The sequence below is a fragment of the Pelmatolapia mariae genome, linkage group LG16_19, assembly GCF_036321145.2.
Source record: "Pelmatolapia mariae isolate MD_Pm_ZW linkage group LG16_19, Pm_UMD_F_2, whole genome shotgun sequence".
Lineage (NCBI taxonomy): Eukaryota > Metazoa > Chordata > Actinopteri > Cichliformes > Cichlidae > Pelmatolapia > Pelmatolapia mariae.
Window position 1 is genome coordinate 53,769,952 of NC_086241.1, and position 72,089 is coordinate 53,842,040.

The following is a 72,089-nucleotide window of genomic DNA, read 5'->3' on the forward strand; positions in this document are numbered from 1 at the left end:
AATGCACTGCAGAGATGCATTAATGTAAGAGTATCTGAGGCAGAGATTAAACAAAAAACTCAAAGAAATCAAGACGCAGAGCACACTCAGTGGTAATGGGAAAGTGACATCTAACATCATGACAAATTATTTTAAAGCTAATGTGAAAAACATCAGAAACATCAGATCCTTTGCTGTGAATCACAAACAATCTGTCCTTTTCTGCTTATGTTCAGTCAAGATGAACTTGCTGCTTGTTGCTGCTGCTGTTCTGGTCGTAGCCAAATGTGCCAGCATCTCTCTGGAAGATCTGGAGTTTCACAGCTGGAAAATCAAGTTTGGTGAGAAAGTAGACTCTTTTTTTCAGCCTTTTGTCAGTCATGTTTTTGATCAAAAAAAAATAATGAGTTAATGAATGGTCACAGACTTTTCTTTGTTCTTCATGTTATAATTTTATTTTCCAACTGGCAGAAAAATCCTACGACTCGCCATCAGAGGAGGCTCACCGAAAGCAGGTCTGGCTCAATAACCGGAAACTTGTGCTGATGCACAATACTTTGGCTGACCGGGGTTTGCATTCCTACGATCTCGGGATGACCTACTTTGCTGACATGGTATGTGCAGAAAAAGATGTCATTTGGGTTTTATTATCACCATTTGAATTGTAATCAATATGTTTAGCTCTAACTGCAAAAAAGGCATTTGGAAAAAAACAAAATGTTCAGCAAAATAAAGAAACACAAATGTTGTCCCCCCAACAGGAAAATGAAGAGTACAAACAGCTGGTTTCCCAGGGCTGCCTTGGTTCGGTCAATGGTTCTCTGTCTTGCCATGGCTCTGCCTTCGCTCGGCTGCTTGAAGGCACAGCTCTGCCCGACACTGTTGACTGGAGGAAACAGGGATATGTCACTGATGTCAAGGATCAGAAACAGTGCGGCTCCTGCTGGGCCTTCAGTGCTGTGAGTACTTGTAACTTAGTGTTCTCTAATATTGTAACATGGGAAACTTGCTCAACTGTCTGGTTCAAATTGGCTCATCCTTATTGCAGACTGGTGCACTGGAGGGTCAGCACTTCAAGAAGACAGGAAGGCTGGTGTCTCTGAGTGAGCAGCAGCTGGTCGACTGCTCTCGCAGCTACGGCAACTACGGCAACTACGGCTGCAATGGAGGCTGGATGAACAATGCCTTCTGGTACATCAAATACAATAGTGGAGTTGATACTGAGGAGTCCTATCCTTATGAAGCTAAGGTAAATGAGCAGCCATGTCTCAAAAACATGGCAGTCAAAGTATTTGAACATACACTGCTAGGTGTTCATCACCTGACTATCATCATCTTTATAAATATCAAAATTGTTGATGCAACTCAATGAGACAGTGTTATTCGTGATGACCATTTCTGAATTTGTGTACAGCAATGCCAAAATATTTTGTAGTACTAAACCCTAGAAAGCCTACAGCACTACTTACCACGACTTCTTTCAAAATACATCTTTAACAACATAGTAATTGGTAAATGTTCAATTTGCTACTATAACTGTTATAACTGATTACCAATTAATAATCTGTCTGTATTTTTAAAAAGTTAGTGACACATGGTATCGTCTTGATGCATGCTCAATCATCCAGGTAAGTAAATCTTCAAAAGTTGATCCTGTTCATCTGGACGTAGCGTTTTGTGGGAGAAATGTTTCGTCACTCATCCAAGTGACTTCTTCAGTCTCAGCTGACTGCAGGTTTCCCCAATCTTATAAACAGTACATTTGCATAATGACTGAAACCAGCCCACTGAAGGAACAATGGGCTGGGAGGTCAGTTCCTTAATCATAATTATGCAAATTCTCATGACCATTGATCAACAACCACTGACCAAAACCCACTGATCAAAGACCACTGATCAATGGCCATGAGTACCATTCACAGAGAGTTGGGGAATGGCTGCAATCACAGCATTGTAAGATGGTGAAAGATGTACCCTTAGGCCCCCTCCTCGATTCAGAGATAGTCTTTCCCTTTTCACGTAAATGGCCTCCTTGACTCCGCGCTCAAACCAGCGTTCTTCCCTGTCCAGGATGTGTACATCCTCATCCTTGAAAGAGTGTCCACTGGCCTGTAGGTGTAAATAGACTGCAGAGTCCTGGCCTGACGAAGTAGCTCTTCTGTGTTGTGCCATCCGCTTCGCCAGAGGTTGTTTGGTTTCCCCGATGTATAAATCCTGGCAATCCTCCTGGCACTTAACAGCGTACACTATGTTACTCTGTTTGTGTCGGGGGATCCGATCCTTAGGGTGGACCAATTTTTGGTGCAGCCTGTTTTGGGGTTTAAAAGCCACAGAGACCCGGTGTTTAGAAAAAATGCGTCTCAACTGCTCCGATACTCCTGACACATGTGGGATCACTACAGGTTTTCGCTTGGGCAGCGGTTGTCCTTCTCTTCTGGATCAGCTGGAGCTTTCTTTAGGTGTCTTTCCAGCTTTGACAAAAGTCCAGCTGGGATAACCACATTTACTCAGGGCCTTCTTGATGTGCTGTTCTTCTGCCTCCCTGGCCGCTCTGTCAGTGGGGATGGTGTTTGCTCTGTGTTGTAGCGTCCTAATGACACCCAGTTTGTGCTCCAGTGGATGATGAGAGTCAAACCTTAGATACTGATCCGTATGTGTAGGTTTACGGTACACGTCAGCTTTTAGATGTCCCCCATTACTGATGGAAATCTCACAGTCTAAGAAGGCTAACCTGCCACTTTTCATATCCTCCCTGGTGAATTTGATGTGTCGGTCCACCGAGTTAATGTGATCCGTGAATTGTGGTACGTCCTGAGATTTGATTTTCACCCAGGTGTCATCCACATATCTGAACCAATGGCTTGGTGGTGTTCCAGGGTAGGATAGCAAAGCCCTCTTTTCCACTTCTTCCATGTACAAATTGGCCACGATGGGTGAAACTGGGGAGCCCATGGCACACCCATGTTTCTGCCTGTAGAACTGACCCTTGTATGTGAAGCAGGTGGAATGAAGACACAGTTCCAAAAGCAAACACACTTGGTTGATGCTGAGAGTGGTCCTGTTGCTGAGGTTGGTGTCATCCTGTAATCTCTTACGGACTACCTCCAACGCTTCCGTGACTGGGATGCAAGTGAAGAGAGATGTAACGTCGTACGAGACCATGGTTTCATCTGCCTCCATAATGACATCTCTCACCTTCTCAACAAAATCCAGGGTGTTCTGGATGTGGTGTTCAGAGCTGCCCACCAGCGGGTTGAGGGTCGAAGCCAGAAACTTTGAGATGTTATAGGTGACCGAGTTGATCATACAGACAATAGGTCTTAAAGGTGCACCCTGCTTATGTATTTTCGGTAAACCATACAGACTTGGTGTAGACTCCCCTGGGTACAGCCTGTGGTATGAGGTCCGGTCAATAGCCTTGTCTTGTTCTAACTGCTTCAGACAGTCTGTCACCCTCTTCCTGTAACCACTTCCTGGGTCTCGTTTCAGGGGCTTATAAGTATTTTCATCACTGAGTAGTGACAAAATTTTCTCATGATAGTCTTTCTGGTTTAGCAATACTGTGCACCTACCCTTGTCAGCCGGAAGGATGATAATGTTGTTGTCATCACTAAGTGATGTGATTGTCTTCCTCTCCTCCATGGTGATGTTAGATGCTTGGGGCTTTGCATTGCTGAGACAGGCCGAAACCTTCGTCCGTAGTTGCTCTGCTTCCACTTCTGCAATATTGTTGTTACGAATTGCTGTTTCTGTGGCTGTGATCAGCTCCACTAGTGGGATTTGTCTCGGTGTGACAGCAAAATTCAACCCTTTAGCAAGGATGTTTTTCTCTGTTTGGGTGAGCTGTCTGTCAGACAAATTCTGCACTTGTCCACATCCTCGGTGTCACATCCTTCTCTCTTCTGGCCACTGAGGACACTCTCCGTATTTTGCGGTGGTTTCCAACATCCAACAAGTAAGTCAAACTTCCTTTGTTGCCTGGTCTTAGACTTCTTGTGCTGTGCTAGACGAGCCTTCTCAGTAAAGTCAAACACCATTTGCATAATTAAGATTAAGGAACTGACCTCCCAACCCATTGTTCCTTCAGTGGGCTGGTTTCAGTCATTATGCAAATGTACTGTTTATAAGATTGGGGAAACCTGCAGGCAGCTGAGACTGAAGAAGTCACTTGGATGAGTGACGAAACGTTTCTCCCACAAAACGCTACGTCCAGATGAACAGAATCAACTTTTGGAGATGAAACATGGTATATTTTCTCTTAATTAGGAACAACAATGCCGTTACAACTCTAATTCTGTTGGTGCCAAATGCACTGGCTTTGAATAAGTGACTCCGGATGAAGCTGCCCTGAAGGAGGCTGTGGCCACCGTTGGACCAATATCTATAGCCATTGATGCTTCTCATGAGTCATTCCAACTTTACCAATCAGGTGCATACATTGAAACTTTGTGGAAAGTGAAAAGTATCTTCAAATTAAGAAAGAAATGGGAAATGTTTTATTTACTTTTATGCCTGACATGTATTTCCAGGTGTGTATGATGAACCTTGGTGCAGCAACAATCAGTTCACCCATGCTATGCTGGCTGTGGGTTATGGTGCTGACAATGGAAATGACTACTGGCTGGTCAAAAACAGGTAAATACCCACATGCAATGCATACATTTTAATTCATGCACTTCACTGATTACTAATACACTTATTTATGATCTTATTTATGACTTTTCAGTCATATAATTTGCTATTGAATTATAAGTGTGAATTCAACTATCTTTTAGTTGCTAAATGTTGTTAATTTGTGTCCTTCTGTAGCTGGGGTCTTGGATGGGGAGAGATGGGCTACATTAGGATGGCCAGGAACAAAGGCAACCAGTGTGGGATTGCTAATGCAGCAAGCTACCCTCTGGTCTGAAGAGGTGGAAACAAACTCATCTGCCTTTCTTTTCCTTTTGCTTTGAATAAAATGTGATTAAAGTGCCATTGAATCATAATAAACTTCTGAGCATCAAAAATATGTGTCCATTTATTTTTGTTTTTACGTAACAGTTATGTAAATTAATTTTTTTATTTTTGCTTTTACGTAACTGAGTTATGTAAAACAGTATCTTTGTATTTTTTTTTCATCATTTCATTTTTTCAGTTGGATAGATTGCTGTGATAGTTGTCGCCATCAGGTCAACATTTATATGTCTCTGAAACAACTTTGACTTGGCTAGTAGTATGCAGATGTACAGGATTATTCAGTGCAACTCCATTTTATATAAGACCAAATCATAACAACTCATGGCCTCAAATTAACTGATAGTATGAAACACTTCATAATTAAAAAAAATGAAACCACAACATAAAGCCAGTGGGATATGTTACACCTGGACTCATGTATTTTTATACTGGAAGCTCTGATTCCTCCCAAATATTACGATATGTGACTATATCAGTTATAATCACTGTTTTTTATTGATTATGGTATGACATGGTCCAAAGAGCTGCATCTATCAAATAATGTATGAAAATCTAATTGAAGTAGAATTAAATTAAATGATTGAAACATGAAGGCTAGTATGGGACTGAATGTCCATGAGTAATAAGTTACAGGATCAAATAAAATGTTCTTCTATAAGTTTTAAAGAGATTCAGTTTACATATTTTATATAATACAGTAAATGTGTACGAATGACCGGCAATCATTCAGTCACTGAAATTATCCACAAAACTAGCTAAGTAATTCCTAAATGAGTGTTGATTAAAGGAAATTGTCTCTGATGAGCCTAAGGTACAAAACATGCCAGTGACAACGATAAAGTTTTTCTAGCCTCTCAAGAATTGAAAATGTACAAAAAAACAGAGCGACATTTCTGGGTCCAATTCTGGAAAAACGCAGAAGTAAGGGCGGACTTGAACGAAGGCCAGAAGGCTGTCCAATTTCACAGCCGCTCACTTCTGGCCTATCCGGCCTTCGAAGGACACACCCTACATGGGCTGGGTAGGTTGGGTCCTTCGAAGCATGGTACCCCTGAATTTGGACAGAGCCTAGGAGTCTCCTCAATTACTACAATAGTAGGACAACGCCCCCTAGAGGTGCTATACCACAATAATAAGGGTTGTTAAAATAGTATACACAGAACAAGTGGCTGTCAAAGTAAAACAGGAAGTATATAAAACACACAGAGATGCAGACTAGTACAGGCAACAGCGGGAGCAATAGAGACATGACTATAAGTGGGGGATGGAACAGCAAGGAGGCAAGGCAGCAGAAACCTAAAGACTAGATAAGAAACTAAGATGACGTAAAAACAGAAACAAAGGTACAAGAGAGGGCGAGAGAAACAAAGACAGGCACACACACACATACACACACACACCTACACAGAGACATGACCGGGGAAACAGGGAACAAACATGAAAACAACACTGACCTAACTGGGGAACCCTGAGGGGAAGAAACAGAGACGAGGCAAAGACATGAACGGGACCACATAACAACCAAGACAACCTAAACTACAAGTACTGAATAAGGACGTAAGCAAACTAAACTAGGAAATATAAAATACACAGAGAAAATGAGGAATAAACAAGACTCCAAAACACAGTAAACACAAACACTGGGTCAACAACACAGGAACCCTAACACTCTCTAAGTTTTCCCACCTTCTGGGATTCTAGCTCTCACAATGCAATGCAGTTATTAAACAATACAGAAAATATCTGTGAATGAATAATGTGAAATACTCTCTTACATTTATACAGTACATTGCACTCTGTTGTTATGGACTTGATTTTTTTACAGTGCAGAGCAACAGGAGAAAAAGCTATCCCACAGCCTTTGAAATACTGCGGTAGTATTGCACAAGTCTGGGACTGTTTGTGTATGCACCTGGGGAATGCAGCTGGGTAAAAAATCTTTACTCAGCAAAATGGTCAAAAGTGAACTTGTGAACTTGGATAGATGATCAGCTTCATTTGATCATCTATCCGAGGTTCCCAAAGTGTGGGGCCCGCCCCCTAGGGGGGGCGCAGAGTCACTGCAGGGGGGGCGCGTATGAAAAAAAAGAAAAAAGAAAAAAAGAAAGCTTGGACACTGCTAGCATAATGGACAGGTTTTTTTGACGGGGCTCCCACACAAACGCAAAGCAGGAGATGAAGCATCACCAAATATGTTTCCAAACCAACTTCCTTCCAAGCCAAAGACTAGAAAATATGGTGAAGCATATCTTCCCTTTGGCTTCACCTGCACAAGCGCCAAGGTAGGTCTCCCCTGCAGAATTGGTTTTTCCTGTGTCGGGAGCACGTGTTGGGTTCTCCAAATCACGGACAAACAGTATCCCACATTCTTGATTTTTAGTTCACAAACACTTCTTGTAATGACTAACTACTCCTGACATTTTGGAGATGTTAGCTCTTTATACAGTAAAGTTACTGTGGGATACAAATAATATCAGGCTGATCCTGCCACAATTTGTTCCCCCTGTCTAAATCAGGGACAAACAGTATCCCACAGTTGATTATGTTTTTGAACCCATTTTGCACAGAGAGGCATTTTTTGAAAAATGTATTATTACACAGGAAAAAAAACAACTACACGTAAAATAATTACACCATGATGCCTCTGCCTTTCTAAACGGAGGGACAGTAACTGCGTGTGTATATGTAAGCGTGTAAAACCTGAAGATAGTAAGATTAACAGTAACAGTATTTTGTCTCTATCTGCCATTCTGCAATTCATCTCATGTAAACAATAACGTGGCGCATAGCGTGACGTGAAAAAAGGCACATACCTTTGACGTTGTGTGACGAACTCTGTATTCCTCGTCCACACGTAAATGCAAAAAAGGAGTTTTAAAAAATCTCCGTTTTCGGTGATTCGAAACGCCGTTTACATGTGGACAAAAGGTCCAAACGCATAGAAACAGCTGCGTTTTCTAAAATACATGTGTGGACGTAGCGTAAAAGAGTTAGTAGTATATTTTATTACTACCTATAATTTATTGCAGTTTACTTGTATTTGCTTAATTGTTTACCAAATGTTACCAATTTCAATGGAGTTTGAAAACAAAATATAGGTGTGTGTGTGGTTGGTTGGAGGGTGTGTTTGTGCGTGGGGGGGTGTTTAGGTTGTGGGGGGGCCCGAACATTTTTCTTGTAAAACAAAGGGAGTCCCAGCAAAAAAAGTGAACCACTGATCTATCCAAAGTATGTTTTTGAATAATTTCTAAATATTTCAAATTAAAATGTGTTTCAAGACTAGCTTCTTTTCCCTACCAGAGCTTGTTCATTTAGCAGTAATGTTATGAACATACTGCTTTAATTATATTATTGACACATTTTTTAAGAGACATAAAGTTGGGGAAAAACTGGCAAATTTTTCTAAAGGAATATCTCCTACTGGTTTGTGGAACTTTATTTTGGATTCTATCATCAAATGGGAGTAGGAGATTAAAAACTTGCAGAGATTTTGCAAAATGCAGAGAATGAAGTAAAAAGTGATTTGAATGACAAATGTGAAAGTAGGAGCATCAGTCTGAAAATTTCCATGTTACTCTCTTGTCTGTTGCCAGTACGCATGTCATGGAAATGTTTGACTGGTAGATGTGTTGACTTGTTACACAATGAATATATTTCACCATCTTTCAACTGTGGAGTGTGCAAAATCATATAGTGATACCAAAGCATAACTTGACAAGCTTGGGCTTGCTGAGCAGACCGTATATGCTGCTCTCATGCTGTCCAACATCAGCTCATAGCTCATACTCAAACAGGACAATGTCCCTAAAGATACCTTAGAGTTCTGCATAAATACTCAAGAACTAAGAAGTCCAAGAAATGCTGGGTGTGAACAAAAGCAAGAGTTCCAGTGGTAAATTATGGAAGACGGAAAAAGCCAGGCATTCTGTGAAAACCCTAAAAACTGTTTGAAACATTTTTAATTTGAATATAAATTGCACAGGATCTGGTCATGCTCTCTCAAAAAAAAGAGGTTGAAATAACTGATGAGTCATCATACTTGTTACACGCAATCCATTTTTTTTCTCTCTGGCAGAAGTAATTTTACTTCTCTGCCAGAGCTTCTATTTCTACTTCTGCTTTTAACAGCTATTTTGTTAAAAGAGTGATGTCATACGATTTCCTTTGTAATTTTTAGCACCACCTTTTTCTTTCTCCAGCCTTGTCTTTATTTTTGAGCAGGCACTGGACTGGAATGCAATAGTCACACCTATACTCAGCCACATAAGGACTCCACCCAAAGGTGCTTCTTCACGACAGACACAGACACTGGAATAGGTAAGTAGTTACAGCAAAGATAACTAAATATAGACAAGTGTAATTATACTTTTTAGCAAGGCACTGGTAGAAAAAAGGAGATTCATTAATTTGAGAAGGAAAGATGAAATAGGCACTGAAAGAAACTGAGATATAGAGTGAATGTGTAATGTGGTAGTTTGAAAGTGACACACATCAACATGACAGAGACTGTTTTAAATATGCTGTGTGATTCACTGCAAGTCACAAAGGGTCTGCATCTTTTTAAGCTTATATTCAGTCAAGATGAAGTTGCTGCTTGTTGTTGCTGTTCTGGCGATGACCAACTGTGGCAGCATCTCTATGAAAGATGAGGAGTTTGCTGCCTGGAAACTCAAGTTTGGTGAGACAGCAGACTCTTTCTCTCATTTTTTGTTTTAGCTATTTATGAGATGCTGTTGATTTAGTTTTTTAGAAAATATCTTAGCTGATTTTTGTATTAACTGCTGCTCACAAGTCATTTCCCTTTGTTCTTGTGATAATTTAATTTTGGCAGAAAAATCATACCTCTCTCCATCAGAGGAGTCTCAAAGGAAGCAGACCTGGCTCAGCAACCATGAAATTGTACTAAAGCACAACATCTTGGCAGACCAGGGTTTGAAGTCCTACCGCCTCAGGATGTCCTTCTTCGCTGATATGGTATAAACACTTTCTCATTTAATGTTTTTTCTTTATTTTCATGACTCTTTACACTGTAGATTCTGACTTAAAGCATCAAAACTATGAATGAACACACATTGAAGTATGTAATATACAAATAAGTGTTAAAAACACGTTTTATATTTTAGATTCTTTAAAATATGGCCCCTTTACTTTGATCACTCATTTACCCACGCTTAGCATTCTCTTGATGAGCTTCATGAGGTTGTCACCTGAAATGGTTTTCCAACAGTCTTGATGGAGTTCCCAGAGATGCTGTGCACTTGTTGGCACTTTTGCCTTCACTCTGCGGTCCATCTCATCCCAAAACATCTCGACTGGGTTTAGGTCAGGTGACTGTGGAGGCTGTGCCACCTGGCGCAGCACTCCATCACTCTCTTTCTTGGTCAAATAGCCCTTACGCACCCCGAAATGAATGGGATGGCATGTTGATGCTGTGGTATCCATGCTGGTTCAGTGTGCCTTCAAATTTGAACACGTCCGCCTCCATGTTTCACGGTGGGAACAATGCATGTACAGACCATACCTTCACCTTTTCTGTATCACACAAAGACCCGCGTGTGGAACCAAAGAGCTAAAATTTGGACTCATCAGACAAAAGCACAGATTTCCTCTGGTCTAATGTCCATTCCTGTGTGACATTTAACTGGGCTCTTATCTGAGGTGCTGTAAATTTGTGATTTCTGAGGCTGGTGACTCAGATGAATCTCACCAGCATTGATGACTCTAAGGTCTTTCTTTCCTGGGGCGGTCCTCATGTGAGCCAGTTTCATCGTAGTGCTTCATGGTTTTTGAGACTGCACTTAGGGACACATTCAGTGTTTTTGCAATTTTCTGGACTGACTGACGTTCAGTTCTTATAGTAATGATGAACTATCATTTCGCTTTACTTAGCTGATTGGTTCTTGCCATACTATGAATCATGACATCAAGTCTTCAGTATGTACAAAGTAGTAAAAATAAAGAAAAACCGTTGAATGAGAAGGTGTGTCAAAATTTTTTACTGGTAATGTATGCCATTCAGATTTTACCAACTGAACTGTCATCAGTATTTTTTGGCTGCAAATAGCGTAAAAGGATGCATAAAATGAAATCTTGTATTAAACCCCAATGAATTTTCTCCCTTTTTGTCAGGAAAATGAAGAGTACCAAAACCTGACTATACACGGCTGTCCTAGTTCCTTCAATGCTTCTCTGCCTCAAAATGGCCGTGCCTCTGTCCAGCTGCTTGAAAGTACTAAATTGCCAGACACTGTTGACTGGAGGAAACAGGGATACGTCACTGATGTCAAGGATCAAAAGCAGTGTGGCTCCTGCTGGGCCTTCAGTTCAGTGAGTATCTATACCTTCTCTATTACTGCAAAGCGGGAAACTTTGCTCAGCTGTTGTTTGTTTTAAAATAGACATTCTTATTGCAGACTGGCTCACTGGAGGGTCAGAACTTCAGGAAGACAGGAAAACTGGTGTCTCTGAGTGAGCAGCAGTTAGTTGACTGCTCTAGCAGCTTTGGCAACTTGGGGTGCAATGGAGGCCTGATGGGCTATGCCTTCCGCTACGTCAACGCCAGTGGAGGTATTGAGACAGAGGCATCCTACCCTTATGAGGCTCAGGTAAATAGGCAGCTATGTCTTACAGACATGCCACACCAGATATCTTGTTGATGTAAATCAACTCTCAATTAGGATGGATCATGCCGTTACAAACGTAATTCTATTGCTACCAAATGCATCGGCTATGTTGATGTGGCTCAAGGCAATGAAGATGCCCTGAAGCAGGCTGTGGCCACCGTTGGACCAGTTTCTGTGGCCGTTGATGCTTCTCATCTGTCATTCCAGTTATATGAATCAGGTGCAGACATTGAAACTTGAAAATATCTTCAGTTATCTTTAAGCAGAAAAAGAAATGGAAAGGTTTTGATTTGTCTTTTAAACAATCTATTTAAAGGAGTGTATGATGAGCCTGCATGCAGCAATAAAACGTACTCCCATGCTGTGCTGGTTGTGGGTTATGGTACTGAGAATGGAAATGACTACTGGCTGGTCAAGAACAGGTAAATACCCGTATGTGATGTCTATATTTGAATTCATGCATTTCGTTCCTGCTAACATTCATTGAGTGCTGATACACAGCTGCATAAAGGTATCTTATTTATGGCTTCACAACAAATTACAGATCTACATGCTATCAATCTGTCAGTGTGAAAGCAACCATTATCTCCTAAATGTTGTAAATTAATTTCTTTCTGCAGCTGGAGTATTAATTGGGGAGAGCAGGGATACATTAAGATGAGCAGGAACAATAACAATCAGTGTGGGATTGCTACTATAGCAAGCTACCCTCTGGTCTCAAGAGGCGGTAAGAAACTCAGCTGTATCTTTCTTCCTTGTTCTTGCGTAACCAAAATTGATTTATAATTACATTTAAACATCCTAACCCCTGATAATATGCACAGATTAGGCAAAAAAATGTGTTTGCATCCTACAGATAATTAATTGATATTTTTTATTGCATTTCCAGGTCCTGCACTTTCCTCAGTGAGGTGGAAACCAGTGGCAATAATTTTCTTTCTTTATTTCATTAGTTAATTAATAATTTAATTAATTAGCAAGTTTTGTAATAACATATTATTTTGTTTCTGGTGTGTTGTCGGTGATTAGGGGTACAACTCTTTAAAAGTTGTCAATAAATGTGTGTGTGTGTGTGGGGGGGGGGGAAGTTGCACACTGAAATATAGAAATGTCCTTGTGTGTTTTTCAGTGTGTTGGTGGTGTGTGTTTTTTAGCATGCATTTTTCAGAGAGAGAGAGCTATTTTGCATCTGCGTGTACAGTTTTCTGCAGAATTTTGTGTTCCCCAAAGAACAAAACCTGCTTACTGATCAATTCCTGTTTTTTCCTGTAGAGCCTCCAAGGATTATATTTTTGTTTAACTGAGTTTAAATATCTTTAATTTTTTTTTTTTACCATTTAATGAAAGTCTCAACCTGCAATTGGTACTTCATAACAAATTAATAACAGTTTGTTAGTAGTAAAACCTGTGCCTTGTGGCTACAATGACACTGAAATGTATAGAAAGACTCTACTGAATTATAGTCAGGTTTTATTTTTACAGCGTGAGTTCACAGCAATAGTGGCCTCAAGCCCTTTCTGTCAACAGGGAGAAACCTCCAGTAGAATAAAGCTCAGAGACTGACTACAGTCTGCCTTGATCACGTGTGGGTGAGGCGAAAAAATGATGAGTCATGCATCTGGAGGAAGTCCAAGTCAAACTCCAGCAGTAAATAAACAAACCGACTTGATCGTCTTCCTCAAATATGTATATGGATGATTTGCAGATTAAGGGTGTGTCCTATGAACTAGATTCAGTTCCTTTACCTTCTCTCAGAGTTTACATGCTTAACAATAAATTTTGCTCTAATCAAATTACATGAAAGGACCTTTGACGCTACAAATGTTTGCTTTATCTTATTCACACTTAATTTCAGCAGATCTAAACAAGTTTCAGCTCGTATGGCAAGAGGAGTTTACCTGAAGGCAAGCTGTTTGTTTTGGCTGATGACAAATAGTACAAAAGGCGAAACCTAAATCTTGGGAACGCTGAAACTAAACTCGTCACAGCTGGTATGGGAAGTGGAGTCTATCTGAAAGTGAGGTGTTTATTTTGGCTGATGGCAAATAGTACAAAAGGCAAAATAGACACAGCTGTGGAGAACAAAGCTCAGTTAAAGAAAACTACAGAAGACAAGACAAGGAAAAACTAAAATAGTGCACATTTAACAACTGAGAAAACTGGAAGGGAAAAACAGAGACACATAAATGAACATAATATGGAAGGATGGAGCGATGAGGAAGGAATTACAATAAACTCTAAAGCTACTAGAAAAACAGAACAAACCTTAATACGCTTAGAAAACATAAAAGAAATATACACAATAAACAAACCAGGAATCAAACACAGAATATTTAAGTAAACCAAACGAATAAAAAAATTCAAAAATGCTGGGTAGCTGAGCCACCACTCACAAAAACGTTATGATTATGATTATTATGATTATGATTGATTATGATTATTATGATTATGATTATTATTATTATTATTAAGCGATTATTTTGAGAAAAATGCAACTGAAATATTTTAAAATCAAAGGTTTATTTAGACAAATAATTAATCCATCCATTTATTTTTAAAGTAAAGACAAGACAAACAACCCTCCAACCATATCATTTGTGTTAATGTTTGTCCACCAGAGGGCAGTCTGAAAGTCTAATCAGAGTCATGTAAGGTGTAAACGAGCAATCAGTGTGTTTACTTTAAAATTATTTTTCAGGCTCTTGATGCTCTCCACTGTACACTTGTAAAAGGCCAGAGCCTCCTCAGTAGGGAGGCATGTAAGGGTGGTAAGCAAGCATATACTTTAGCCTTTGCGCACACTGTGCTTCTGCATTTTGCATATTTTTTGTTAAAGAAACAATGACATGGTGTAACATGTTATGTTTTGTAGCTCATATGAGGTTGTGGTTACTTCATTTTAAGAACATTGTAAAACCTTAAAATTTGAAAGGGGTTTACTTCCTGTTTTTTAGATATCTATAAAAAGATATTGTCTAATTTATGTTTTTCATATTGTGAAATGCACTGCACAACAAAATGAAGTTAATGGTTTTGTTTTATTCAGAATGCTACGTGGTGTAAGGGTGAGGGTGAAGTTTGAGTCTCATTTGCGTATAAGCTTGTTATTAATCACTTTTCAATCCACTGGGATGATTGTGGAGGTGTTGCTGTTCCTCTTGTCAGAAATGGCTGCAGTATGCAGATTGTAGGGGGGCAGAGGTGGCTCAACAAACGTCACTAGTATTTTTAAAAAAGCAAAAAGCAAAAAGAAATGTGAATTTCCGACATGAAGAAATGGAGTGACATGTATGAAACAGAGAAGAAAGGAAGATGACAGATTATTTTCATAAGTAAGGACTGCTCATACAAGTCAGTGACCTTTGCCAAGTTTTCTGCTTTCACCATCACAAAGTAGTTCAATGAAAGAACTGAAACAAAGTCTCCCACTCTGTAATCAGGTAGAGCTTGTCTACTTTTAAATTTATTTCCAGGCATTTATTTTCAAAGCAATACAAAAGTTATACCGAAAACAATTGCTGTCACTTTTAAAATAGACTTAATGCACTGTAAATATCACAAAATGACATTGCATATTGGATAATTACAAATATTACAAAAATAAAGGAACAGGTGTTACAACACATCTATGCTTATATATTGCAATTATCCTGCTTTTTAGCTATTTACTTGTCAAATATTAGCTTTATTTACTTTATCAAAATCTGTAGTCTATAAAGGTTTGTGAATTTTAAATCAGAATATTGGATAAATAGTAATCTATTCAACTAAAAACTGTAAAATGCTAAACTTTATTGACCTTTGACTTTTGTTTGAAACGGAAATGTGCATTACTCACCTTGTATGTGACTGTATTATTTTGTGACAAATTTTAAATCGTCATGATTTTTAAAATCTAATGAGACATCTCTGAGTGAAGCCTTTACAGGAAAAAAAAAGGGGTTAATCAGTGAGTCAATTTTATTTTCTGGGAAACACAAAAGTCTGCAGAAACCCTGAAACCCCATCTCACAAATGCTGAATATCTCTGTATGGATGAAAGTGGTTTAATTAACAGTTTCTGATATTAAAAACCACTGCATGGTTATTGATTCACACAACAAAGTGAAACAGACACAAGTAAATGCTTAAATCAGTGTGACACATTTTATTTCTTAGTTATTTAATTAACCACCAGCCAGGAAAAAGAAAGGCTCTTGAATCCATAAGCAAACTATTAGTTTTTTAACTTTAACTAACTAAAACAAAATTTACAAATTGTAGAATGCCACATGTTTTAGGTTAATCTGTGCAGACCACCAGAGGTATATTATGTCTAAATGCCATTTTAAGTACATTTTTGTCAAACCGGAAGGAAAAAATGAGAGTGTGTTTACTCCCACCTCTTCAGACTAGAGGGTATCTTGCTGCAGAAGCAATCCCACACTGGTTTTTCTTGTTCCTGCTCATCCTAATATATCCCTTCTCACCCCATCCAAGACCCCAGCTACAGAAAGAGACAAATGATCAACATTTAGCAACTAAAACACCACAAAGGTTGTTAAACAGCACTTAATAGTCTGCATCTCTTTGTGAAACCATAAATAAGATGCCTTTATGCAGCTGTATATCATCACTCAGTAAATGTTAGAGATTAGCACATAAATTAAAACATGAGAATCATGTGAGGGCATTTACCTGTTCTTGACCAGCCAGTAGTCATGTCCATTCTCATAACCCACAGCCAGCACAGCATGGTTCAAGAATATGCTTCCACATCCGTCATCATAATACACTACTTTAAATACATATCAGTTAGACTGACAGTTGAAAATTAAACGATATTTTAAAGATATTTTGCTTTCCACTTTCTACAGTTTTTCAATTCCTGCACCTGATTCATAGAGTTGGAACGATGGCCGAGATGCATCAATAGTTACAGATATCGGTCCGACGGTGGCCACAGCCTCCTTCAGGGCTTGTTCTTCAAAGCGTTTAACAATAATATAGCCGGAACATGTGGCACCAGTAGAATCACGCTTGTAACGGCATAGTCCATTCTAATTGAGAGAAAATAATTCACTAAACTTTTTTTGATACTGACACATTATGGAGTGGAGATCACGATTATAATAATTTAATTCAGTTTTATTCATATAGTGCCTCCTAACAACAAAAGTCATCTCGAGGCACTTTATATTGTTAGATAAAGACCATACAATAATATTAGCAAACCTATCATTTACAAAGTAAAGAGGTCAATATGGTAAGTAATACTGTGGGCTTTACAAGTCTCGGAGCTACTATATATCTTAGCAGTATTATATATTACTTCATGCATGTGGTATATACTTAGTACTGCTTCAAGATTAACACTATCTGAATGAGTTTTCAACTTGATATTTATCAAAAATAATCATAGTCGGGTGATGAACACCTCATAGTTTACATTCCATGACTCTGACTTTTAGATAAATGAGACATCTGGTGTGACATGTTTTTGACAAACTGTTGTCTATTTACCTTAGCCTCATAAGGGTAGGACTCCTCGGTGTCAATACCTCTATTGTATTTGATGTACTTAAAGGCAAAGTCCATCCAGCCTCCCATGCAACCACTGTTACCAAAGTTGGAAGAGCAGTCGACCAACTGTTGCTCACTCAGAGACACTAGCTTTCCTGTCTTCCTGAAGTGCTGACCCTCCAGTGCGCCAGTCTGCAATAAGGATGAGTCGCTTTGAAACCAGACAACAGTTGAGCAAAGTTTCTCACTAACAGAGAACTCTGTTATATGTACTCACTGCACTGAAGGCCCAACAAGAGCCACACTGTTTCTGATCCTTGACTTCAGTGACATATCCCTTGTCCCTCCAGTCAACAGTGTCGGGCAGAGCTGTACCATTAGGAAGCCGGACATAGGTAGAGCCACGGTGAGGCAGAGAAGCATTGAAGGAGCCAAGGCAGCCCTGGGAAACCAGCCGTTTGTACTCTTCATTTTCTTCATGAATCTCCTCTGATGGAGAGTCGTAGGATTTTTCTGCAAGTTGGTAAAGGAGATCATGAGAAAGAGAAAGAAAGGAATGTATGTAATCTGTCATGATCATATTATTAAAGAATGAAAATCTAATGTCAGGTGAGGGATTTTACTTTATTCCTTTTAAAGCTTAACACAAGGAAACGTGGGGATGAAATCATACTTCTTTCCAAATATAAAGCTTACTGATCACAAAACATAATCAACAGCATCTGACAACAAGCTAAAAAAAAAGAGGAAAGAAAGAGTTTGCTCTCTCACCAAACTTGAGTTTCCAGCGTGAAACTCCAGATCTTCCAGAGAGAAGCTGGCACAGCTGACTACAGCCAGAACAGCAGCAACAACAAACAGCAACTTCATCTTAACTGAACAACACAAACAGAGAAAGACAGATATCTTTGTGACTCACAAGAAACCACACAGACTTTTTCCTGATGTTTTTTACCAGCTGTAAAATGGTTTGTCTCATAAAATGTCACTTTAACACTTCTGATTCTTTGAGTTTATTTTTCATCTCACCAAACAATTCTTTATCAAATGTATCAATCTTGCAGTGCATTAGTGAAAAGTGTATTTGCACTTGCCAATGTTTGCTACTTACCTGTGTTGGTGTCTGTTGCAAAGACTGAGGTATAATCACCTCTCAGTTATATATCCATCTATGTCAGAGAGTAGTTCTTATATGGCTGTTGGTGGCTATCAGCAGCTTGTCAACAAAGAGAAATGATGCCAGAAATAGAAAAAGGTAGAGTTATATATTAATAGGAGGATCGCATGACACCACTCCTTTAACGAAGCCTTTCCACCACCCACAGTTGTTCATTGGAGTTGAGGTCAAGGTGGAGATTCATTGTGACAATCAGCAGTCCTTGATCCTCTTTGTTCTCAACTTGCTTTTGTATCCTCATCTTCTCTTCAAACAATCTATGCAACAAATTATCAAAAAACCCCAAATATGTCAGAATAGCTTTTAAATCTTTAACTTTCAGAATCTTGTTATTTTATAACAATTCTATTTTATCATATCAGAATTATTAAGGAAAAAATGTACCATAAAGAGAAGATTTATTGATGTTGTTTTGTCTTGTTTACTCAACAACGTCCATGTTGTCATCACCTGTGAAATTAACTAAGCTTAGAGTATAAAGCTCTAATGAGAAAACACACTGGCACTCATTTGGTATTGCAGCATTACACAGAGATACAGTATGAAGCAAATCCTCCCAGCTATCCAAACATGTTGCTTTTCATATTGCCTATTGTTGCCCACAATATGCACTCCATGGCCATGGGGGCATCTGTTGACACTGTTACCTTTGCATTTCCTGTCCAGGTGCCTCTCCTCTATTCTCCACTCCTGTCGGTAAGACTAAGTAAAAGAAGTTTTACCAGCCATCTCGACGACAGACAGCCCCTTTCTGCCTCTGGCTGTTCCAGTATCCGGGAGTTTTAAAGGCACAAAGAAAATCAGCAAGCATGGAGACCACAATGACGTCAAACAAACATAACAACCCCTCTCATATTAACACACATTCTTGGTGCTGCAGGTTCAACCCATTTAGAGGAGCTAAACAACAGCTGAATACACAGATGTTCATTTAAACAGAGACGTTAATAGAAAAAAAAGCATGGCAATGCATCATTAGATGTATGTTTATAAGAATGTGTTTAACAATAATCTTTGTTCTCCTCAAAATATCTGAAAGGGGCTTCATAAATTCTATAAATATACTTTTTAATAAAGTTTTTCAGTAAAATCATGTTAATTAATGAGTGTGCAAACATAAGCTGAGCTTTTCTAAATATAACATGAGTGAGAGGAGACTTTATCCTCATATCCTGGGGATTAACGTACCTGAATTCACTGTTTGTACTTGTTTCAGCTGACATAAACTAGTTTCAATTGACATAAATAATTAGAACTCAACATTTTTTGTTTTTCAAAAAGGCCGAAGTGTGGACTCCTCCTGGACAGGGAGAAATGCTGGTTTGAGCGGGGAGTCAAGGAGGCCATCTTTGAATAGAGGAGGGGGCCCAAGTGTGTATCTTTCACCATCTTACAATGTTGTGATTGCAGCCATTCCACAACTCTGAGAATGGTACCTTACCTTTGATCAGTGGTTTTTAATTAGTGGTTGTTGATCATGGCCATGACAATTTGCATCAATAAATTGACCTCCTATGTACTGCTTATAAGGTTGGGGAATCTTGCAGTCAGCTGAGACTGAAGAAGTCACTTGGATGAGTGTCGAAACATTTCTCCTAGGGCTGGGTATCGTCACTGATTTCTAGAATCGATTCGTTTCCGATTCACAAGGTCCCGAATCGATTCGATCCACGATTCGATTCAATTCGATTCAATTCAATTCGATTTGAATCTGGGAAATTTTGACAGTCAGAAATATTATAATTCAGATCAGTACATTTACATATTTTTGTATCTATAAAAAGGAAGCTGACACACGCAAGACTTTATCAAAGGTGTAAGCGTCACAGCAGATGCCTTTGTGTCAAAGTAGCTGAAGATAAAACACAGAAAAACATGAAGGTGGTTTTCCTGGCCTGGGATTTTATAAAAATATTCTGCAGTACATCAAAAATGAAAGAAAACCATTAATCAACATATGAACGTTACCTCTGACGTTACAGCGGTTTTATTAGAGACACGGCTAAGCGTTTTGCATTTTGCATAATTTTAAAAAGTTTAAATTTGTTCAGTATTGAACGGCAGAAATTAGGTTTTCGTTTCGGAAGTATGTAAAACGAAAAAAAAAAACCAGCGGCCGACAGCACTGTAAACAACGGTAGACTTGTGCGTAACAAGCAAGCGAATAATGCAGAAAACAGATTTTTAGACAGGAAACTGTTCTTGAAGTACAGAGAGAGAGAGAGAGCGAGAGAGAGAGAGAGAGCTGTGCATGACGTGTGATTTTATCGTGGTGGAAGCAAAACAGCAAAAGTAAGAGGAAGTTCATGATGATGTTTTTGTGAAGCGTAGTTTGGATCTTCTTTTGCTGCTGGTTCGGTCAATATTGTTTGGAGAGAGATAAAACTAACAGCTTTAGAATCAGCGCAAAAAGGGCGTGAACACAGCGCGGACCGACAGATCAGAATCAGCGAGCTGTCGGCTTTCAGCCCCGATCGTGTCCGTGCCGTCAGGTAAGAAAGGCGACATCTCACTGATTCTGATCCGTGGGTCCGCGCTGTGTGTTTACGTCTTTGTGCAGAATCCGTGTACCTGCTCTCATTTACTGTCTTAGCTGTTTGGTGGTTGTTGAAATTTTGTGAGGTTTCACCTGAGATTCTGGCATTTCGGGCAAAATAAATTTATATTAAAAAATCGATTCAGGGTTTTAATGAATCGATTTCACGTTATGCAAGCCAGAATCGATTTTAATCGATAAGTCGATTATAAAAACCCACCCCTAATTTCTCCCACTGAAAACGCTACATCCAGATAAATGGAATCAACTTTTTGGGACTGGTTTGCAAATGTGTATCTAATATTCAAATGCAAGTAGTAGGCAAGTAGGTAAAAGAGGTGATTGGACTGAAGAATGTGAAGATACTGTACAGTAACAAAGTAATGGAGCCTAGATTTGATATTTTTAAGCTGACTTTCTTGTCTGTTGTATTAACAAGTCAGTTTCAAAGGAATGTCTCAGTGGTACATATTTTGATGTACGATCAATGTATGATCAATATATTTTATCAATACTTAACTGCAGAGTGAATGGCCTGCAATTGTATAGCGCTTTACTCAGTCCCTAAGGACCCCAAAGCACTTTACACTACATCCAGTCATTCACCCATTCACACACACTGGTGATGGTAAGCTACATTGTAGCCACAGCTGCCCTGGGGCGCACTGACAGAGGCGAGACTGGGCCCTCTGACCAGACATGGGGTTAGTATCTTGCCCAAGAATATTTGGCATGCAGCCTGGGATCGAACCACCGACCTTCTGATTAGTGGCTGACCTGCTCTGCCACCTGAGCTACAGCCACCCCCAGTGTGTGAATTATAACCAAGCATAGCTTGAGAAGTCTGGGCTTGTCAAGTGCAACTACTCTGCTGCTCTCATGCCATCCAATATCAGCTCATGGCTTATGCTCAGATAGGACAATGTCTCTAAACAAAAACAAACTCAAAAAGCTTTTGAGCTTTTGAAGAATGATTTGTGACACTTAAATTTACTACTTTTGCTGAATAAAATGTTTTGTTAAAAGAGTGGAATCATCACTTGACAATGTGGGTACTTGAGTATGTGAATGAGCAGTCACAGGTCAGCAGAATGTACAGCAGTGGTTTCAAATACATTTAGTTCTCAGCACCTGACTCAGAAATACACTTTTATGACTTCCCATGGAAGGAAGCAGTAGCTTTTTTCACAAACTGTTTCTGGATTTTCTTGTAATTTTTGTGGATTAAATAATGACTTGGTGTAACATGTCATGTTCTGTAGTTTATCTGAGGTTTTATTTACCTCATTTTAAGACCATTTTAAAACCTTAGAATTTAACAAGGGTATAATTTCTTCTTTAATATGACTGTACAGAATCATCAACATTAAGTAATCAAGTGAAGTAAGTAATGCATTTCTGGCTGATTAATTTTAAAATACCACTATGATACAGCTTCTTAATTAAAAAAGACAAGAAAAAAATTCATTTGTCAGGAGTCACTTATATATCTCAAACCTAATTTAATCTAATGAATTTTAAGATACTACTTTCAGACCTACACAACTGAGGTGCCATACTTTTAGTGTTACATTTTGATAAACATAAAATAAAGTCAGGAAAAAATGCTCCACTAGCGACAGGGGGTGCAGGCAATTTGGAAACACAAATAAAATGAGTTTGAAAGGCCACATAAATACAAAATATTCACTTGTTTTCAGTAATGACACATTTGAAAAAAACAAAAACAAAAAAAACCTATGAGGTTTATTTCTAGGGCCTCTACCAGCAGGCACATAACACCTCAACATATCTGGTGTTTAACTGGAAAACAGGTTATCATTTTTTCAGGTTTCTCAACTCTTATTCTTTGTTTTCGTAGAAATATAAACGTTATGCTGCCAAATTCACTGAATATGACAATGTGAATTAAATAATTAATGAAAGTTCTCACTGAAAAATTCAGAGAACTTTTATTGACTTCGCAGCAGATTAATAATCATTATAATCGAATGCTTTTTAATAAAGAGAAACATGGAAGAGATGACGGAGCTAGCTGTAACTTTGGAGGACAAAGATAACATTTCACTCACTTGCTCTGACCTCAACCAAATATATTTTATTTTGAACAGTGTCCAGTAGGAAAGTGGAGGAAACGTAACAGTTTTTAATTAATTCATTCATTCTTTTATAACCAAAGCAGTGAGTGTTTTACCTTCCCACTGTCCCCAGGTGCTTTCTCATAGGGTCATCTGATGTTTGGGGTTTTTCTCTGAATTATTGTAGGGTCTTTAGGGCTCTGGGGTGACTGCAGTCCAAAGCTATATAAATAAAACTGACTTGAATTGAATTAAATAAATTTACTATAGCCGTATTCTTGAAGTATACAATGAATTTATAAAATGCAATTGTTTCTTTTTGTATTAGATGGACGAAAAAGTTTAACAGTATCATGTTGCAATTTTAAACCTATTATGTTGTTTTTATTTTGTTTTTGTTGTCTATAAATTATAAATTACATTTTTTTCAAATGTAGTCTTACTGTAATACTGTACTTTACCATTCTTCTTATAGGTGTATTATGTAAAATTCTTACCATATATTTAACAATGCTACGTATTTACTCTTTTCTCAGTTTCTGAATTCCCTATTTTCTCCAATTGTGCCGCAGCTGCACATGGTGAATCTGTCAGATTTTTATGTAAATCATCATAAAAATCATAACGGTTGGGGATTTAGTTCTAACGTGTAAAATAAAGACGTTTCTCTAATAGTGTTTCTAAGTAAACCAATAGGAGAATTATCCCACAGACATTGGATGGTGGTCGCAATAAGTTACTCTAAGACTGAGTAAAAACTACTTCAGACCAAAGAAGACCAGGTAATGCTGATTGTCATGAAGGTTCCTCCACCTAATCACCTTATCTTTACTTTAGTGAACAACTGTGAGAGGTGTAAAAAGCCAGACATTCTGTGAAATCTTAACATTGTCAAATCCTGCAACAAACTGCTGAGAAGCTGATCATGTCCTCCTGATGGTTCACTAAGGTTCACTTTATGTACACTTAAGTTCCTTGTTTTTGCTGAGGCTGAATAAAACGTGTTCTTAAATGTGCATTATGCGATCCTCCTTTTAATGTATAGCTCCGCCTTTTTCTATTGTAGTGGCTGCCATTCTTACTAATGAAAAACACCTGACTGACTGGTATGAAGCAATCATAACAGCTACTCAGGTAAATAACACCTCCTCTCTGACACAGACCTGTATCTCACACAAGTGGTTATTCTTCAGTCTTCACAAGAGATAAAGACAACGAGACAGGTAAGCAGCTACAGCACAGATGACAACACATAGACAGGTCCAAATACACTTTCAGTGAGGCTCAAATAGAAAGAAAAAAAAAACAAAGAGTCATTAATTTGTGAAAGAATTACAGGAAGAAATGAAACAAAAAGTGGGTGAAACTAGGACATAGAGCACATAGTACGATAATATGAAAATTACATAAAGGATCATGACGGAAAATATTTTAAAGCTGATGTGAAAAACATCAGAAACTGCCTTCATGAGTTCCTGTAAATCACAAAGGATTTCTGTTTTTTTTCTGTTTGTCTTCAGTCAAGATGAAGTTGCTACTCATTGTTTCTGCTGTTCTGGCTGTATCCAGCTGTGCCAGCATCTCTCTGGAAGATCTGGAGTTTCACGCCTGGAAGCTCAAGTTTGGTGAGACAGCAGACTCTTTCTGTAGTTTCTCATTTTTCCTTTTTGTCAGAAGCTCTGATCATGTTTGTGGTCTTTAAAATATTTTCTTAAATAAAGGAAAATTCTCTTTGCTAACATTAGAGTTTTAGTCATATAAAAAAAACTACACATGATTTTCTTTTATTCAGTTTCTGATATTTCACTTTTCCGACTGACAGGAAAATCCTACGACTCTCTATCATTGGAGAGTCACCGGAAGCAGATCTGGCTCACCAACCGCAAACTTGTGCTAATGCACAACATCTTGGCTGATCAGGGCTTCAAATCCTACCGGCTTGGTATGACCTACTTTGCTGACATGGTATGTGTAGAAACAGAAGCCAATCAGGTTTCAAAATGACACATCGAAATTCATCATTTGAATAGCCATGAGTATTTTTGGTTACAATTTGCATATAACGCCTTTAAAAATTACACTTAAAACCATGAATTTTGATCTTCTTCATCAGGAAAATGAAGAGTACAAAAAGCTTATTTCTCAGGGCTGCCTTGGCTCCTTCAATGCTTCTCTGCCTCGCCGTGGCTCTACCTTCCTCCGGCTGCCTAAAGGTATTGATCTGCCCGACACTGTTGACTGGAGGGATAAGGGATACGTCACTGATGTCAAGAATCAGAAGCAGTGTGGCTCCTGCTGGGCCTTCAGTGCAGTGAGTATATTGGAATCAGTCTTCTTTGTTGTTGTAACAGGTATTTTGGTGAACTGTTGCTTTTTAAAAATTGACTCATTCTTATTGCAGACTGGTGCACTGGAGGGTCAGCACTTCAGGAAGACAGGAACGCTGGTGTCTCTGAGTGAACAGCAGTTGGTTGACTGCTCTGGAACTTATGGAAACGAGGGCTGCAATGGAGGCTGGATGGACTATGCCTTTCAGTACATTAAAGCCAATGGAGGAATTGACACTGAGGCGTCCTACCCTTATGAGGCTGAGGTAAATAGGTAGCAATATGTCAAAAACATGTCAAAACATGACATTGATCTAAATCATTTCTCAACTAGGATGGATCATGCCGTTACAACCCTGCAGGTATTGGTGCCACATGCACTGGCTATGTTGATGTGGATCAAGGTGATGAAGAAGCCCTGAAGGAGGCTGTGGCCACCATTGGACCGGTTTCTGTGGGCATTGATGCTTCTCCGATATCGTTCCAATTCTATGAATCAGGTGCAGACATTGAAAGACTGTTTTGAAAGTGCCAAGAAAAATATCTTCAAATTGTACAAGGGAAGATACATGTACATGAGAAGTGTTTTATTTGTTCTTTACACCTGTCAGTCTAATTCATCTGTATTTTAAGGATTGTATGATGAACCCGGGTGCAGCAGCACAACATTGGACCATGGTGTGCTGGTTGTGGGTTATGGTACTGAGAATGGACATAACTACTGGCTGGTCAAGAACAGGTAAATACAGCTGCATATAAAGGCATCTCATTTTTGGCTTCACAATGAAATACAGACGATTATGTCTTTACACGCTGTTGAACTATTAGTGTGAACACAACTGAGTTTTACCTGCTAAATTTTGTTAATTTGCATTTTTCTGTAGCTGGAGTCTTAAATGGGGAGAGAAGGGATACATTAGGATGACCAGGAACAAACACAACCAGTGTGGGATCGCTAATGCAGCAAGCTACCCTCTGGTCTGAAGAGGTGGGAAGAAACTTCATTTTTTTCTTCTGTTTGGTTAGACTAAAATTTACTTAAAATGCAATTTAAACATTTAAGATTAATCTAAAAGTTAGAACATGTGATTTGCTTAAAAACGTTATATTAGAAATATATTTGTTTCTGGTGTGTGGCTGGTGTTTATAACTTCTGCGGATACATGTAAATAAATAAAATTCTTCACTCTGAGACATTTGTGTGTGGGTTAATAACCACTAAGTTTTAATATTAGAAACTGTAGTAAATGTATCAATCCACTCTTATCCAGATGTTAGCACCTGTGGAATGCATTTCTATCCAGTTTTCTGTCATTTTTCTTTTCCCCTGGGAATAAAGATGTCAAAACGTTATTCATGACAAGATTTGTATTTATGTTTTTTATTTGAAGATATGACAATGTTCACTACCGGTTCATCATTTATATATATTATATTTTTAAATTTAAAATTTCAGACTAGTTTGTCAACACAGATAAAATTAACCATGACAGTACTCATACTTTGTGGACTGTATCCAAATATTTTTTAAATAACTACAAAAGTGCAAACAGCTAAGAAAAAACACTCTGCTGGAAAAAAAACCCCCAAACATTTCAGATTAAATATACTTTAAGTGTAGTTTGTTGAAGCAGCTTCATTTCACTAACCTCATTCAGAGCTCATATGTTTAGCAATACATTTTGCTGTGTTCAAAATATGTGAAAGGAACTTGAAGAACAAGCTGAGTTTTTATAACTAGCATATTTCTGTTAGCACATTTCATCCTTATATCCTAGGAGCTAGGATTCATTGCTTATACTTTTTTCAGCTAACATAAACTAGTTGGTGTGGGGGTGTGAATGCAAGTGTGAATGGTTGTCTGTCTCTCTGAGTTAGCCCTGGGATAGACTGGTGACCGGTCCAGGGTGTACCCCGCCTCTCACCCTATGAGAGCTGGGCTCAGCTTCAGCCCCCCCCACGACCCTGAATTGGATAAGCAGAAGAGAATGGATGGATACAATGCATATATTTTACCAGCTTTCAGTTGTGGAGTGTGCAAAGTCAAGCATATCTTGACAAGCCTGTGCTTGTTGAGCACAGATTGAACTAATATAGTTATTTGCTACATATGCACGTCTACATGCCATAGTGTTTTTTTTAATTATCAATTATCTTCAAAAACAAAACAGGATAGAATAGGGCAGGACAGGTTGATTTCAACCTGAAGTTCACTGAAAGTGTATTTCTGGGAACTGGGGACAAAAACAAGTGGATGACAGTAACAGCAAAAACACTCTTTACATTAAAACATGTTTGACAGGTTGCACTGGTTTAATCACAAGTTACAGTTCAGTTTATGAACTTTACATAGTTCAGCCGCTTCTTTTCTTCCTCTGCTTGTACTTCATGTTTAAAATCACTCAGTTATGCGGACATGATTAATAATATGAGTAATCAGAATGATCACAGTTCAGCCTTTTTTACATTGGTGTGCATAAGGTTTTCAGCTGGTTATGTTTTCATTAGTGTCTAATACCTTTAATTTGATTCTCTTTACAAATCGGTCTGACCTTTGCTCATCATCACTACAGGTACACATAAAATAATGTGATATAGTTTTTTCTCTTTTTTTATTTGTTTTTTGTTTGTCAAAAACAGTTGAAGAATAGAAATTAAGACAATAAAACTTCTTCTCTTTAACCTTTGTCACACATTCTTGATGAGATTTTCCAAGATAAGGTGATAAGTTAGTTTAAATTACAAGCAGGACCTGTGGATTCAAAATATGTCATTAGTAACAATTTGCTCATCTGATATTAACTTAATTTTCTCCATCAAAATCTACAGTCCATGATGGTTTATGAGTTTTAAATCAAATAAAATGTTGGATGAGTAGTATTCTGTCCAACTAAAATAATGTAAAATATGAATGGTTACTGACCTTTGACTTGTGCTACCTTTTTGTATGTGACTGTATAATTTTGTGACAAATTATTATTAAAATCTAATGAGTTGTCAATCTGAGTTGTCAGCTCATTTATTTACTAAAAAATATTAAAGATTGACATGAATGTGGGAAGGAAGAGGGTCCGTCTTTAACTGTGTCAAGAATGTAGATGTTACAGTGTCTGTCCACCAGAGGGCACTCTGGAGGACTCAGAGCAGCTTTCCTAAAGTCCACATTTCTTTTGTTTTCTTTACAAGGATGCATGAGTTGTTTGCTCTGAGCCATGACACCAGATGTTCTACTGTTAGCCTCTACTTTGTTACTTAGCAGTCATGGGTTATCAGAATGTACAGCAGTGGGTTCATGTACATTTAATTCTCAGCACCTGACAGAGAAATACACCCTAATGGCTTCTTATGGAAGGAAGCAGCAGCTATTTTGACACACTGTTTCTGCATTGTGGCTAAATTTTTGTGTGTTAAATAATGACTTGGTGTAATATGTCATGCTTTGTAGTTTGTCTGAGGTTGTATTTACCTCATTTTAAGACCACTTCGAACCTTAGAATTTAAAGTGGGTATTCTTCCTTTTTTTTAATATGACTGTACAGAGATTTGTTTGTTTGTCATAATGTGAAATGCCTTCCACAACAATTAATGATTTTGTGTTGTTCAAAGTTTAGATGGAAATCCTGGACAGTTAATTGTAGTGGTGTGTGATCACTTGGTCACTTTTCAATCCACTGGCATGAGTGATGCTGGTGTTGCTCTTGTCAGAAATGGTCACAGTCTGTAGATTAAACAATCTGGCAACTCTGTGTTGAGTTGTCTGTAGCTACTTACCTGTCTCAGTATCTACGTCTGTCACAAAGACTCAGATATAACACATGATACCTATCTGTGATATATGTCTATGTCAGAGAGGAGTTCTTATATAGCTGACTGTGGTATGATTGCTTCACTCCGGTCCGGTGACTATCAGTAGTTTATTAACAAAGAGAAAATGTCAGAAATGGGAAAAGGTGTTAGGAGGAGATTTGAATGACACCACTTTTAATGAAACATTTTATGCAATGTGAGCAAAAACAGTGAATTTAAGTATGATGGGTCATTTGTTTAGAGGTGAAATATTTTTGAGGACAATGAATGAATCTGCAGTTTAATTTGTAGGATATGATCATGTGTCACAGAGCTTTTAGAGATTTCACTGAATGCTTGGCTTTTTATACATCTAGCAGTTGTTTACTGGAGTTGAGGTCAAGTAGAGTTGCTGATTTGGGGAAGCACTGAATGGAGAAACACTTGAATATGAGTTGAATATGAGTTGAGCCATGATTTGATAATGTGGACACTTTGCACTTATGTGGCTTTCAAAGCAAATTTCTATCATGTTTGCAATGTGGTTAGTCCCCTGTTGCTGTTGGACTGCTTTTTACAGTCTTCAGATTTGCCATTATACAGTACTGTGTGAGCGGCAAACAGTGAGAGAACTTTTTATCCCACTTGAAAGAACATATAGTAGAGCCTATTGCATGTAAAGTAACTGGCTATAAAAATATGTTTTCTTTGAAAATAGAATTCTTTGACATATGTCTGGAAACAGAGGCACAGAACAGAGCACAGAACTCTGGTCCTTGTATATAAGGAGTCTCCGCAGAACCACTTTCTTTCGCAATGCTTATCTCTCAGACATCTTTTGATTAGTTCTTTTTCAATAGGAAGTTGAGCCACACACGCTGTTTGTGTGGCTCAACTTCTTGAGTTGATACACACAAGTAGATCCTCTGCTGGGCCTTTTTGATGATGGTGTGTATATTGTTTCCTATTTCAGATCCTGGCAGATCGTGGATTTCAGAGACCCAAAGGTTTCCACAGCAGACACAGTGCCATTGAGTAAGGTGAGGGGGAACAGTGGAGAGGGGCTCCTCCTGGAGTCCACTGTCATCTCTACAGTTTTGAGCATATTCAGACCTAGGTTGTTCTGACTGGCCCATAGGGCCAGCTGTTCAAACCCACATCTGTATGCAGACTCATCACTGTCCTTGATGAGTTAGATAAATACCTGAAGAGTATAAGGCAAGTGCAGAGGAGTCAGTTAAAGACAAAGAACAACAATCAATATGTACATCCCCCAAGTCATCAGTGCTGGGACCAAAGAAGGAGATGGAAGTACTGACATCAAGACAAGAAACCTTCTTAGCATCCTGAGACTGAGACTCTATGGTACAGTAAGTGAAGGGAAGGAGGAAGAAGACTAGTGACTTTCAGGACCACCATCCAGGATGAAACAATAATATAATACAAAAGTATAACATCCATGAGTACATCACAAAGACGGCCACAGCTGATCATGTGCTCAGTAAAAACCTCAGTTGGCAGAAACACAAGAAAAAAGAAAAGGAAGAAGAGGAAACACGGTGGAAGGACAGGCCCATGTATGACATGTGGTACCAGCAGATAGAAGAAGTGGGTGATAATGAAAAATCCAACCAATGACTAGACAAAGCTGGACTTAATGACAGCACAGATGCACTAATCATGGAAGCACAGGAACAAGCACTAACCACAAGGTCGATAAAGGGTCTAGCACACCATGCAAGACCCCAGGTGCAGGCTGTTTAGATAACCTCCTGAGACAAATCAGCACATAACAGCATGGTACAAGATGCTGGCAGGGCATGCATGGAATGCTGGCATAGTATACAGGAACACTCTGTGTATACTCAGGAACATACTCTGTGCCAAGCTTGAAGGACAAACAAAGTTTTTGTGTTTGTTAGGGATTAACATAATTAAGTGACATCAACATGTTTCTTTTTCTGTTGAATCAAGCCAGATTGTTCAGGTAGAAGTGGAGGAAAAAGACTGCTATGCAACATGTTATGGCACATGCTAATTTTACTTGTGGTTTTGGATAATGATAGCCTTATTAAGAGAGAAGAGTGACTTACTGAAGAAACTACTATTGTAAGGTGAGAATCTTGATGTTGTAAAAGTATTCCTTGTACTGCATATTTTAAACAGAAAATAATGTAACTATGTGACTAATTATTCAGTTTCCTTTTTTTTGCATGAGCTACTCAACTTCATTATTGCTTTGAGTAATTGCACAACTATGTGAACATGGTGGGCTGTGCGATTTTTTTTTGTCCTAGTCCAGAGGTAATGCCTCAAGGTCGAGTGATAACTAGAACTGCCATAATGTAGTATAACAGCTCAAAGCCCTGTAGTTTCCATCTACTTTATCGACTTCTTTGTTAAATTCACATTTTTCATCAAAAGTGACTGACCTGCATAACTTGGCCTCTGTTATCACAGCTGAATGCTGAATTATTAAAGATGACTAAAAGCAAAAGTGATTTAGTTCTTTGTTATTCTTGAATAAACATGTCAAATGAGACAAGTGTTTCTTTTTTTCCTCATGATTGCTTGTTGTATTATATTTTTGTTTGATGTTTGACTCTTTTTCCTTGAATAACTGAATGGCTAACTTGATCCTGGTCATGATTTTCCTGTAGGAACACTGTGGAAAGGAAAAATAAAATCAAAAGCATATGGCCAATAACTAAGGGTCCAATTAGCAATTAATTAAATGAGATTTAAGCCTGAAATTCTTGTGTATTTTACAGGAAAGGAGACACAAATTTTAACTAGTGAGTAACTGGTTTTAAGTAGAGTATAATTTCTGTATATTTTAGTAGGAAAACAAAAAGAAATGTGAGAAATACAATAGAAACTTTGATTAATGTGTTTAAAGAAAGACTTCAATCGTTCTTGTATTTATTTGCAAAACCAAAACCAAACACAAGAGAATTACAACTATTCTTATTAACTATTAAATACTTTTATTTATAGTTAATAGGTTTAAACTTTTTTTCTATCTTTTGTGGGGGTTTTTCTGTTTGTTGTCGCTTTTCTTTTTTCCATTTACTGATGAAGATGAATATAAGGAGGTAGAAGAAGAAAACTAGAAACTGTTTTTGTTTTTTTGGCAAGATTTAAATTAAGTTATCACTTATTGTACATTGACTCCAAGAAAAATACAAAGAAAAAAGTATTTATGTGTTAAAATGTAATTTTCCTTGAAGACTGGAGATAATTTTATCAATTTTTTCCTTGTCTTCTCTCTTTGTCATCTCCCAGGTGGAGCAGTGGAGCAGCCTTTTGGTGTACCAGCCTTTAGGCAGGCTTTCAACTGTCCTGCCTGTCTCTCTTTGCTTTCTCTGTGGTACCAATCAGGCTATCCAGTCTCATCTCCTAGCTATGTGTTTTTTAACTTTTTCTCATCTGTTCTCTAGTAAAATTCCCCTGCATGACGGAATCTATGGAATCTATATCTCGGTGGAAATTCTCTGGCTTGTTTCTGCAAACTAAACTCACTTGCATTCTCAAGGTGGTCATTTCTTGTCAAGAAAACAATACTTATCACTTTCCTACCTGCCTGCCCACTCTTGCTCTCCTCAGGTTTCTCTCTTGACACCTCTGGCCTTCCTGAAAGAATATGTGTAATCTGTGATGAGTCATTGATGAATGAAACTCCAATTTGAGCTAAGGGACTTTCCTTTAGAAAGATTTATAAATATTTGAAAATAAAAGAAGTTCTATAATGTAAAATAATTTCCTACATCAGAAGTAGTGACGAACAGAACAAATTGGAGTCCACTCAATAAATGTGCTCCAAACCACTGCAGCATTGGAGCTTCAGTTCCCACATAATACTCTAATCTCTGAAAATATATTATTGGTCAACAGTATTGAATGTTGCTCTGAGGCCTAGTAGGAAAAGCAAAAACACTGGAGTAGAGTTGTATATTTTATCTAAAAATATAGAATTTCTATGAGTTGTGCCATTTCCATTGAAGCTGCATTTAGATGACAGATTTGATGTGTGCCTCAAATACTTCCGTCTCACATTTCCAGCTGAACCTTTGTTCAGTGTAAGTGTATCTTTGTGATAGAGGAGCGCATGGCATCAGAATTAAAGAAATATATTTGAACAGGACCAGCTGGTTTCCAACCACAAGCAGACCAAAAGTGAAAATGTCATCAGAAGATTAAAACATCAAGCTTTGCTCAAATAAGCAGAGGTCTCTAAATTATCTCTTAGGAGCGGAAACAAGGGCAAACAGTCATTTTCGAATAAAAAAAATACAACTGTGAGATATAGCAGTATTAACAGAATGGTGCCTGTAACTAGACCAACAGGAGACAGAAGAATCCCACAGCCTTTCAAACCCATTTGTATTTTTAAATCGTATTTCATCATCCACAAACACACCAGCTTTTTCATAATGCCTTGCTTAAACCAGAAACGCACCAGAAACACCAGTTTCCTCTAAAACACCTTGCTCAAGCAGGTCTATGTTTCTTTAAGCAATGTGTTTGTGTATTACTAACTTAATAAGTATAACACAAGACCGTCAGACTGCCTTATATGACATTTCTAACTTTAGTGTTTGATAACATCAAAGGAACATTAAGAGAAAATGGCTTTGAGGTCACATCATTGCACAGATAGATAATTTAGTGTAACGCATTTTAACATAGTGCCATAAGGCCTACTCGACTAAGGTGCTGTAATTTTACTGTTAATGTCTAATAAACATAAGAGGGTTTGAACACATTTTTTAATGATTTCTAAATGTTTGCCGTGCTATTATTGTTATTATTGTTGTTGTTGTCGTTATTGAAGAGGGTCTGTTTGTACAGTAGATAGTAAGGCATTATATACAGTACAGGGGGTGAGGGAAGTAAAAGGAGAGAGGAAAATTAAGGTTGCCCTGAGGGTGGTGGGAACAATGAAGAAAGGGCAGAGTGTGATACAAAAGTGTTAGAAAACTCAGATCACATTTTTTCTTTGTGGTGTATGAACATACATGAAAGTGGTGAGTGAAGAAGAAATACTCAGGTCATCATGGGAAGCCTAGACATAACTGTTGGATATTTCAGAGTCCTCTGATCCAGCCCTTACTATAAGCTTTCTCAAAAACAAAAGTTTTAAGACTAATCTTAAAAGTAGGGAGGGTGTGTCTACCAAATCCACACTGGGAGCTGGTTCCACAGGAGAGGGGCTGGTAGGCTCGCAAGAGCCTGGACCAGACCGACCAGATTTAAATATTCAGCAGCAAGTCATGGATCATGGGAGAGCATATACACCGATGTTCACCAGGATGCTTTATGACAAGCATAGGTGGCTAACTGGATATCGGGTGAGAAATGGCTCCTTTTACTTTCCGTGTCTGCTGTTTCAAGTTTAACTAAGTCGAAAAAAAGGTTCTAGAAATATTACTGTTTGTGCTGATTTTAGATTTTGCTGACTTGTAAGATTCTTTACATTGTTTGATAAAACTGACATAATTATAAGATACCAAAACTAAACATGTTATTTCAATACATCAACCTTCGCTCAAATAAGCGGAGGTCTCTAAGCCATCACTCTGGAATGGAAACAAGGGTTGAAATGTTCCTTTTACTGAAAAATGGAAGTGTACAATCAGTGGCATTAACAGAATGGTGCTTGTAAGTAAAGGAACATGATAGAGAATTTTCCCACAACCTTTCAAACCCATATTGTTGCATAATCGTGGTTGCATTATGCAAGTCTCTTTGTGGTTACAGTGGCTTGCAATAGTACAGAAAGCATCAAGTTACAAAATAAGTTGGTTGTTGAAATTAAATAAAATAAATAACTTGACCATGTATTCAAAGTGTGCATTTTAATGATTCATAAAGACTGCATATTACATATTTCATTGGATTAATATACCTGGATTCATTGTTTGTACTAATTTAAACTGACCTAAACTAGTTTCATTTGACATGAAATAATTCAAAATCAGCCAGTTTTTTTGGTCAAAAACTCTGAAATGTGGACTCGGATGTCATGTGAAACACTGGCATCTTCTATGGCCTTCAGTTTGGATGTCACAGCACTGGGTCTGGTAACCCAGTGTTTGTGTTTTTTGGGTTAAGTTGTACTCTTTGAATTATGGTTTTCTGTTTTGTATTATATTTACAGTTTCTGGTTTCTAGGTTTCTGTTCTGTTTCTGTTCTCCGTGTGTTATATGCTTAGTCTTAGTTTTCTGTCTTTATGTCTTCCCTGTGTCCCACATCTTGTTACTTTTAGTCTGTCATATTTCTATTTCTCAGTGTCAAGTCCACATCTCTGTGTTATGCTTCCTGTTTTACTTTGACAGTCGGTGTCCTTTGTCAGTGTATTCTGCTTTGCTTTCTTTGTCGCTTTATGTCTGATTTGTCCCAGCTGTGTTCCCATCTGTTCCCCATCCTCTCGTTGTCTTGCCTATGCATTTAAGCCCCGTGTTCCCTTTGTCCTTTCTTACGTCGTACCCTCAGTATGCTGTGCTTCTCCCTTTGTGTTCCTGATGAAATTCTAGCTCTCAGTCCCTGGTTTGTTTTTGTAGTTTGTGTTTCTCATTTTCTAGTGTCCAGTCTTCCCAGGCTGCTGCTTTAACCCTTTAACCCTTTAAGAACTACCATAGAACCAAGTCCGCCAGAGCTTATCTTTATAGTTTTACATGCTGTAGTGCCATTTTTGGGAGCATTTCAAGTTGCTATACCATTATAGCCCAAATTTTAATAATATGTGTGCATTAAGTCCACAGTAACTACATAAATTGCAAAAAAGTGCAATAAATTACAAAAAAATTGAAAATCGTTTTTGGGTTTGTTTTTGTTTTTTTTACATATATTTCTAGTTAGAGCAATTTAAGAGGTTTATCCTTCAAAACTGTAAAAATCTTTAAAAATCATCCAAATTCATAATTTGGAAACATGATCAAATCCAGCTGTTTATTTCATGTCACAGTTTGACCTGGAACTTGAACTGATTTTGTGTTGACTCGTGCACCCTTCCCCACTCATCATTCTTTGCCTTCACCGACAACCTGTCAAGGCAGACTGTTGTCACTCCCTGTGCTTTAATCTTTTGTAGGTTTCTTTCTGTTTAAAAAAGAGGCCTTGAGTTGACCGTTGTTGTGATTTAGCTCCGTATAAATAATTAACGCACTGAATTAAATTAAATCCAAATACCATTGTAGCCACTTGTCACTGCAGTTGTGGAGTTTCTTAATATAGTTTTTCTCAAAGGACTTTGCTCAATTATCACAGCAGAAAAGTCATTCTCAATACTCCTAATGCAGTTATCCAAATGCATTAGGTACAGTGTTATTTTTTCCCAATTGGGTCCATGTGAAATGTAGCTTTAGTCTCCTGTTCTTAGGGGACAGGTATGACTCCCAGTGTGGTCTTCTGTTGCTGTAGCCCATCTGCTTCAAGGTCAGATGTATTGTTCTTTCAGAAATGCTCTTCTGCATAACTTGGTTGTAACGAGTGGTTATTTGAGTTACTGTTGTGTTCCTATCAGCTCAAAATAGTTTGGCCATTTCTTATCTGACCTCTGACATCAATTTTTTCACCCAGATAACTGCTGCTTATTGGATATTTTGTCATTTCAGGCAGTTCCTTGTAAACCCTGTTAATAGTTCAAATTAAATCTCCCATTTAAGAGGAAGAAAACCTCGAGCAGAAGCAGTCACACCAAGGCACGGCCATCTGTCAAAAATGGTGAGGGGAGGAAGACAGGATAAAAAACAGAGATTAATAATAACTAATGATTAAGATATATAAACACATAGTGGGTGGAAGAGCTGACAGGAGAAGAAATAGTAAATGTATCATAGCTCCCCCAGTAGACCCCAGTAGCCCTATTGCAGTGTAACTAAGGGAGGATTCAGGGTCACCTGATCCAGCCCTAACTATATGCTTTAGCAAAAAGGAAATTTTGTCTCCAGAATCCAAACTAGATGCTGGTTTCATAGAAGAGGGGCCTGAAAGCTGAAGGATCTCCCTCCCATTCTACTTTTAAATACTGTATGAACAACAAGTAAGCCACAGTCTGAGAGTGAAGTGCTCTAATGGGGTGATACTATAAAGTCATTAAGATGAGATGGGGCCTGATTATTCAAGACCTTGTATGTAAGGAGAAGGATTTTGAATTCAATTCTGGATTTATAAGAGAAGCCAATATAGGAGAAATATGCTCTCTCTTTCTAGTCCCTGTCATTATTCTTGCTGCAGCATTTTGGGTCAAATGAAGACTTTTCAGGGAGTTTTTAGGACCCTGATCTTTTTTAGGGCATGAAATTTATACTTTAGCAGGCTGTCTTGACCATGTATACATACCTAAATGCTTTGAGTTGCTGCTGATGTGAAAGGCTGATTAGATATTTGGATTACTGTAATGAGTAGTCATAAAGTAGTTGCTGAATGTATGTAGAGTGACTTTACTGCAATATATGGTAGCTGGTGCTCTGCTCTCAGACTGTATATATTTTCTTTGTCTGTTCTCTGATGCATATAGTTTCACTAATATTATTTTGCATTTCTCAATTTCATCAGCTTTGTAAAGTTTCAAAAAAATCCCTCACATTTCATTTTTGTTTCTGAATGAATTTTACTGTACATTAGGTCTACATTTTGGAGAACACTTTCGAAAGTCAGTACGTTTTTGAGAAAAAAACAAACAATCAAAGAATCTAAATATTTTGATCACTGTCTCTAAAGGGTGGTGAAAGGTTTTTATTCATTCATCACAGAATTGACATGATTGACTGAGTTTTCATGTTTTGACAAATGTGAAAAAGGTTTTAATTGTTGCAGTGTATTTTGCACAGGTGACTACAAGTCATTAGTGAGTTGGGGGGGGGGGGGGGGGGTTGTTTTTTTACATTCTGTCCACGAAAAAAGGACATTTTCTATGAATTAACAGAAACTTCTGTTTTATAATTAGGGCAAAGATCTTTCTTTTTTATACAATTTCAAACATTTATTCCTTAAAATTTAAGACCAAAGATTCATGCTGTAGTGATCTGACCCACTTAAGATCAAAGTATGTGGCCCTTGAAACACAATGAATTTGACATCCTTGATTTAGCAGCTAAAACTCAGCCGTGTTTACATGATTAGTTTAATAGCATGCAGAGACATAATTCTCTGATTACGAAAACATAAATAATGCCTTTCTTCAGCTGTGTATCACCACTTAGTAAATGCTACCAGAAGTGAAACGTGAATTAGAATATGAGCATCACATGTGGGCAATTTACCTATTTCTGACCAGTCAGTAGTCATATCCTTTCAAAGTACTATAACCTACAACCCTCACACCAAGGCATGGCTGCTGCAATCAAGCTCATCGCATACTGACACGTGTGAAAAAACGTTTTCTTGGCCTTTTCATTATACCATTTCCATGTCCACATGTAATACAAACAGTAGGAAGAATACATGAGAAGTGTCAGTGGTTGAAATACTGGTCAGATTGTGGGGACGGCTTTTGCCATGGCATCTTCATCATCTTGTTTGGCATCACCATGGCCAGTACATGTGACACCAATACAATCTGGTTTGTATCGGCATATGATCCTAACTGACTGAAATTATGCTATAGGTCACTAAATATTTTACTACACTGAAAGATTATGAAGTGGTTATTTATTCATTTATAAAGCACTATGTTGTTAAAGATGGATCCTGAAAGTTGTAGCTAGTGCTATAAACTTTACAGGAGCTACTGTATATTTTGTCCACAAGATGGCATGCTGCACCATCTTGATTAACACTGTCTGAGTGAGCGGAGTTGCACCTGCAGCTTTGATCTTTAGACTGATAATGATAGTTAGCCCTGATAGCACAATATCTGTGACTGGTGATTTTTCTGCACATACCAGATCAGCAACATAGGTCCCACTGAGGCCGGTAGAACTGCATTAGCATAAATTCATGCTTTCATACCTTCTGTCATGATGTTGGATGTCACTTTCACACAACCACAGCATGTATTTCCAAGTTTCTTTGTGTTTTTGTTTTACCTCTCTCTCCACCTCTTTCTTAAATGTATTAATCTCTGCTTTTCCTTTCCATCTGTGGATTACAGAAAAGTATATTTGCACTTATCTTTATGTCTTGTTGTGTCTGGGTTTTAGACAATTGCCTGCCATAGTATCCATAATCTGCTGTGAAGATTGGTAAATGATAAGTGGGCCTGTACTTGTATAGTACCTTTCTATTCAGTTTAGCACTCAAAGTGCTTTCTACTGTGTCATTCACTCATTCACACAAACACATACAGCACTTAGCTCGTTGACAAGACTGGCAAAGGATACCAACTACAGAATGGAGCAAACATCAGCCACCTCCCCTACATGGTAAGCCAAGAGTGAATGAGACATTGATTCTCTGATCAATACCGACTGGGATATATAGCAACCACATTGGAATTTGGGCTGGAAGCGTCTCCAGGTATACTGAGGGTGCAAAAGCACTTTTGTCCATACCACACATAAACTTTCTCTGATGGATAGAGTCAGACTCAGAGATCAATCCACCAACCTTCCGACAGGTAGAGAATCCACTTTATCACTTGAGCCAAAGCTTATATTCAGGTATAAGCACCTGTGGGTGATATGGTCCCCTTCATAGAGGAGTTCGTATATAGCTGACAGTTATGACTGCAGCATTATAGTCAGGAGACTGTCTGTAGCTCACAAACAAAGAGAAAGCATGTGATTCATTGAAATAGACAAGCAGTATATTCTGTCTGTGTAGGTTTTCAGTCATCAAACACATCATAATCTCAGCACTTGAAATGAAAACAACTGGATATCTTTTTGGCCAAACTAAAGACCCAAACACTGAGCTGCAGGTGCAGTCCTAGGAAGAGGTACTGCACCTGCGCAGGACTCTCAAGCTCCCAGGACCCAAGCTTGAAGGATAAAGACCTTCAGGAAAATGGAATTTGTATATGTGTGAGGCTAACTTCAACAAGCTTGGCTCACCTTCTTGCTGTGAGGATTAATAAGCATCACATGTGGGTATTTACCTATCTGTTCCATAACCCACAGCCAGCACTCCATGGTTCAAATGCATGCTGCTACATCCAGGTTCATAATATAGTCCTGGAAATACATGTCATCATCATTAGCATCAAACTGACAAGTGTAACACCAAAATAAACTTCCTATTTCTTTTTCTATTTGAAGATACTTTTCTTAGCACTTCCACAAAGTGTTTCAATGTCTGCATTAATGACCCAGATTATAGTCAGATGGTGGCCACAGCCTCTTTCAGGAAAGCTCAATCAGCTGATTCACATCAACATAGCAAATGCATTGGGCAACAATAGTATCACAGTTGTAATCGCATTGTTCATCCAAATTGAGAAATTGAAATCTTATAATTTGACAAATGTTTTACTGACATATTGTGATTGACTGGTAATCATAGTTATATTATCAAACTATGATATCAACAGCAGCACATTCACAACAGCCTCACGGTGCACACAGACATACAGGACACACACACTCAAGCTCATACACGCTTGCTCAAATTAGTTAATATGCTCATACATAGTCAGACTTATGGAGCATCTTGCCACACATTTTGCCTCTCTCTATTTACAAACAAATGATGTATTTCCATTTTCCCCACCAATCTAAGCATCACACAGCATGCATCATTAGCTATACACACACACAACTATGAGCACACTAAGGTTTGTCACATAGTATGTGCATGGAGCTGGCTCCAGAGAAAACAGGATAAAGATATTTAACGAGCTTAAAAAAAAATACAGGAGGACACAAGAGACACACGGACCTGTCACAACTATAAACAAACTTAGAACACTTGAGTTTTCTCAGTAGGACTGGGTATCGTCACTGATTTCTAGAATCAATTCGATTCGATCCACGATTTTGATTTGATTAGATTTGAATCAGGGAAATTTTGCCTCAGACAGTCAGAAATATTATAATTCTGATCATTTATCCGTACTGACACTTGAGAGACTTTATCAGAGGTGTAAGCATCACAGCAGATGCCTTTGTGTTCAAAGTAAATGAGGATAAAACACATAAAAACAATAAGGAGATTTTCCTGGCCTGGCTTTTTATAGAAGATAACCTTAAAAATATTCTGCAGTAGAAAAAAAACTGAATATATGGCCCAAATGTTGATGATCCATCATTCTTTCATGTTTTTTTAGTGGACTCTCTGAACACCTAGGTTGCACACTTGTTCTTGGAGGCGACCTTAACCTTGGACTAAGTGAAGATTTTTTGAATAGGCTCAACACAGCAGGAACTCAGTGCAATTGGCAGTCCACAAATGTAATTAAACTGTATATGAGCGAGTTTGGGCTTTGCAACGCATCGCGCTCCCTACACCCCAATTGTAAGGAATACACTTTCTTCTCACATGTCCATCGCTGATACGCTCATCTGAATTATTTAATAATCAGCAGCTCACTGTTGAGTGATATTACAGGCAATGAGATACACCCTATAGCTGTCAGCGATCATGCTCCTGTATCTTTAATACTAATACATAACAAGAACACTACACCAAGTAAAAACTGGAGATATAACACATGACTGCTCAAAGAGTAAGACTTTAATAAATATTTTTAAAAAAGAGTAGACTTTATATCTAGACTATAATGACACTCCTGGAAGATCAGCAGCTATTATCTGGGAAGCAGGGAAAGCTGTGATAAGAGGTAAAATAATTTCTTTCTCATCACATAAAAAGAAGAAAACCAAAATATTCAGGAACTAGAAAAAAAACTTCAAATCCTTAGACGAAGCCTGTCCCACCAAGATCAGGAAATACTGAACAAAATACGCAAAACTAGCATTTCTTAGTACAAAGACTTTGCTTGCAAAAGTTTGAACAACAAACGATTCTTAGCTAACCAGTTAAAAATAAACAAAGAAAAAACAAGTATATGTGCTGTTGAAGATTTATCTGGGAACATAATATATGACCCTGAAAGAATAAACAACATTTTGAGGGATTTCTATGAAACTTTATACTTACCACAAATAAACCCATCTAAAAATGAAATTAATCAGTTTCTTGACAATGTAACTCTTCCAAAATTACTGGACAGTCAAGCAATGCACTGGATTTGCCACTGACACCAGGTGAACTCCAGGAAGCCCTGATAAGTATGCCCAATAATAAGGCTCCAGGTCCAGACAGCTTTCCAGCAGATTTCTACAAAGAATTCTGGACAATTCTGGCACCAGTATTCCACAGAATGTTACAGGAAATCAAGGAAAATGGCAGATTACTACCAAATATGAATTCTGCCAACATTAGTCTCCTGCGAAAACCTGGCAAAATAATCCCACTTTGACCAAACCGGTTTCATACAAGGTAGGAACTCATCAACAAATACACATAGATAACTTAATTTGATAGTGTACTAGTGCAATAAAAACATTGAAATGGCAATATTATCTCTAGACGCAGAAAAAGTATTTGACAGACCTAACTGGAAATTTTTATTTGCAACTTTACACAAATTTGGTTTTGGAAACTCTTTCATAAACTGTTTAAAAATAATATATAATTCCCCAACATCTTGTGTCAGAACAAATGATCAAACATCTTCCAACTTCTGTCTTGTGAGGGGCACCAGGCAGGGATGCCCACTTTCTCCTTCTCTGTTTGCAATTTTTTTTCAGTTGGATAGATTGCTGTGATAGTTGTCGCCATCGGGTCAACATTTATATGTCTCTGAAACAACTGTGACTTGGCTAGTAGTATGCAGATGTACAGGATTGTTCAGTGCAACTCCATTTTACATAAGACCAAATCATAACAACTCATGGCCTCGGTTTCAACCTCTGGCAAAACCATGCTAATAGAGCGACAGTCTATCTTGACAGAGTTGGAATGAGAGGAAAGAATAATGACTAATGCCCCTGGGAAAAGACTTTTTCTTTCAGTAAAATGTTTTGCTTTATGTTTGCAAATGGTATTAAAATTTTGTGGTTTGTGAAAGGTTATTGCAGATTTATTCATGAAATGCTGGGAACCAGGTAAAAAATTTGAGATACCCATTACAGAGGAAGAACAAAGCGATTTTTGCAATATTCTCAAAGGTCTCTCCTTTAGGTAAGGGATCTTGGGAAGGTGGTCAAATTAACTGATAGTGTGAAGCACTTCATAATTAAAAAAATAAATAAAACCACAACATAAAGCCAATGGGAGATGTTACACCTGAACTCATGTATTTTTTATATTGGAAGCTCTGATTCCTCCCAAAAATGTACAATATGTGACTATATCAATAATAAGAGCTGCATGTATCAAATAAGCCACCCTCCAGATATTTAACCTGGACATTAGTGAGTCAAATATATTTTAGCCAACAATTATGTCGATTGTCAGTCCCCTTTTTAAAAAAACATTATTGTAATTTTTCCCTATTAGATTGTCTTTTCAGATGTCCTTCTAAAAATGTCAAGAAAAGTCTTGAACAATATATATTCAAAGTTGTTAAATTCACATTTCTCATTAGGGCTGACCAACCTGTAAGAGCTGCTTATAATCATGTGACCATCCGTATAATCAGTCTTTATATAACAAAAGGATTATTCTTTCAATTAAACATGAAAGGAAATATTTTACTTTTTAAAAACATTTCATGTAGTACACACGGGTGCTCACAGACACACACTATATCTTCTTGCACTCCTGTCTATATATATTGTCATAAAAAATATTTAACCCCTTCTTCATTGTTAGTTTTGCATATTTTTAACACTCACATGTTCCAGATCATCAAACAAAATTTTATGTGAAATATAAATAACCAAAGTAAATACAAAATGCTTATCTGTGATGGTCCGGGTGAGTGCTGGGGTTTTTCATTGTACCTGTGTTTCCACCTCGGGGCAGAGCCGTGGTGTCTACGCTCATGGGCAACACCTGTGTGTAATCAGTCAGTGAGTATATAAGACCAGCGCTCGCAATCACTTTTTGCAAGATCGTCTGCTAACCACCTAACCTAATAGATACTGGTTTCCTGCGTGGCCGTTACGGATTCAGCCGCTGGGCTGCTCACAGTTTTGCTGTTACTCACCTGCCTGCCTCCCTTCCCAGTTGTCCCCCTGCTACGGATCTATTTCCACATTTGCCCAGCTCACCTTCCCCTCAAAGCTTCATAATGATTTGATAATGATTCTGAGGTCTCCACCTCATATCTTCACTTGCCTACAGCTTCAAGGTTCCTACTCCGAATCATAGATCATCTCAATTTCATTCCACATTGTAATCAGTGACTTTCCTTAAGCTTGTCACTCACTTATTTTATAACTATGAACTCAATAGTGCTCAGATAATGAGCCCAATATTAAACTATTCTGTAATCACTGCACATTTTATTTTTTCATTTCACTTGTCTGTCTGTGCTGAATCCTTTACAAGCACTCTTAGAGAAAAACATTAGCAGTAGCATCCTAGGTCAGGCCTAGGTCATCCAGATTCCAGAGGTGCTGTAAAAAGACCATAAAGTTAAAACTCTGCTGTAAAAAGAAATAACACTGGTTTCAAACACAGTATGTCTCACACTGTATTCACATTTCCCCCAACATTTTCTCAACAACACAGTGTAATAGCATAATCAACACACAACCTGTAAACACAGTTTCCGTCACACGAAAACCCAGAAAAATTACAGTCAAAGGTTAAATTTGCAGAGTTCACACAGTCATGTGACTCAAAGTTTCCTCCTCTGGTCTCCTCCATCTCCTGCAACAAGTGACACACACATAGATACATCCACTCCTTTGTCATGTCTGGGTGGAGGTAGAGTTGGATGTCTCGACACCGGTCTTAGTCTCGACACCGGTCTCGAGACCAAGACCGGTCTCGAGACCACTTTTACGTGGTCTTGGTCTTGTCTTGGTCTCGACTGACTTTGGTCTCGGTCTTGGTCTCGCTGTCTCGGTCTTGCGCTCTCAAATCGACACAGTGTTCAGGAGATTTGGAGTCAATCATCAGCGGAGCGGGGGGTGGCTTACTGGGCTTAAGCCTGGGTCATTTTTTCAGAAGCATGAGGTCTTTTGGAGTGTAATTTGTTAGTTAGATGCCTGACTGACAACTGTATAAAACAAAAACAACACACGAAGCACAGAGCGCACCGTCGTAAATTCCCCCTAATTTTGGTATGATCCGATCCAGGCACCAGGCGACTGAGCACAGCACTTACGCATGTGAGCGAGGGGGGAGAAGCTGCTGCCTGCGAGTTTGCTGCAGACAGAGGAGAGCTTAAGTTTGACCAGGTACCAAAGCAAATCATTCGTACTGTACAAATAATGTAAATATGACGGTGTATCACAAAAGATTGATATCAAACTGATCACTTGGTTGCGTTACTTGCTCTTCGAGTGAATCAACAAATGGATAAATAAAAAGCCGAACAACAATGCTGTTTTTTTTTAGAGAGTCTTAGCTTACATTTCATATTTTCAGTTGTTACCCTCCACGGCTAAACAAACTCTCTAAATCGGTTTCAATTGTGTACTGATGTACACAACAATGGACATAAGGAGCTTCTTTCAAAGAAAAAACGCAGGTAGATGTTATTTTATATATTATGCTTTGTATGTTGTTCAGTATATTTCTATGCAAAACAAGAGGAATTTCAATACACAGCAGTATATTCACAGTTGAAACCAGATATTTACATACACTTTAGAGAGAAAACATAAAAACTTTTTTTTTTTACTGTTAAACATCAATTTAGAGTAAACTTGTTTTGTTTTAGATAAATGTTGAAATATCTTTTGAATTAGTTAAATGTCAGAATAAATAGAGGGAGCTGTCTATTTTAAACACTTTCATCCAATTTGAGTACATATATACACTAAGTTTATTGTTAATTAATAAGAAAACTGCAGACGATTCCATTCTGAGCTGAAGAAGCTTCTGATAGGTTAGTAGAGTCCATGTGAGTAAATTGGTGGCACACCTGTGGATGCATACAAGACACCCCCAACACACAGAGCCTGTTTCTTTGACATGGGAAAAATCAAGAGATATCAACCAAAACACCAGGAAAAGAACTGTGGAGCTCCATAAGTGTGGCTCAGTTTTGAATACAATTTGGTGCCATTTACAATTAAGAAATACAGATAGTTTCTCTCTTTACTCTTAAAGTTAACAAATATGTTTTTTATATTTATCAATCTAAAAAAATAAACATTTAGTGTTTTTGTTTTTATCTGAAGAGTATGTAAATATCTGGTTTCAACTGTATATTTGACGATGTTGGTGTTTGGCTTGATTGTCAGCACAAAGAGGGAGAGGGAGGAACAGAGATGGAACAAGAGCCAGGTGAGACAGACATGTTAGTCAAATGGTTGTTTGTCAAAACTCATCAGAACATGTATCTAGTACCTAGTGTATCTTTTTAGATACCATTTGTTACTTTTTAAATTCTATATTTTTTAAGTTATGCAGGCTTGTTTGCACAACAAGGCTAAATAATTAATTATATAAACTTTTCTGAATCTAAATAGTGTACTTTGGTAGAATTAAAAAATAAGTGTAGTGCAGGTCTATGATGACTTTTAGTGCTACTATCATCTAGTTTTGATTCTGGTTCTGTTTTGGTTAAGTGCTAAGTAGTCCTGATTTTGAACTGTTGTAGTCCTGTTTTAATTCCGGATCAGTTCTGGGTCTGGTTGAATTGGGGTTTAGTCCCTGTTTCTTGATACAGCCCCGACTTTGTTCTGCCTTGCTGCTTAATTAAAAAACTAGTTTAAGGTGTCCTGCATATGTGATATATATTTTTTTCCTATATGAAGTCAGTCTTTTTTGAACAAAACTCAAAACAGAGCCTAATAATCTTTCAGTCATTTCTACCCTCACTTAATTTCCTTTCACTGCTCAGCTCTCACACAGTGGCTCAGGTATGCTCCAATCCCTCCATATTGTGGCCAATCACATGCGAGGATATAGGATAATATCATTATGTGAAAAACAGAGAGGGTGAGAGACGCGACAGTCAAGTGGAGCGTGCGTCTGTCCTCTCAGTGAGTGAGACAGTAGACAGCGGTGAGGAGGGCTGTGCGAAAGCAAAAACACATAAATATGCCTGACACCCGTAAACGAAGCAACATCTGGCTGCAGTTTAAAGACTTTTTTTGTCTCGGTCTTGGTCTTGGTCTCGTCTCGACTTGGTCTTGGTCTTGTCTTGGTCTCGGATTAGGCGGTCTTGACTACAAGTCTAGGTGGAGGTGCAATCTTCCATACTGGTGTCAAATCTGTCAACTCTTGTCAGTCCAGTCAGTTCCCCATTTTTCTTTCCACTCATTCACTCATTCATTCACTCATTGCTGACGGTGGAAGGTATCGTCGTATTTCGTTTCTACCCTCAGCAAAATGACGCCATTTCAAAAAGAAAAAGAATTTAGACTGGATTACCTCGCTGAATCTTTTTAGACAAGGACTTGCTTTCTGATTGTCCCAATAAGTGACTTTCTCCCAAGCCCATTTTAACGTGGAGAAACTCACTTTGCGACCGTTTCCAACAACATGTTGTATAGCTCTTCCTGTTCAAACGTTCAGATCTGCTTAAATGACAGAGAGATTATCAAACAAAACTTTCAGTGCAAAGTAACAAAATAAAAACAAAAAAAGAAAAGCAAGGCCTTGTTAAGTCATGACACATGTTCTTCATATCAGGAGGGTAAATCATACCAAACCTAATTGACAGGCTCAACTTTGTAACAAAAGACAAATCATCAGCCAGATTAATCTCAAACATTCATCCATCAGCCACACCACACACAACATACAGCATAACCCTGTTGTCTTATCATATAATGAATTTCTTCTCATGTAACCAAATGTGTGCCATGTTAAAACTTCTTCACACACCAGAAACTCAGCAATCAGCTCACTCAGCTCACTCATTCAAGACCCCTCATCAGCATTCTGTTTTCCCCCCAGCTATGATGCAATCATCTTTCCTCAAAATAATATTAGTCCACTAGTCTATGTATCACTTGGACAAGTGACTTGAACAAGATGACAAACAGAATCACATGCTTAGATGCTGTCTGGTCTTCATGAGTCTCACTGTATGTGTGTATAGGGTTAGTATGGTTAATTCATTTTCTGTTTGTGTGTGTTTTCGTGTACCTTTCTCATTTTGTGGTCAAGACCCCTTCTCAATTTTCCCCATTAAAGCAATCAGTTTCCTTTTTCCCAGGATTGCTAACCCAAATTTCATTTCCCACACTAAACATCAGCATTAGGGGCGACCGTGGCTCAGGGGATTGGGAAGCTCATCTGTAACGGGAAGGTTGCCGGTTCGATCCCCCTGCTCTCTCTGTCCTGGTATTTGTGTCCTTGGACAAGACACTTTACCCTACCGCCTACTGGTGTTGGCCAGAGGGGCTGATGGCGCGATATGGTAGCCTCGCTTCTGTCAGTCTGCCCTAGGGCAGCTGTGGCTACAAATGTAGCTTGCCTCCACCAGTGAGTGAATGAATAGTGGAATTGTAAAGCGCTTTGGGTGCCTAGAAAAGCGCTATATAAATGCAATCCATTATTATTATTCCTCTGTGTTCTCACCTGCTCCTCTCACTCCGTTCTCTCCCCCACTTTGCAGTCCAATGGCAGTCAGTTCTCTTCAGCTTTGTCCTGTGTTTTCCACTGTCTCATCTTGCCATTTTACTCCAAACGTGGCAAATGTCACTCAGACAGTCTCCTCAAAAGTCATCTTCACACACACTGAAGTTGCAGCTTGCTGGAAACGCATCCCCATCCATCCAGGTGATGGGTTTTCTTTCTCTCTGATGCCGTTTGCACACACTGCTGCTGGACCTCTCTGCTCAGGACTCTGCTGTTGTCTCTTGGGCTGCTGTCAACTGTTGATGTTCATGCCAGTGCTTCTGGAAGTGCACTTCTTGTCTTAGGGCAGAGGTTAGCTTCTGTGGAGCTTGCTTTCTCAGGGTGAGAAACACATAGGAGTTAAGCTGTAAACGCAATTCAGCCAAAAACCCGGCCTGTGTGTTTCCTGATGATGTTAAACCTATAATTTTCTTCCGACTGCAGCACGTGGAAAATTGATCCAAGTGTGCTCTTCACCTGAAAGTGACACACTGTGGCATTTTATCATTCTCATCACTGCTTAAACAACACACATCTCTCTCTCTGGTTTTTGAACTCTCCTTTCTTAAAAACAGAAAGTGAGATTGTAGTTGTTTCAGGCTGAGAAACACCAAACACTCTTCATATTATCATTGCTTTTTTTTTCAACAACACAACTATTTTCTTTCTGTTGTGTCCACTGGGGAAGAAGGTGACCTGCAGAATCATCACTGCCCCAGCTGGAGACCGCTTCACACACACACCGTGACGTCAGACACATTCACACTCACTGTTCCATCTGCTTTGTGCACAAATTCATTTCTTTCTTTGATGATCTACATGCTACGTGCTGCCCGGTGAATACTTTGCAATGTATTTCATCCCCTTTCAAGGCAGACTTACTCAGTTTATTCCCCATTACAAGACAACAAGCAGCCACACACACAGAAACCACGTCTGGTCCGAAACTCACTCACACGCTCGTTCACACTCAAAATAGGCCTATGATCTCCCTTAAAGCGGAGTCACCAACGAGAGCTCTATCCTCCTTACATATTGGTGGAGAAACCAAACATTCAACGCCCTCAGTGGCGGAGAGAAAAACCTCCTTTCAGTGGAGAAACCATCTTTAACCCTCCTTAAAAAACTGGCGGGGAAACCAGACCTCCTTGAAAGCTGGCAGAGATGCCATACCTCCTTGAAAAACTGGTGGAGAAACCATACCCGCTTGAAAAACTGGTGAAGAAACCATACCCGCTTGAAAAATGGTGGAGAAACCATACCTCCTTGAAAAATGGCGGAGAAACCATATAGCTTGCATCTGCATGCACAGCTAGCGCACTCCCGTACCTGCGTTTAACCGCACGGTCACGTAGCCGCTCTCTACTGTTTTAGGTCCGCGTGACCAGCGCTCCCCCGGACTCGCGTCTACACACGCAGTCACGGTGACGCATAAGGCCTTCTGTACTTACTTTCTGTGTTGCTTTTCGTTCACGGGAAGAGTCTTTGGATCCCGTCAATCGCCATCCAACCTGAGGGGAGTTCAGACGCTAACTCACCGGCCTGGCCACAAATTAAGTACCTTCCGGTATGATGGCGCCTGTGTTTGGCTTTGCCGCTGCTGGGTGCAGTTTGTCCCACTCTTTCGTCATGCTGTTTTTCTCTGCTCTGCTGTTTTCTATTTGTATCAACCAGTGGCGGTCCTAGCCTGTTTGGCGCCCCGGGCGAACACGCCCTCTGGCGCCCCCCCCCCTCCCCGGCTCCCCCACTCCCCCACACACACACACGGACGCACACACGCACACACATATATATGACCCTATATATGAAGAGAGAGAGAGTATGCATAGTATGCAAACGGCTACCAAACAGACATCATAATTCGTCATACAATGGGAACAGGACAAATCAACAATTGACACTGACTAATTAACATTATATTATTGTATATATTGTTTGGAGTTTAGTCTCTTACTGTTACTATTTTTACCATTTCTTCTTGGAGGAACTGTAACCCACATAATTTCCTTAGGGATTAAGAAAGTATTCTGATTCTTAATGTTTTAGGATACATGACCTGCCATTATCCAATGACACATCTGCTTACCTGTATCTTTTGCTCGTTTCTCCTTGTAGGAGCCATAATTAAATGTATTGAATTTTAATGATCACTGGGTTTTCATTTGTTTGGTTGCTATGGTGATGTGTAACGGGAGTCACGTGGGTGCTAGCAGTGACATTAAGAGGGCGTTGTCAGTCTGTCTTTCACTGGTTTGATTTTGACAGAGAGGAGGGCTGGGTAGCCATAGTTTTTGTTGACCGCAGCACAACGAGTTTCCCCTTGTTGCATTAGAGCTGTGATGTTTTAAGAGTTTGAATCGCGAGCCGATCACATTGCTCTGTAAACTTTTCAAGCACTTTAATAAACAAGCAAGCAATTCCACCTCTCGCATTATTGCGTAAAGTTGACAGCGCGTCAGGTAAATAGGCAGGCTCCATCCCCGGCCTCTAGCGACTGTGGAAGTCGCTACACTCCTCCTCTTCTTTTCTCTTTTTTTTAAACTTTAAAAACGGGTTGTGTGAGACTTTAAATCAACAAAATATAAAATATACATTTTAAATTGTTATTGATCCCTTTATCCCTGGTCCTAAAGTGTATATTTATTTTCTTACTCTTCTTATATTTATTGTTTGTTTACTTGCACTGCTGTAACTGGAGCCTCGTCGTCTCGTCTCTTTATATACTGGACTGTATGTAGCGGAGATGACAATAAAGTTTACTTTACTTCAGCTGCGAGCAGGCGCACCGAGGGCTCTCGCGCTCACTTTTCGTGTATAGAATTTCGAAAAAACATCGGTGCAAATTATAAGTATGTATCATAATGTCTGCTGTTTTCGTGTTGTTGGTTTGTTTTTATTTTGTTTTATTTTGCAAGTTGGTTATTAGATGCTGCTCCAGCCACCCAGAGAATCCCCCGCCGCCCCGCCCTCTCCTCCCTGTGCCGCAAGCAGCAGGCGCACCTCGCAAACGGAGGGCGCCCTTACTCTCAGCAAATGGGCGATAGAAAACCGATCGGTGCCTATGACATTCCCAATTTGCGCTGGCATGTTGTCGGGGCAGCATGAGTACGAGCATTTTTTTTTTGCCGATGCCCGTGATGCCGCCCCCCACCACGATGCCGCCCCGGGCAACCACCCGTGTCGCCCGTATCTAAAACCGCTACTGGTATCAACGATGTACTGGCTGCCTTGGTTTATGATCGTTTGACGCTGTTATCCATCCGATCTTCAAGGATGGCTCAAGATGTCTCATCTTCCTCCTCCTTTGGCACATTCCATCCTCCGCCAGTGGCTGGATCCTCGGCCGGTGTCCTCAGCGGTCCCCGCAGACCACGGAGAAGGAGAAGAAGAAGAGCAGGTATCCAGGTGAAGCTTAGGCTTTTCTGGCGTCGGGGTCTGACTTGAAAGCAATGTCGAGCGTGCTTTGTTACCTATGCTCAGAAAAGCTCCATGGAGGGGAATTTGTTTTCCACGTCCCTGCTTGGTTACGCAGGGCCCGCCTCTCCGAGACCGTTTATTGTGCTGTGGTGTATCGTCCACCTGGCCCAAATAGCTTGTTTTTATCAGAGTTTAGCGACTTCCTGTCCTCTACTATGAGGTTGTCCAGACTGCTTTTAGTTGGGGATTTTAACATGCATGTTGATGATGACTCCGACCTCTTTGCCAGAGGTTTTATCAACATTATGGATTCTTTTCATTTTACCCAGCATGTGTCAGGCCCCACACATAACAAAGGACACACACTGGACCTTGTTTTTACTTTGGGTTTGAATATTAATTCTGTTTGTTCTGAGGACATTTTTATCTCTGATCATCACTGTATTCTTTTTAGCATGTCTTTTCTCGAGCCTTTGTCTCCTGTTCACCGGACAATTACCGCGCGCATCATAAATTCCTCCACAGCGGAGAATTTCTCGGATGCTTTTAATTTAACTCTATCCCCGCAAAACGGCGTTGATTTCTTAACAGATCTATTTAATAACCATTGTTTTTCGATCTTAGATGAAATCTGTCCGGTTAAAATTAGACCAGTTTCTGTTTCCAAGTCCTTACCCTGGCTAAATGACAACATCCGCTCCATAAAACGTGATTGTCGTAAAGCTGAGCGCTTATGGAGGAAAACTCATTTAAATGTTCATCTCCTTTACGTAAAGGATCTTTTAGCCTCTTTTAACAATGCAATTAGAGATGCGAGGGCTGCTTATTTTTCTCATCTGGTTGCAAAGAGCAGAGGTAATCCTAAGGTGTTATTTGACACTATTACTGATATTATGACTCCTGCTCCACCTGCTGCCATTATTTCTTCTAATGAAGACTGTGAAACATTTCTTTCTTTCTTTCTAGAAAAAATTGATAATGTAAGGAAAAAATTGTCCCCATCAGCATCTGCATTGTCAGTTCCTACGCCAGCTCGGCCTGTCATTTTAGAAAGCTTTTTACCCATCTCACTATCAGACCTGGAAAAAATAGTTAATGCAACAAAAGCATCCTCCTGTTCACTTGACATTTTACCTGCATCGTTATTGAAAAATGTCTTCCACTCTATTGGTCCCTGTGTGCTCACCATAGTTAACACCTCACTGGGATCTGGTAGAGTCCCTGCTTATTTTAAAACTGCTGTTATACACCCCCTGTTAACAAAAAACCTATGCTGGACCTATCTCTCACTAGCAATTACAGAACAATCTCAAAAATACCGTTAATTGCTAAGATTTTAGAGAAGGTTGTGGCTAAGCAGCTTACAGCAGTTTTAGACAAACACAATATCTTTGACAAATTTCAGCCTGGCTTTCGTAGAGCTCATTCTACTGAGACAGCCCTTCTTAGAGTTTCCAGTGACATTCTGATGCAGAGCGAAGCAGGAAAATGTTCTGTACTCCTAATGTTGGACCTCACGTCAGCCTTTGACACCGTTGACCATTACATTTTGCTTGAAAGGCTGAAATACTGGGTTGGTGTATCTGGGTCTGCCTTAGAGTGGTTCTCCTCGTATCTCTATGAACGATACTTTTCTGTGGCGGTCTCTAAGTACAGGTCATCTTCCACGTCCCTGTCCTATGGTGTGCCACAAGGTTCTGTGCTGGGGCCCTTATTGTTTTTAATATATCTACTTCCTCTCCAGCATATTTTGAGCCCCTTTGAGGATATTCGCTACTACTGCTACGCAGGCGACATCCAGCTATATATGTCTTTTAAACCTGAAGATGTTTCTAAGCTGCAGATTCTAAATGTGTGCTTAGAATCCATCAACGGTTGGATGGCTGACAACTTTCTCCAACTTAATGAAGAAAAGACTGAAGTCCTTGTATGTGCTCCAGACAGACATGTACCTAACATAATGAATGCTCTTGGTCCTCTTTCAACATTTGTGAAATAGTCTATCAGGAACCTCGGGGTAACCTTTGATTCTGCTCTTACCCTGGATGTCCACGTTAAATCTCTGGTTCGGTCCTGCTTCAATCATTTAAGAAACATTTCTAAATTGAGCCCTACAGTATCTCATACTGAACTGGAGATTGTTATTCATGCATTCATTTCATCACGATTGGACTACTGTAATTCACTGTTTACATGTCTAAACAAAAACTCCCTGGAGCATCTGCAGATTGTCCAAAATGCTGCAGCAAGGCTTCTGACAAAAACATCTAAGTACTCTCATGTAACACCATTGCTTATACAGCTGCACTGGCTCCTCGTTGAATTCAGAGTCCATTTTAAGATACTGGTTCTGACATTTAAAGCTCTTCAAGGACAAGCACCAGCCTACATCATTGAACTTTTACAGCCCTATGTCCCTAGTAGGTCCCTGAGGTCTTGTGATCAGGGACTACTTGTTATTCAGCATACAAGGCTGAAAACCAAGGGAGACAGAGCTTTTGCCACTGTGGCCGCCAGACTGTGGAACTCTCTTCCTCGGAACTTAAGATCTGCGGACTCAGTGATCACTTTTAAAAAACAACTAAAAACACATCTTTTTAGAATTGCATTTTGTTAACTTTTGACTGTTTTTGTTTTATACCTTATGAAGCACTTTGTGATATTTTATCTAGAAATGTGCTATATAAATAAAATTTTACTTACTTACTTACTTACCTGTGCTTTCATCAGGCGTCCCAGACGTCCTGGCTGCTAGCAGACTTCGGTGTCTCGTCTCTCCCTCCTCGGTGGACGCGATGTGTTGGGATCCGGCTCGGAAAGATCAAATAAATGTTGGGAATGTGCTTCCACACTACAGCCTCCCCCACCGTTCAACAGGCTGGGGAAGTCAACAGAAACAAAGGAATGTCTTTGATCATGCTGCTTGAACTAAGACTTACAAATTTAAGTAACACAATGACAATATTTAACAATTTGACTCCAACACCTACTGTGGATATTACCCAGTGCCTGGTTCCCCATTCCTCATCCTTGACAGACCTAAGACTCCCTCATAGGACCCCCCACTTCCCTTTTGTGACTTTGAGCTCGAGCCCTAGCTCATGTGGTATTATGGTGACTCATTGAAATGTGCTTAACATTTTCGTTAGTATTGCTCATAGCTCATAGTATTGTTTCTTAGTTTATTGTGTCTTCTAAGAAAGGTTCACAGCATTTTCATCAGCACTGCTGATAATAGCTCATAGTATTGTTCTGCCCATAGAACTGTTCATAGTGTTTTCCTTTAGTGCTACTGATAGCATCTCACAGGATAGCCTCATAGATTATATAGGACTTGTAGTGATTCAGGGGTTCATGCAAATTTATGTGCTACCTTATAAATTAGTATTATCCTCTGAGCTGGTTATTACGCTCTCACTTTTAGTTCGTGTTTCACTCGCTAAGAGAGTTTTGTTTTCCTCACTTGTTTTGTCACACCTGAGCTCCTGTAATAAACTTCACTTAATTCTACACCATCGAGCCTCCAAGTTCTGTCTGCCCCTGAGTCCACTCCCTCGCATCAGGCCGCACACCGTGACAGTTATCCTCTCAAAACCCCATCCTCAGAGTGACTGTGTCTGCCCCAGACCATCAAAAAACAAACCAAGGATTAAGCAGAAAAACTCACAAAGATACAATAATATGGTATCCTTAACTGCACAAAAAAGTAAAACAGTTAAATGTGGATTGTTAAACAATGGGTTTCACTTTTTTATTAAGATGATTTTTATGGCATTTTTGCCTTTATTAGATACTAGAAGTGTGATGACAGACAGGTCATGAGAGAGAAAAGTGGAAGTCATGCAGGAAAGGACCAGGGCTCAAACTCAAACCCAAGCTGCTGCATTCTGGCCATGTAGCGTATGGTTGCCTGCTCACCGACTGAGCTAAACTAGCACCTAAAATCTCTTCCTTATAAGTCTAAGTAAATGTATTAATAATTGATCCACATATAGATTTTCTGCCTGATTTCCATGTAGAGTTTTCCACCCTACTTGGAAAACTCAAAGAACAGTTTAATTTGTTGTTATCTATCACCCACTTTTTATCTGATTTACTGCTCGGTTAAGATAAAACGATTATAGTGGACGGCTCTTAGCATCTATATAGATGCTGAAAATAGCAGCCTAAATGCTGATTTAATATATTGTAATGTATCAATGCTTCAATGTATTATTAGAATCATCTGTTAAAGAACCCACCCTACACTTTAATCACACTCTGCATCTTGTTCTGACATATGGAATCAAAACAGAACATTTCACAGGATTCCCTGAAAACCCTCTATTGACTGATCATTTATTAATAACATTTATAATAATGGGTTCTTTCTGAATGTGTTGTGCCTAAGTTAAAGGATATAATTCCTTTACTGTTCTCTCCTTTTTAATGCCAATACAGTGCATACCAGCTACCTAAAGATAATTTTCATCAATGAGACAGCAAACAGTACTGTAGGGTCTGTATTGCCAACTAGATCTGAGCAACCAGAGACACCAGAACTGGCTTAGTCCATGAACCTAATCCCTTAGCCAAGGCTGTGTGATCACGAACTCCAGCCATTGTGTGGTTTCATTGTATTAGGGTCATAATTTCCAAATAACTAAATCAAATTTCCATGTATTTGACCTAAATTACAATGTAATTATTAATGTAAATCACATGAATGTATGAAAATCTAATTGAAGTGGAATTACATGAAATGATTAAAACATAAAGGCTAGTATATTCATATGGGACTGAATGTCCATGTGTAATAAGTTACAGGATCAAATTAATAAATACCGCAGTAGTATTGCACAAATCTGGGACTGTTTGTGTATGCACCTAGGGAATGCAACTGGGTAAGAAATATTTACTCAGCAAAATGGTGAAAAAAGTGAACTTGTGCACTTGGATAGTATGTTTTTGAATAATTTCTAAATATTTCAAATTAAAATGTGTTTCAAGACTAGCTTCTTTTCCCCTCCAGAGCTTTTTCATTTAGCAGTAATGTTATGAATATACTGCTTTAATTATATTACTTACACATTTTTTAAGCATGAGAAAAACTGGCAAACTTTTCTAAAGGAATATGTTCTCCTGGTTTGTGAAACTTTATTTGGGATTCTATCATCAAATGGGAGTAGGAGACAAAAAATTTAAAAAAAAAATGCAGAGAATGAACTGAAAAGTGATTTGAATGGCAAATGTGAAAGTCTGAAATTTTCCATGTTACTCTCTTGTCTGTTGCCAGTACGCATGTGTTGACTTGTCACCACCAGACCGTATATGCTGCTCTCATGCTGTCCGTCATCAGCTCATAGCTCAATTTATACTCAAACAGGACAATATCCCTAAAGATACCTTAGAGCTCTCCAAAAATACTCGAGAACTAAGAAGACCAAGAAATGCTGGGTGTGAACAAAAGCAAGAGTTCCAGTGGACAATTGTGGAAGACAGAGAAAGCCGGGCATTATATGAAAGCTCCAAAAACTCTTTAGAGCATTTTTAATTTGAATATAAATTTCACAGAATCTAGTCATGCTCTCAAAAAAGGAAGAGCTTGAAACAACTTGAAACAACAGTCATCATACTTGTTACACGCAATCCATTTTTTTTCTCTCTGACAGAAGTAATTTTACTTCTCTGCCAGAGCTTCTATTTCTACTTCTGCTTTTAACAGCTATTTTGTTAAAAAAAAAAAAAAAAAAAAAGTGATGTCATACGATCTTCCTCTGTAATTTGTAGCACCACCTTTTTCTTTCCCCAACTCTGTTTGGAGAAAGAAAAAGGTGTCACTCAGTGGCACCTGAGTATAGGTGTCACTGAGTGACATGTATATATAGTCACTGACACCTATACTCAGCCAGATAAGGACTCCACCTGAAGGTGCTTCTTCACAACAGACACAGACACTGGAATAGGTAAGTAGTGTAATTATACTTTTTAGCAAAGCACTGGTAGAAAAAAGGAGATTCACTAATTTGAGAGGGAAAGATGAAATAGGCACTGAAAGAAACTGGGATATAGAGTGAATGGTAGTTTGAAAGTGACACCCATCAACATGACAGAAACTGTTTTAAACAAGCTATGTGGTTCTGCGTATTTTTAAGCTTATATTCAGTCAACATGAAGTTGTTGCTTGTTGCTGCTGTTCTGGCGATGACCAACTGTGGCAGCATCTCTATGAAAGATGAGGAGTTTGCTGCGTGGAAACTCAAGTTTGGTGAGACAGCAGACTCTTTCTCTCATTTTTGTTTTAGCTCTTTATCAGATACTGTTGATTTAGTTTTTTAGAAAATATATTAGCTTATTTTGTTTTTATTAACTAATGCATGCTCACAAGTCATCTCCCTTTGTTCTTGTGATAATTTCCTTTTGGCAGAAAAATCATACCTCTCTCCATCAGAGGAGTCTCAAAGGAAGCAGATCTGGCTCAGCAACTATGAAATTGTGCTAAAGCACAACATCTTGGCAGACCAGGGCTTGAAGTCCTACCACCTCACGATGTCCTTCTTTGCTGACATGGTATACACACTTTCTCATTTAATGTTTTTTCTGTATTTTCATGACTTTACATTGTAGATTCTGACTTAAAGCATTAAGTGTCAAATAACTAAAAACAATGCTGTGGTAGCCATGCTAGTTCAGTGTGCCTTCAATTTTGAATAAGTCCCCAACAGTGTCACCAGCAAAGCATCACACCTCCTCCTCCATGCTTCACGGTGGGAACAATGCATGTAGAGACCATACGACCATTTTTTTGTGCCGCACAAAGACACGGCGTGTGGAACCAGACCAAAGCACAGATTTCCACTGATATAACGTCCATTCCTTGTGTTTCTTGGCCCAAGCAAAATCTCATCTTCTTTTTTTTTTTCTGAGGCTGGTGACTCGGGTGAATTTATCCTCGGCAGCAGAGGTGACTCTTGGCCTTTCTTTCCTGGGACGGTCCTCATGTGAGCCAGTTTCATTCAGTGTTTTTGCAGTTTTCCGGGTTGACTGACCTTCAGTTCTTAAAGTAATGATGAACTCACATTTTTCTTTACTTAGCTGTTTGTTTTTTTGCCATAATATGAATTTTAAGTTATGAAATAAGGCTGTCAGCTGAGTACTAACCTGACTTTTGCACAACACAATGGATGGTCCTAACCCCATAAAGAAGGGAAGAAATTCCACAAATGTATCCTGACAAGGCACGCCTGTGAAGTGAAAACCATTTCAGGTGACTACATCGTGAAGATCAATGAGAGAAGGCCAAGGGTTTGAAGCGCAGTCAGCAAAGCAAGCGCTGTTCTCTTTAAGGAACATAAAAAGAAGACATAGAGTTATTTATTGATATTTTTTTGCTACATAACTCCATATATCTTGCTTCATATATTTGATGTCTTCAGAATGTACCTACTGATACATCCTGAAGACATCAAGTCCTCAGTATGTAGAAAGTAAAACTAAGGAAAAACAGTTAAGTGAGAAGGTGTTTCAAATTTCTTGACTAGTAATATATTTCATTCAGATTTTAACAACTAAACTGTCATCAGTATTTTTTTGGTTGCAATTAGCATATAAGGATGCAGAAAATGAAATCTTGTATTAAACCCCAATGAATTTTCTCCATTTTTGTCAGGAAAATGAAGAGTACCAAAACCTGATACACTGCTACCCTAGATCCTTCAATGCTTCACTGCCTCAAAATGGCCGTGCCTCTGTCCAGCTGCCTCAAGGTACTAAATTGCCAGGCACCGTTGACTGGAGGAAACATGGATATGTCACTGATGTCAAGGATCAAAAGCAGTGTGGCTCCTGCTGGGCCTTCAGTTCAGTGAGTATCTATACCTTCTCTATTACTGCAAAGCGGGAAACTTTGCTCAGCTGTTGTTTGTTTTAAAATAGACATTCTTATTGCAGACTGGCTCACTGGAGGGTCAGAACTTCAGGAAGACAGGAAAACTGGTGTCTCTGAGTGAGCAGCAGTTAGTTGACTGCTCTAGCAGCTTTGGCAACTCGGGGTGCAATGGAGGCCTGATGACAAATGCCTTCCAGTACGTCAACGCCAGTGGAGGTATTGACACAGAGGCATCCTACCCTTATGAGGCTAAGGTAAATAGGCAGCTATGTCTTACAGACTTGCCACACCAGATATCTTGTTGATGTAAATCAACTCTCAATTAGGATGGATCATGCCGTTACAACCCTAATTCTATTGGTACCAAATGCATCGGCTATGTTGATGTGGATCAAGGCAATGAAGAAGCCCTGAAGCAGGCTGTGGCCACCGTTGGACCAGTTTCTGTGGCCATTGATGCTTCTCAGGATTCGTTCCATTTATATAAATCAGGTGCAGACATTGAAACTCTGTTTGAAAATATCTTCAGTTATCTTTAAGCAGAAAAAGAAATGGAAAGGCTTTGATTTGTTTTTTAAAAGAGTCTAATTCACATCAATTTAAAGGAGTGTATGATGAACCAAGGTGCAGCAGCACAAAGTTGGACCATGCTGTGCTGGTTGTGGGTTATGGTACTGAGAATGGACTTGACTACTGGCTGGTCAAGAACAGGTAAATACCCACAGGTGATGTCTGTATTTGAATTCATGCATTTCGTTCCTGCTGACATTCATTGAGTGCTGATAGACAGCTGCATAAAGGTATCTTATTTATGGCTTCACAACAAATTACAGATCATTGTGTCTCTACATGCTGTCGAACTATCAGTGTGAAAACAAGCATTTTATCTCCTAAATGTTGTTAATTTATTTCTTTCTGCAGCTGGGGTATTCATTGGGGAGAGCAGGGATACATTAAGATGAGCAGGAACAAGAACAATCAGTGTGGGATTGCTACTACAGCAAGCTACCCTCTGGTCTCAAGAGGCGGTAAGAAACTCAGCTGTATCTTCTTCCCTGTTCCAGCTTGACCAAAATTGATTTAAAATTACATTTAAACATCTTAACCCCTGATAATATGCACATATTAGGCAAAAAAATGTGTTTGCATCCTACAGATAATTAATTGATATTTTTAATGCATTTCCAGGTCCTGCACTTTCCTCAGTGAGGTGGAAACCAGTGGCGTGTATTTTCTTTCTTTCTTTAATTAGTCAATTAATTAATTAATTAATTAGCAAGTTGTGTAATAGCATATTGTTTTGTTTCTGACGTGTTGGTGGTGGTTAGGGGTACAAATTTCCTTGTGTGTTTTTCAGTGTGTTGGTGGTGTGTGGTTTTTAGCATTTTTCAGAGAGAGATATTTTGCGTCTGTGTGTACAGACTTCTGTGTTCCCCAAAGAATAAAACCTGCTTACTGATTAATTCCTGTTTTTTCCTGTAGAGTTTGTTTAGTAGTAAAACCTGTGCCATGTGGCTACATGGCATTCAAATGTACAGAAAGTCAGGTTTTATTTTTACAGTGTGAGTTCACAGCAACAGTGGCCTCAAGCCCTTTCTGTCAACAGGGAGAAACATCCAGTAGAATAAAGCTCAGAGAGTGACTGCCTTGATCACATGTGGGTGAGGCGAAAAAATGATGAGTCATGCACCTGGAGGAAGTCCAAGTCAAACTCCAACAGGAAATAAACAAACTGACAAATTTGTATGTGGATGATTTGCAGATTAAGGGTGTGTCCCACAAACTAGATTCAGTTCCTTTACCTTCTCTCAAAGTTGACATGTTTAACAATAAATTTTGCTCCAATCAAATTACATTAAAGGACCTTTGACGCTACAAATGCTTGCTTTATCTTATTCACACTTAATTTCAGCAGAACTAAACTATTTTCAGTTCGTATGGCAAGTGGAGTTTACCTGAAGGCAAGCTGTTTGTTTTGGCTGATGGCAAATAGTACAACAGGCAAAATAGAGACAGCTGTGGAGAACAACGCTCAGCTAAAGAAAACCACAGAAGACAAGACAAGGAAAAACTAAAATAGTGAACATTTAACAACTGAGAAAACTTTAAAGGAAAAATAGAGACACATAAATGACCATTATATGGAAGGCTTGAGAAGACAGGATGGAGGCATGAGGAAGGAATTACAGTAAACTCTAGTAGAAAAAGAGAACAAACTGTTAGGATGCCTGGGTCGTTGACCCAGGGTTTTGAGTTTATTATATTATTTATCATTTCTAGTCTTTGGTTTCTTTGTTAGAGTTCTGTCTTATGGTTTATGTCTCTGTGTAATCCTTAGTTGCTATATCCCCGTGTCCAGTCAGTGTCTGTGTCTGCCCTGGTCCCACGTCTCTGTTCCCTCTGTTGCAGTGCCTGCGTGTGAGTCTGTGTCTTTAGTTCAGTCTGTGTTATGTTTCCTGTTTTATTTTGAAGGTCCATGTTTGATGTTAATGTATCTGGTTTTGCTTCCCCTTGTCTCGTTAGGCCTGATTTGCCCCAGCTGTGTTTCCCTCCTGTTACCCATTCCCTGATTGCTCCCTCTGTGTATTTAAGCCCTGTGTTTCTCTGTGTCCGTGTCATGATCTACCCTTATCTAGCTGTGTGTTCTGTCTGTATAACTTTACCTTGGCGTCTCAGTTTTGTTACTTCGAGTTCAGCATTAAAGCTGTTTTTTGAGTTCACATCTGTCTCTGGAGTCTGCACTTTGGGTCCTTTTCCTGCCTGCACACAGCCATTCCATAACAGAAGATTGCGACCAGAACGTGGACCCCGCAGACTCTTTTTTTCCTCGGCGTTCAACGCCGAGATGATGCGGATGGTGAGTCTGCTCGACCGCATTGCCCAGTCACAGGATTTACGGACTATGGCAGTCGGGCTAAGTGCAGTAGATGCCATCATTTGGCATAACCCTCAGCTTTCTCAGTTTGCTAAGGATACTAAGTTGGATGGCACCATTACTGCCTGGAGAGAGCAAGTCAGGGCTGGTGAGCTTGTTCTCTCGCTCACTAAATCTTCCCCACCGCTGCCCCAGGACAACACACACTCTCCACCTGCCTCAACACTGCCACAGACTTCCTCTCCCTCCCCACACCAGCCGGGACCTCGTTCGCCTGCCTTTTTCCTGGCGGCTATGTGGTCGGAGGAGGAGGTCTACATTCCTCCACCGGTTCCTGTTTCCTCATCCCGAAGGAAACGGCGTTCATGCCGCCGCCACTACAGAACTGTTGAGCAAACTCCTCTCAGGGGAGAAGGTGACTGTTTATTGCATGCTCCGTTTGAGCATTCTGACTCTGGACATTCTGACATCACACCCACTGTGAGTAACATTGTTCCACTTTGAGGATTCTGTTTCACCTGAGCCAGCTAATACAAAGACTGTTAGCCAAGTTGCTTCTTTGGATTGTTTAGTTTTCCACTCATCTGTTCTGCAACCTGGTCCTGCTGGAGGGTCCGAGGGGCCCGTCCAGCCGCCGTCGCCTGCAGCGCCGCTATCTGCGTCTGGTCCAGCCTCCGAGTCTTCGTCCTCATCTGGTCCGGCTACAGCTTCAGCTTCGCCTGGTCCGGCTTCAGCTTCGCTTGGTCCAGCTTCAGACTCTTCATCCTCGCCTGTAGCAACCTTTGCTTCTGCCTCTGCGTCGCCTGGTCCTGCCTCACCTCGTCCCATCCGGCCTGCACGTCCTCATCCTGTCCGGCCACCTTCCAGGCCATTGGCTGGACATCGTTGTCGCGGCCGGCCTCCGGACCTGCCCCGCCGCCGTTGCCGTCCGCACGGCCGGCCCCCTGAACTGTTCGGGCTCCTGTGCTGTCGGCCTCCGGGCCGGCCCCCTGAACCGTTTTGTTGTGGACTCGTGTTTTGTTTTTTTGGCCCTCTTGGTGCTCCTTGTGTTTAGTTTGTTTCCTTCCTGTTACCCATTTCCCTGATTGCTCCCTCTGTGTATTTTAGCCCTGTGTTTCTGTGTCCGTGTCGTGATCTACCCTTATCTAGCTGTGTGTTCTGTTGGCGTAAGTTCACCTTGGAGTCTGTTTTGTTACTTTTTTGGAGTTCAGCATTAAAGCTGTATTTAAGTTCACCTTTCGTCTCTGAGTGTCTGCACTTTGGGTCCTTTTCCTTCCTGCACACAGCCCTTTCATAACACAAACCTTAATACGCTAAGAATACATAAAGGAAATATACACAAACAAACCAGGAATCAAACACAGAATATTTAGGTAAACCAAATGAATAAACAAATTCAAAAATGCTAGGGAGTTGAGCCTCCACTGAGAAAAACGATTCTGTCCTCGTTATTATTATGCGATTATTTTGAGAGAAAAATGCTACTGAAAGATATAAAATCAAAGGTTTATTTAGACAAATAATTAATCCATCCATTTATTTTTAAAGTAAAGACAAGACAAACAGCCCTCCATTTGTGTTAAGGTTTGTCCACCAGAGGGCAGTCTGAAAGTCTAATCAGAGTCATGTAAGGTGTAAATGAGCAATCAGTGTGTTTACTTTAAAATTATTTTTCAGGCTCTTGATGCTCTCCACTGTACACTTGTAAAAGGCCAGAGCCTCCTCAGTAGGGAGGCATGTAAGGGTGGTAAGTAAGCATATACTTTAGCCTTTGCGCACACTTAGCTTCTGCATTTTGCACATTTTTTGTTAAAGAAATAAGGACATGGTGTAACATGTTATGTTTTTTTAGCTCATATGAGGTTGTGGTTACCTCATTTTAAGAACATTGTAAAACCTTAAAATTTGAAAGGGGTTTACTTCCTGGTTTTTTTTTTTTGTTTTTTTTTTTTTTTTTACTATAAAAAGATGTTGTCTAATTTATGTTTTTCATATTGTGAAATTCACTGCACAACAAAATGAAGTTAATGGTTTTGTTTTATTCAGAATGCTACTTGGTGTAAGAGTGAGGGTGAAGTTTGAGTCTCATTTGCATATAGGCCTGTTATTAATCACTTTTCTATCCACTGGGATGAATGTGGGGGTGTTGGTGTTCCTCTTGTCAGAAATGGCTGCCGTATACAGATTATAGTACAGTCTGACAGCGGTATCACAGGAGGGGGGCAGAGTTGGCTCAACAAATGCCCCTAGTATTTTTAAAGAAGCAAAAAGAAATGTGATTTTCTGAAAGGAAGAGATGGAGTGACATGTATGAAACAGAGAAGAAAGGAAGATGACAGATTATTTTCATAAGTAAGGACTGCTCATACAAGCCAGTGACCTTTGCCAAGTTTTCTGCTTTCACCATCACAAAGTAGTTCAATGAAAGAACTGAAACAAAGTCTCCCACTCTGTAATCAGGTAGAGCTTGCCTACTTTTAAATTAATTCCCAGGCATTTATTTTAAAAAGGAATGTAAAAGTTATACCGAAAACAATAGCTGTCACTTTTAAAATAGACTTAATGCACAGTAAATATCACAAAATGACATTGCATATTGGATAATTACAAATGGAAGATAAAGAAAGAGGTGTTACAGCACATCTATGCTAATATATAGTAATGATTCTGCTTTTTAGCTCTTTCTTGATCGAAATAGGAATTGCTGTCTTCCATTTAGACTCTAAGCAGAATGGATTGATGGATCCATATCATGTTACTAGGCCAGTGAACATCGGCTTAACTTTGTGCTGAATATTGGGGGGGGAAGGTCAAGATCTCTGCCTCAATAAATAAATAAATCTGGTCAAATTCCCAGATGATTAAACATTCAAATATTTTGCTGGTAATACCTGAAATTAGCAAAGAAAATCTAATATAATTAGAAAAATATAATTCATAATTTTATTGGGGGGGGGGGGGGGTTATATTGGTTGGGTCTGATTACTGGGTGGGTCAAACCCCCCTAACCCCCTGGAAATTACGCCCTTGCCAGTGAAATCATTTTTCATTTTCACCTCTTTGTTTTCTGTCGCTTGACCGGCATTTCATGAATGAATTAGACATAATCCTCCAAAAAAAAAAAAAAAAAAAAAGCCAAAGAAATGTGGGAAGAGTTTATTATAAACGTACACTACCCATATCATCATATATATCGTTATATATATATATATATATATATATATATATGTATAATTTAAGTACATAAATTACATTAATTAAAATACGAGAATCACATGAGGGCATTTACCTGATCTTGACCACTCAGTATTCATGTCCATTCTCAGTACTACATGTCGGTGGGGTGGAAGGGCATTTATTCCTCCAGGACCTGAAGCTCAGTAAAGCACCCCACCAACAGCCAAACCCATCTGTTCTCTGATTGGATTGTTAAATTTGTGATTGTCATGACATAACTAATAACTAATCAGCTGAAAGGAAGAAAAATTTTGTTAAAAGAGTGACATCATGCAAACATCATGTGATCCTCCTCTTAATGTATAGCTCCACCTTTTACTGCACCTGAAATTCTTTCACTTTGTTTTTGAACTGCTGTGAGTCACCAAACTGGAATACAACAATTATAACTGTAGTTAGCCATATAGGAACTCTGTTTCTCTCTGATACAGAACTACATTACCTCAGCCCGAGCTGGTTTAACCTCAATCTTTGCAACATTTTGTGTGGTGTCCTCCAAGACAAAAGGATCTGTATTTTTCTGCTTGTCTTCAATCAAGATGAAGTTGCTTCTAGTTGTTACTGCTTTTTTGGCTGTGCCCAGCTGTGCCAGCATCTCTCTTGGAGATCTGGAGTTTCATGCATGGAAGCTCAAGTTTGGTGAGACAGTAGACTCTTTTCTCCTCTTTTAGTTTAGCCTTGTGTGAAATGCTGTTGTTCATGTTTTGTGGTCTTTAAAATATGCTTAGTAAACCTTAAATTTTGAGAAAAAATGTGAACTAACCCTTACATTTACTTGTAGAAAATTTTTAAAATAAATAAAAGGGTATCTCTTACCAGAAATTCAGTTTTTATTCTTTATTCATAATTCCTTTGTTCTCTTTATGATTATTTCATTTTCCAACTGGCAGAAAAATCCTATGACTCTCCATCAGAGGAGGCTCATCGGAAGCAGATCTGGCTCAACAACCGTGAATTTGTGCTAATTCACAACATATTAGCAGACCAGGGTTTGAAGTCATACCGCCTTGGTATGACCTACTTTGCTGACATGGTATGTACGAAAAAACATGTGCCAGTTATGTTTCATCCTTTTTAAAAAAAAATTAATTTTGATTGCAAAAATGATATTTGAAAAGAAAAAAAATGTCCTTCTTCATTATGTTATGTTATTATGTTGCTTTTATTATTCTACCATGTACAGTGTCCATGAGTGTTCTGAAAGGCGCTTTCAAATAAAATGTATTATTATTATTATTATTATTATTATTATTATTATTATTATTACTATTAGGAAAATGAGGAATACAAGCACCTGATTTCCCAGGGCTGCCTTGGTTCCCTCAATGCTTCCCTGCCTCACAATGGTTCTGCATTTCTCCGGCTTCCTGAAGATATTGATCTGCCCAACACTGTTGACTGGAGAGATAAGGGATATGTCACTGATGTCAAGGATCAGAAGATGTGTGGCTCCTGCTGGGCCTTCAGTGCAGTCAGTACATATAACTTAGTGTTCTCTATTTGTTGTAATATGGGAATCTTTGCTCAACTTAATTATATTGCATTATCAGCTAAATATTCTGGATTAAGATGAACTCATATTTATTGCAGACTGGTGCACTGGAGGGTCAGAACTTCAGGAAGACAGGAAAATTGGTGTCTCTGAGTGAACAGCAGTTGGTGGACTGCTCTCGCAGCTTTGGGAACCATGGCTGCCAAGGAGGCTTGTCATACCAGGCTTTTCACTACATTAGGTTCAATGGAGGAATTGACACTGAGGCGTCCTACCCTTATGAGGCTAGGGTAATTAGACAGCAATGTCTCAAAAACCTGCTGTCAAACCAGATCTCCTAAAACAAAATCTTTGAATGTACATTTCCAGGTGTTCATTACCTGACTATGATCATCTTGCTAAATATCAAAGTTGAAACTGCCATGTGCTCATTCAGACAGTGGTAGTCATGGTGGTTTCTGGCTAAAATATATAGTAGTTCCAAGACTTGTAAAGTAGTACTACTTACTACTTACTGTACTTCTTTCAAATACAATTCAATCTAGTATAGTAAATTATAGTAAATTATAACATATTTTCTCTCAATTAGGATGGACTATGCCGTTACAACCCCAATGCACTGGCTATGTTCATGTGAGTTACTTTAATGAAGCTGCACTGAAGGAGGCCGTGGCCACCATTGGACCGATATCTGTGTCCATTGATGCTTCTCATCCATCGTTTCAACTCTACCATTCAGGTGCAGACATTGACACACTTTGTGGAAAGTACCAAGAAAAATATCTTCAAATAAAAAAAGAAATTGAAGGTGCTTAATTTATTCTTTATACCTGTAAGTCTGATTGACATGTATTTACAGGATTGTATGATGAGCCGGCCTGCAGCAGCACACGTTTGGGCCGTGCTGTGCTGGTTGTAGGTTATGGTACTTTGACTGGGCATGACTACTGGCTGGTCAAGAACAGGTAAATACCCACATGTGATGCTCATATTTTAATTCATTAATTTCATTCTTTCCAACATTCACTCAGTGATGATACACGGATATGTAAACATCAGTGTTGGGACTAACGCGTTATTAAGTAACGCGTTACAGTAACTACGTTATTATTGTGGTAACGAGCACTGTAACTAGTTATTATGCCAAAACCAGGAACGCGTTACTTGTTACTGGGATTTAGATAGGCTCGTTTTTCGTTACTTCGTGTGGTGGATATTGCGGAGCTTCCACAGATTCAATAACATTAGCAAGTGGTGGAAGCCAGCAGGTGGATGAAGGAAAAGGGAGGCAAGAGGAGAGACCCGAAGCGGCCGCCGGTCCGAGTGTCAGGTGAACTGAAGTTCAGGTAAGAAGTTATGACCTGCAGTCTATCTGGGTCAGATATAAACCAAGTTTAGTTTATTTTCGTTATGCTGACATTTTCGTACTGCGTGCTAGCTAGCATGACGGAGTTTCTATACAGCTGGGTGGGTGCTATGATGTTACTGATGTTGAACTTTATTTTGTTCATACGGTTAATTATTAGAGTTATTATTCTCATTTAAAATGTCTAGCTTTTAAAAAAATAATTATCTGAGTCTTACAACAAACAATTGATAGATTGATACATATATACCATCAGAACAGTGTACATCACTGGCACAACAGTGGTTTTTTTTCATTCAAAGGCTTTATGATTTTTCCTATAATGGTGGGCCGGTCTCTAGTCAAAATGCCCGGGACGATTTTTTTGTCCCAGTCCAACCCTGTATGCAGCTCATCTGCAGTCTGGTGTTACCTACATCTTCCTATTCAGAAGGCAGAATTTCCAAGTTCTGAGTACAATCAAAAGCACCACGACTGCAGTTTTTGTGTTGGATGTAAAAAGCAGGCTAGAATCATGGCGGCGGTCAACGACGGTCCAGGCGTGGGATTTCTCTCGTGGAAATGTGCACATAATTTTTTCCTTTCTATTGGTAGGTGGCACAGTGCACTTGTGGCAAGTAAGCAAGCTAGAAGACTGGCAGTCTTGCTGGGTATCCAGTTACGGAAGCAACACATTAACAAGAGAATTCTGAGTAAAACCAAAGTTACTTTCCCTAGTAACTAGTTACTTTGAAATTAACGAGTAACTTGAAATAACTGAGTTACTTTTTTAGAGAAGTAACTAGTAATGTAACTAAGTTACTAATTTAAAGTAACTTACCCAACACTGGTAAACATGAACATGAAGTGTGAGCTTTAGCTGCTAAATGTTGTTCATTTGTTTCTTTCTGTAGCTGGGGACTTGGATGGGGAGAGATGGGATACATTAAGATGAGCAGGAACAAGTACAACCAGTGTGGGATTGCCACTCGAGCAACCTACCCTCTGGTCTGAAGAGGTGGGAGTAAACTCATCCTCATTTTGTCCTTATCTGACCAACATTTACTTAAAATATCATTTAAACACATGTAACTTCTGATAATCTAACAGTATGTTTTTACACTACACTACAGTTTGCTGTAGGGTCATGGTTATGGGTATTAGTTTTTTAGTTTTATCTAAATTAACTGAATTATAAGACAGTATCCTTTTTATGGTGTCAACCAGTCTCTCTTTTCCCAAAACTGCAATTTCACATTGAGATATAAACATTTACATGTGTGTTTTTACTGTAGTGTAATGGTTTAATAACCATGTTGTGATGTTACCATTAGAAATATTGGTCTGTTGATCAATCAACTTTATTCAGAAAGAGATCCTCAGCCCCTGTGGGATGCATTTCTATCTAGTTTTCTGCAGATTTTGTGCTTGATGATTAACTGGTTAACTCCTGGCTTTTTTGTAGAGTTGTCAGTGACAGTTTTGTTTTATCTAGAAATGTTTAAATACTTATTAATACCAATGAAATGATATGGTTGAATAATGCACCTTTTGCTGTTCCTTCCTTATCAGGTGTGTGAGTGGGTGGATTTACTATGTTAACAATATTAAATCATTGGTAAAATCTATCAGTCAAATCAAATTATGTACTGCTGATACATTTCTCTAAAATCCATGCTGGTTTTCAATATTTATTTGGTCTCTCATGGATTCTGATTGAGTTCCCATTGGCTCAACTTTGAGAGTCACCAATATGTATAAACAGCATATCAAAGAGATTACACTTAAGCAAATTAATTACATTCTGTTTGTTGTGCAAAAATAAATTGAGCATCAAAATCAAACTGATTTTCTGGGATTTATTGAAAGAATCCATCACTCCAGCACAAACAGGGCTAATACCAGGATTAACAAATAGGCAAGTGGATTCCCATTCATTTCCTATGGCGGTCACTTTTGACCAGGAACACCACAGATGTAACAAGGTTGATTAAAACACTCAAAATTAAATGAAAGAGGTGATCATCACTTTTATATGTTCAAGTGCATAGTCTGGAGGATGTCATAAGGCCTTGAAGCAATCAGATGTAAAACACAATATTTATGACTGTTTTAAGTTGTAAATCAGTCAGATTTGACCCAAACACGACAGGAAGGTTAAAGCTTCTGTTAAAATGTTCAGCAATGCTTGATTTAATCTTGCTTGATGTTGAGAAATGTGTGCTATATCATGCCATTAACCGTTGAAAATGTTTATTAAAAAACTCCTTACCTTCATCTGTCCCTCTCTCAGAATATCCTCAAGCGCTGATGCAATAGCTGATCCTGTCTGGTTTTTACACATCTCACCCACGTAAATTTAGTTAATTAAGTGTTTTGTAAAGTTCTGCTTCGAGACAATACAGCTCAGGGCCGGTGGGGCTAAGGCGACTGCACACAGTTATGCATGGTAGAGCATGTTCCATGTTGTCAAGCTCAAGTTGTTATGTCTACGTCCCATTATGTGTCCTGTTTTTTCAAGTGTCTCTTGTTCTTTTTTCAGCGTGTTTAGTTGTATGTCCCCTGTGGTGTTCAGGTCATTTGTATCAGCTGTTTTTCCCCAGGTGTTCTCACTTCCCTTATTAGCCTCCTGTGTAAGAATGAACAAGGATTTGGACGACTCACCAAAATTTTCTATTTTCAGTTTTATTTACATAGCACCAAATCACAACAGTCGCCTCAAGGCGCTTTATATCGTAAGGTACACCCTACAATAACACATACAGAGAAAAACCCAACAATCATATGACCCTCTATGAGCAAGCACTTTGGCGATAGTGGGGAGGAAAAACTCCCTTTTAACAGGAAGAAACCTCCGGCAGAACCAGGCTTAGGGAGGGGCGGCCATCTGCTGCGACCAGCTGGGGAGAGAGAAGGAAGACAGGATAAAAGACATGTGGAAGAGAGCCAGAGATTAATAACAAGTGTGGGTCTTGATGCATTCGCAATCATCCAGGTAAGTAAATCTTCAAAAGTTGATTCTGTTCATCTGGACATAGTGTTTTCAGAGAGAGAAATGTTTCGTCATTCATCCAAGTGACTTCTTGGAAAAGAAGAAGTCACTATAACAAGTATGATTCAGTGCAGAGAGAGGTCTATTAACACATAGTGAATGAAAAAGGTGACTGAAAAGAAAAAACTCAATGCATCATGGGAGTCCCCCAGCAGCCTACCCCTATTGCAGCATTACTAAGGAAGGATTCAGGCTCAC

The 72,089-nt window shown here is 39.1% G+C and overlaps 3 protein-coding genes and 3 pseudogenes across 3 annotated transcripts; 5 read left to right on the forward strand and 1 right to left on the reverse strand.

The window, feature by feature from the left end:
- The first annotated feature begins 220 nt into the window (after window positions 1-220).
- Window positions 221-4,888, forward strand: LOC134644341 (procathepsin L-like; annotated as a pseudogene).
- Window positions 4,889-9,519: 4,631 nt separating this feature from the next.
- On the forward strand, window positions 9,520-12,390 carry LOC134644624 (procathepsin L-like). Its single transcript, XM_063497711.1, has 8 exons — window positions 9,520-9,616; window positions 9,770-9,912; window positions 11,068-11,265; window positions 11,352-11,543; window positions 11,616-11,781; window positions 11,878-11,983; window positions 12,182-12,288; window positions 12,386-12,390. The coding sequence occupies exons 1-8, from the start codon at window positions 9,520-9,522 to the stop codon at window positions 12,388-12,390; spliced, it is 1,014 nt and encodes a 337-aa protein (XP_063353781.1).
- Window positions 12,391-15,947: 3,557 nt separating this feature from the next.
- LOC134644443 (procathepsin L-like) lies at window positions 15,948-17,933 on the reverse strand (annotated as a pseudogene).
- Window positions 17,934-24,379: 6,446 nt separating this feature from the next.
- Window positions 24,380-26,165, forward strand: LOC134644268 (procathepsin L-like). Its single transcript, XM_063497137.1, has 7 exons — window positions 24,380-24,479; window positions 24,677-24,819; window positions 24,968-25,165; window positions 25,256-25,447; window positions 25,516-25,681; window positions 25,815-25,920; window positions 26,066-26,165. The coding sequence occupies exons 1-7, from the start codon at window positions 24,380-24,382 to the stop codon at window positions 26,163-26,165; spliced, it is 1,005 nt and encodes a 334-aa protein (XP_063353207.1).
- A 32,008-nt stretch (window positions 26,166-58,173) lies between these two features.
- On the forward strand, window positions 58,174-60,959 carry LOC134644625 (procathepsin L-like). Its single transcript, XM_063497712.1, has 7 exons — window positions 58,174-58,270; window positions 58,430-58,572; window positions 59,672-59,866; window positions 59,953-60,144; window positions 60,217-60,382; window positions 60,496-60,601; window positions 60,812-60,959. The coding sequence occupies exons 1-7, from the start codon at window positions 58,174-58,176 to the stop codon at window positions 60,957-60,959; spliced, it is 1,047 nt and encodes a 348-aa protein (XP_063353782.1).
- Window positions 60,960-66,541: 5,582 nt separating this feature from the next.
- Window positions 66,542-69,853, forward strand: LOC134646111 (procathepsin L-like; annotated as a pseudogene).
- Window positions 69,854-72,089: the final 2,236 nt, after the last annotated feature.

Excerpts from the sequence above, each read along its gene's own strand:
- LOC134644624 (XM_063497711.1), top strand. The coding sequence starts at position 9,520 with ATGAAGTTGCTGCTTGTTGTTGCTGTTCTGGCGATGACCAACTGTGGC. Across the intron at positions 11,266-11,351 it reads CCTGCTGGGCCTTCAGTTCA|ACTGGCTCACTGGAGGGTCA; the intron begins GTGAGTATCTAT and ends TTCTTATTGCAG. Across the intron at positions 11,782-11,877 it reads ATTCCAGTTATATGAATCAG|GAGTGTATGATGAGCCTGCA; the intron begins GTGCAGACATTG and ends ATCTATTTAAAG.
- LOC134644268 (XM_063497137.1), top strand. The coding sequence starts at position 24,380 with ATGAAGTTGCTACTCATTGTTTCTGCTGTTCTGGCTGTATCCAGCTGT. Across the intron at positions 25,682-25,814 it reads GTTCCAATTCTATGAATCAG|GATTGTATGATGAACCCGGG; the intron begins GTGCAGACATTG and ends CTGTATTTTAAG. Across the intron at positions 25,921-26,065 it reads TACTGGCTGGTCAAGAACAG|CTGGAGTCTTAAATGGGGAG; the intron begins GTAAATACAGCT and ends ATTTTTCTGTAG.
- LOC134644625 (XM_063497712.1), top strand. The coding sequence starts at position 58,174 with ATGAAGTTGTTGCTTGTTGCTGCTGTTCTGGCGATGACCAACTGTGGC. Across the intron at positions 58,271-58,429 it reads TGCGTGGAAACTCAAGTTTG|AAAAATCATACCTCTCTCCA; the intron begins GTGAGACAGCAG and ends TCCTTTTGGCAG. Across the intron at positions 59,867-59,952 it reads CCTGCTGGGCCTTCAGTTCA|ACTGGCTCACTGGAGGGTCA; the intron begins GTGAGTATCTAT and ends TTCTTATTGCAG.